Source organism: Hemitrygon akajei, chromosome 7 (genome assembly GCF_048418815.1).
Source record: "Hemitrygon akajei chromosome 7, sHemAka1.3, whole genome shotgun sequence".
Taxonomy (NCBI): Eukaryota; Metazoa; Chordata; class Chondrichthyes; order Myliobatiformes; family Dasyatidae; genus Hemitrygon; species Hemitrygon akajei.
In genome coordinates, this window is record NC_133130.1 from 12,547,868 (window position 1) to 12,619,956 (window position 72,089).

Below are 72,089 nucleotides of genomic sequence, written 5' to 3' on the forward strand. Positions count from 1 at the left end.
CAATGCCTTTAATAAGATTTACCTTACCAGTGGCAGTCCATCACTAAACTTTAATACACTGTCTAACAAGAGTGACTGAGAAGCCCCAGTATCTCAAAGAATTTTCATTGGTACCGGGGTTCACCCTTCATTTACTGAAACAAATCCCTCTGACATGAAAGGACTAAATTATTTTCTAACCAGGTCAGACATCTCAGCCTTTAACTGAGCTTCATCAGAATGTGCTGAACCCTGTGGGTTCACAGGTGTTTCAAAGCACTGGAATTACCTCCTTTTCCTTCTTCTTCAGGAGGGAGCAATTAGCCATAACATGACCAGGTTTCTTACAATAGTGACAATAAGACCTGAATGTTTCTCCTTTAATTGCTTCCCTTCATCCTTACCTTTTCCACTAGTCCCAGATTTAATTTCTGGTTTACCCTGACTATCCATGCTATACTTCTGCGAGGTCTTACTCGGGGTAAACTTAACCATGTGGTGGGTTAAAGCAAACTCATCTGCTAATCTAGTAGACCCTTGCAAAGTGGCAGCATCCTTTTCATCTAAATATGCTTTTATATCATTATGGATGCACCTTTTAAACACTTCAATTAAAATTAACTCTTTCAGTTTTTTGAAATTATCATCCACATTTTTAGATGTGCACCATCATTCAAAACACACAAACTTCTCATAAGCAAATTCCACATGAGTCTGGTTCACAGATTTCCTCAAATTTCTAAACCTTTGCCTGTAGGCTTCTGGAACCAGCTCATAGGCTTTAAGCACAGCCTACTTCATGATTTTATAATTAGCTGCAGCTTCAACTGATAGGGCAGAATAAGCCTGCTGAGCCTTACACTTAATTACACCCTGTAACAGAAGAGGCCAACTAAATTTTGGCCATTGTAGGTTCTTAGCAACCTTCTCAAAGTGCTGAAAATATTTACCAACCTCAGCTTCATTAAATGGAGGGACCAATTTAACTTCCCAACTTGCAACAAACTTATCACCAGAGTCAAACACTAAACACCCTTACTACAATTTCTCCATCTTCTCTATCTGATAGATAGATAGATAGATAGATAGATAGATAGATAGATAGATAGATAGATAGATAGATAGATAGATAGATAGATAGATAGATAGATAGATACTTTATTCATCCCCATGGGGAAATTCAACTTTTTTTCCAATGTCCCATACACTTGTTGTAGCAAAACTAATTACATACAATACTTAACTCAGTGTTTCCACCCCCTGTCTTGCTGCTTCCTCCCTCTGTTTGGCTGCTTCTTCAGCTGCAAGCTGCCTCTGTTTTTGTCATAACTCAATCTCAAGCTGTTTTCCTCTTAACTCAGCCTCGAGCCGTTGCTGTCTTTGCTTTTCCTCAGCCTCTATTTTTAGTTTTTCCAACTTGTACTGGAGCTCAAAATCACTGGGTTTACTTTCAGGAAACAGCTCTAACATCTTGGTGTGAAACTTCCCCAAAGAAATATAGTGCTCAGCTATTTTCTGTTGAATCTCTACCTTTTCCATAGATGAGTTTATCAAAACAAATCCCAGATTTATAACAACAGCCACCAAGTCGTCCTTTTTGACCTTATCTAATGCTGCAGGGGTTGACCATGCCAGAAATGCATCAATCTTCATTGCTGCTGGTTTCCACACACAAGTCAATCAAAAAGGAAGCAACCAATGAGATCGATAATCAATCAATCAATAAGCTACAATTTTATTCATGTTGCGAATGAGCCCCCAATTTTGTTACATATCAGTAGCAATAGATCACACATGAAGTCTGGTTTTGATGTTAAAACCATTACATTTATTAGTATCTACTCAAAAGATAAAAGATTAAACAAAAATAAACAGAAGTTAACAGTGTTATGCATGTATATGTGTGTGTATGTGTATGCATATATATAGACACACATATATATATATATATATATATATATATAGCTCCCAAACTATCAAGCTTAGGAACAACTCTTAAAATCTTAGGATGGTAAAGTAGAAAAGGTCCAGTAATCCACAGGATAAGTGAGTGAGCGGAGATTTGTGAATTCATGTTAAAATGTAGAGAGGAGGCGATTATGAAAGATTCCACAGGTTCCACATTGGGTTAACAAAGTAATTGTCATTGAAGATCTTATCCGTCAAGTCGTTCCGAAATCCAAGTCGAAATATCACCAGGTGACAGTCACAGGAATATCATCTTTAAGTGGTTACCACATAACATCCAGATTCCAGGTAAGGGCCAATAAAAGTGATACCACAGGATACTCCACAAATCCACACATATGGATAATATGAGGTGACTGTCACACATCTGTAGTGCACTGTGTGCCGATGATCAACCCAATCATTTTGGCATGGGAGAGTTCTACACCATAGCAATGACAATCTGAAGTTCCAACAGCCTCTCTCTCTCTCTCACACTGAGAGTCTCAGCAGTCCATCGCAGCTTGTCATACTGACAGCATAGTCCCGCCTTAGCCAATCGTCTCTTAAAGTCACAGTCCACAGTATACGAAACCTGTTGTCTCATAACATAGAAACATTCCAAATGTGAAAAGGCCTGAACAGATTAGATATGGCAAAGATATTTCCCATGGTAGGGGAGTTGAGGACAAGAGGGCATGACTTCAGTATTGAAGAAAGCCCACTTAGAATGATCCTTTTGTAGTGGAGGGAGATGTTCAGGCCCTTGGATATGAATAAATCCCCTACGTTACTGTTGTTGGCATGCTTTCGTTGTGTAAATGAATCTGTAGAATGTTTGTACATCAAAACTCTGATACCATGTGTACTCCCTGCCCCCAACTTCACTGAGCTCATATAGAACTTGGCTCGCAAGCCGGCTCTGCTAACAGCCACTGAACTCAGTGGTGAGAAGGCCACCATTCTTAAACAATATGCATCTAGGGTCAGTAGGGTTTGGGTCCAACCAAACAGGAACCTTGTGATGTTTTGATGAACAGAACGTTGATTTGAGCAAACACTGTGTAAATACTGCCCACACACAACTATCCATCAGCCAGAAATAACAGATCATACACCACATACAATTATAAAGAAAATGCATTTACTAATTTCAGCTTTATCAAACAGTGATGAAGAGGAGACAAAAAAGGATAAAAAGGGCTCATTTCAACTAAACCACTCTAACTGTGCACATGCATTGGAGATCATGTTGTCCAAAGTTTGGATATGACCAGCAGAACTTCCCATCTTGGACTCTTTCATCTCGCAAAGCACTCCTTGAAATCACCTTTTCCCGTTGGATCGAATCCTACTGCTTTCTTTCCTGATATTCTCTCTGAGTCTCCAACCAAAAAGACTAGGAACCCCACCAGTGTCCGTCACAAATCTCTCTTTGCCCTGCTGTCTCTAGAGCCTTCTCTCAGTTCTGTAATCCTGTTCAGCCAACACAACATTCCTAAGTTGCCCCTTGCCTTTAGCTGAAACCCAGCTTAACACAGACAGTGCTGTGTATCCTGTTCAATTGACTGTGAGAGGTGGGTTTTAATCAGTGTCTGAAATCACTCGAAATTGCTATGGGAGATTAAATAAGTGGTAGAATCATTGAACAAGTAAAAGGTCCCTTTAAACCAATGAATGTGTAACCAAGTACAACTCCAATGTCACATTTAAATTTACAGATGTTGGGCAAATCAAAGGTGATGATAAATTGTCGCACAGGAGGAAGATTGAAAATCTGGTTGAATGGTGCATTAATAACAAGCTCTCACTCAATATCAGCAAAAACCAAAGCACTGACTACACGAGGAAGTCAGAGGTCCATGAGTCAGTCCTCATGAGGAGATCGGAGAAGGTCAGTAACTTTAAATTCAAGGCAGTGTATGGTAACATATACAAACTTTGATAATAAATGTACTTCAAACTTGGAATCAGGGAGACATTTGGTGGGAACGTGGGGAGATTCAAAAATGAGATTACATCAGGATGAATGTAACTGGGTGGTCGATGGTGATCTGGACTCTTTGAGCTTGTTCTTCTTCTAGTTCACTCCAGATGAGTGAATGAAATGTCAGAAACAAGAGCAGAGTCAGAAAGCTTGCTTCACACCAGTTGTCTGTAGTAGCACAGTCTGATGTACAGTTACTGTGCTCATCGCCATTAGCACCACTGACTGACATCTGAACCTGACCAATCAATGGCCTTCAGGTGACCACTGAGATATTTCAGCATTTCAACAGTGAAAGCCCCCAGTTGCAGCACCTTCCCATCCAGCAGGTTGGGCAGCTTTAATATGTGGGCAATGATGTCATTGAGAACAATGACCAGTGCATCCACGTTACAGAATTTCTCACTGCGAAACTTCAACACTTCCACTTTACCAAGCAGTTCATTGACAGCAACTGTCCCGTGTTTCAGCAGGTAATCTAATGCAAAGCGATTGTTCAGCAGCTTGTGCAGGCTGTTGAGTTGACCCTCCACACTTTTTATTCTTTTTTCTGTCCAGTCAATCTCGTCCATTGTCCGCTTGATGCGGGAGATACAGGATTCCAGATCCCTTGAACACTTTGAAATGTACTCCCCTTCTCTTTGCACTTGTCTCCTGATCGATTGACAATTCTCCTCTGCATCGGCTCTACCAATTTCACAAGCGATAGCAGTTATAGCTCCTGAGGAAAGAAATGTAGAGAGATGAATATGTAGAGTACATAGATGAAGCCAGAAATCCCCAGGACCTGACTAGTTGCCTCCTGGACCATGTGTGAAGATAGTGCAGAAATTGCAGGGGCCTTGGAGAGGTAATTACAATATCCTTTACCATGGGTAACATGCTGGAGAAAAAGAGGATAGTTAATATTGCTCTGTTGTTCGAAAAAGGCTCTGAGAACACACCTGGAAGCTATATGTGGTTGAACCTGTGGTCAGTAGGGGGGAAATTATTGGAAGATACTTGAATGGCCAGGATATATAAGTGATTTATCTAGACAGGGTCTGATTGGGGAGAGTCCAAAGGCACAGGACAGATATGTCCCACAGAGGAGGTAGTTCTAAAGCAGCAGGAGTAGGCAACCGTGGCTGACGAGAGAAGATAAGGACTGCAGCAAAGCCAAGGAAAGGGCATATAATGTAGCATAAGTGAGAGGGAAGTTGGATGATTGTGATGTTTTAAAACTTTTAGAGAAAGCCTCTAAAAAAGCCAAAGGGAAAAGATGAAATATGAGAGCAAACCAGCCAATAATATAAAGCAGGATACCAAAAGTTTTTCAGTTATATAAAGAGTAAAAGGGGATGAGATTTGATATTGGACCACTGGTAAATGCTGTTGAGATGGTAATTGGGCAGAGAGAAATGATGGACACTCTTAAGAAGTACTTTGAAACAGTCTTCACTATGGAAGACACTAGCAGTGTGCCAGAGGTCCTTGAGTGTCAGGGAGCAGGAGTTAATGCCATTGGTTTTACAAAAGAAGAATTGCAAGGCAAACTGAAAGGTCTTAAAGTGGATAAGTCACCTGGACCAGATGGAAAACATAAGAGAATCCTGAGAGAGGTTACTGCAGAGATAGCAGATGCATTGGTTATGATCCTTCAAGAATCACTTGATTCTGCCATGTTCCTGGAGGACTGGAAAATTGTGAATGTCACATCACTATTTAAGAGGGCAAAAGGAAGGAAATTAGAGACCAGCTGGCCTAACCTCAGTGGTCAGGAAAGTGCTGGAGTCTATTATTAAGCATGAAATTTTGAGGTACTTGGAGACTAATGATAAAATAATTTTGAACAATTTATTTCTTCGGTATTCACTAAGGAGAAGGATATTGAATTGTGTAAGGTAACAGAAACAAGTAAGGAAGTTATGGAAACTATGATGATTAAAGAGGATTTTAAGGAATATAAAAGTGGATAAATCTCTAAGTCCTGACAGGATATTCCCTAAGACCTTGAAGGATGTTAGAATAGAAATAGTAGGGGCTCTGACAGAAATATTTCAAATGTTATTAGAAACAGGGATGGTGCCAGAGGATTGGCGCATTGCTCATGTTGTTCCATTGCTTAAAAAGGATTCTAAGAGTAAACCTAGCAATTATAGGCCTGTAGGTTTGACGTAGTGGTGGGCAAATTAATGGAAAGTATTCTTAGAGATGGTATGTATAATTATATGGATAGACAGGGTCTGATTAGGAACAGTCAACATGGATTTGTGCGTGGATGGTCATGTTTGACAAATCCTATTGAATTTTTTGAAGAGGTTACTAGGAAAGTTGACGAGGGTAAAGCAGTGGATGTTGTCTATATGGACTTCAGTAAGACCTTTGATGAGGTTCCACATGGATGGTTAGTTAGAAAGGTTCAATCGTTAGGTATTAATATTGAAGTAGTAAAATGGATTCAACAGTGGCTGGATGGGAGATGCTAGAGAGTAGTGGTGGATAACTGTTTGTCAGGTTCGGAGGCCAGTGACTAGTGGTGTGCCTCAGGGATCTGTACGGGGTCCAATGTTGTTTGTCATATACATTAATGATCTGGATGATGGGGTGGTAAATTGGATTAGTAAGTATGCAGATGATACTAAGATAGGTGGCATTGTGGATAATGAAGTAGGTTTTCAAAGCTTGCAGAGAGATTTAGGCCAGTTAGAAGAGTGGGCTGAAAGATGGCAGATGGAGTTTAATGCTGATAAGTGTGAGGTGCTACATTTTGGTAGGAATAATCAAAATAGGAATCCATGGTAAATGGTAGGGCATTGAAGAATGCAGTAGAACAGAGTGATCTAGGAATGATGGAGCATAGTTCCCTGAAGGTGGAATCTCATGTGGATAGGGTGGTGAAGAAAGCTTTTCGTATGCTGGCCTTGATAAATCACAGCATTGACTATAGGATTTGGGATATAATGTTAAAATTGTACAAGGCATTGGTAAGGCTGAATTTGGAGTATTGTGTACAGTTCTGGTCACTGAATTATAGGAAAGATGTCAACAAAATAGAGAGAGTACAGAGAAGATTTACTAGAATGTTACCTGGGTTTCAGCACCTAAGTTACAGAGAAAGGTTGAACAAGTTAGGTCTTTATTCTTTGGAGCATAGAAGATTGAGAGGGGACTTGTTAGAGGTATTTAAAATTATGAGGGGGATTGATAGAGTTGACATGGATAGGCTTTTTCCATTGAGAGTAGGGGAGATTCAAACAAGAGGACATGAGTTGAGAGTTAGGGGGCAAAAGTTTAGGGGTAACACAAGAGGGAATTTCTTTACTCAGAGAGTGGTAGCTGTGTGGAACGAACTTCCAGTAGAAGTGGAAGAGGCAGGTTCGGTATTGTCATTTAAAGTAAAATTGCATAGGTATATGGACAGGAAAGGAATGGAAGGTTATGGGCTGAGTGCAGGTCGGTGGGACTAGGTGAGCGTAAGCATTCGACATGGACTAGAAGCGCTGAGATGGCCTGTTTCTGTGCTGTAATTGTTATATGGTTATATGGTTAAGTCGAAGTCAGCATGGTTTCTGTCAAGTGAAATCTTGCCTGAGAAATCACTTAGAGTCCTTTGAGGAAGTAACAAGCAGGGTGGGCAAAGGAGAGGCAGTGGATGTCATTTACTTAGATTTGCAGAAGGCTTTTGATAAGGTGCCACACTTGAGGCATCTTAACAAGATAAAATCCTATAGCATTACAGGAAAGATACTGATATGGATAGAGAAATGGCTGAGAGGCAGGAGGCTGTGAGTTGGAATAAAGGGGGCCTTTTCTGGCTCCTCAGGGGTTAGTACTGGGACCGCTAATTTTCGCATTTTCGTCAGTTATTTGGATAATGTTATTAACGGGTTTGTAGCCAATTTTGCAGATGATACAAGGATAGGTGGATGGGTAGGTCATGTTGAGGAAACAATGTGATTGCAGCAGGTCTTAGACAAATTGGAAGAATGATCAAAAAATTTGCAGTTGGAATGCAGTGTTGGAAAATGTATAATAATGCATTTTGGTAAAAGGAACAATAGTGCGTACTACTATCTAAATAGGGAGAATGTTTCAACATCATAGGAGCAGAGGGACTTCGGCGTCCTTGTACAGGACTCCCAGCAGATTAATGTACAGTTTGAGTCTGTAGTAAAGAAGGCAAATGCAATGTTGGCACTTACGAGGGTGATTGATAAGTTTGTGGCCTAAGGTAGACGGAGTCAATTTTAGAAAACCTAGCACATTTATTTTTCAACATAGTCCCCTCTTACATTTACACACTTAGTCCAGTGGCCGTGAAGCATACGGATCCCTTCTTTGTAGAAGTCGGCGTCTTGGAAGTGCGGAAGTAGGGGTGATTGATAGGTGCACACAGCTCTCGTTACATGCACATTCAGTTCAACTCTTTGAGTAATTATGCAGAAAGTTTGAAGTTAATAAATCCTCTCCTTCCACCTTAGACCACAAACTTATCAGTCTCACAGTCTCACACTTGTAGGTAAGTATTGGCAGTTTTCTTTTCAGTTTGGACACAATGAAAAATGCCCTGTTCAACAGTAAACACGAGGAAATCTGCAGATGCTGGAAATTCAAACAACACACAGAAAATGCTGGTGGAACACAGCAGGCCAGGCAGCATCTATAAGGAGAAGCACCGTCGACGTTTCAGGCCGAGACCCTTCGTCAGGCCTAACTGAAGGGAAAGACAGTAAGAGATTTGAAAGTAATGGAGGGAGGGGGAAATGCGAAATGATAGGAGAAAACCGGAGGGGGTGGGATGAAGCTAAGAGCTGGAAAGGTGATTCTCTAACTTCCGTTAATGCCCCTCCTCCCCTTCTTACCCCATCCTTGACATATTTAGTTGTTTGTTTTTTTCTCTCTCTCTCTGCCCATCACTCTGCCTGTTCTCCATCTCCCTCTGGTGTTCCCTCCTCTCCCTTTCTTTTTCCCGAGGCCTCCCGTCCAATGATCCTTTCCCTTCTCCAGCTCTGTATCACTTTCGCCAATCACCTTTATGAACTGAAATTGCTTGTCTAGTGATCTAAAGTAGACACAATGATGCTCCAGGTAATCTGCTAAATCTGAGATCATTCTCCGATAAGCTGTGTATTGTGTGCATTGGCAGGTTTACAGAAGTATCTTGCTAGACTCAGGGTATGGGTCACCTTGTTTAACCGCTTTGAACCCGTTAGAGTTGAAGAGAATGAAGAGACATAAAATACCAGATGTCATGTGGAGAAGGGCAATAAATGGATGCTGGCTTAGATCAGAGACAATTAGCAGGTGTTAAAGGTCAGCCAGATGCTCCATAGACAATAACACTGAAATACAACATTTGAACTGGTAAGCAACAAACATAAAAGCAGATGCTTTGGGTGCGTTGGCAGCAATAACTCTCTAGAGACACAACATTGCAGATGCAGAGAACCCCAGTGACACATGGAGATTTGGACCAGGACCATGAGGAGCATATGGCCCACAGAGACCCCTTGTTACTAGGATTACCTTTTCTATTCTTTGACAGCTCACGGAGGGTCAGGAAAACCTAGTGAGAGTAAACACAGGAATGTGGTTGTGCAAATTCACGTGTTCTTCTGTTGAGACAATAAAGGTACTTGTTGGTAATCACAGATTCTCTCTGTACCTCCCTGATTATTATTACAAAGAGGTAAATCATTGTAACAGGTCTTAACCCATGATCTAACAGCTGAATGGCCAGTCAGGTGCTGAACACTCCTATTGTCTCTGTTGTTAAATGTTTGACTGATCTTTACTGCTCACTCATTGTTCTGCAAACAGTGCCAGACACTCTCTCTGGAACTAACCAACATTTTCTAACCTTATTACGAGCAGACACTCACCTGCAATTGTGCCAATAATGGGAATAAATAAAAGCCCAATGCCAATGTTCCGTCCAGTTTCCATCGACCTCTCAGTTTCCCTTTGTTTCTCCAATGCTTGCTCTGCATGTCTCAGTGACTCTCTCAAATGACGCAGACGATTTTCATATTCTTCCTTCTCCTTTCTAATGTTTGGTAACTGGGCTTGTAAACGGCTTAGCTGCTGTTTCTTCTCTTTCATTGCTTGTTGCAATTGGCCTTTCTCTTCCGTTAACTTCTCACAGTCTGACTGAACCTTTCTGAGGTAGACAGAAGCCGTGTCATATGCTCCCTGTGCTCCGCTGTGTGCTTCCTGGACCAGCATCTGGATGTTGGCAATATCCATCTCAGTCAAGCTCCTGTTCCTGATTTTGCTCAGCAAAGTGGCCAGTAACTTCACAGCTTCAATCTCTCTTGAAAGATATTTTTCAATCATATGGGCATCTCCTTTCTTACTGAAAAGCTGTACAACTGCCATGGTCCCTTTAGAAACACAGAGGTCAGATATTATCCAGTGACATTGTCACATGCTCCATGGGCCATAAGTTATACAGCATGGAAACAGGCTCTTTGGCCCAATAGGTTCCTGTTGTCCCATGTGCCCCATTCATGCCAGTCCCATTTGACAGAGTTTGGCCCATAACCTTCTAAACATTTCCAAATCATGTACTTCTCCAATTGTTTTTTTGTTTTGTACCTACATCAGCCACTTCCTCTGGCAGCTCGTTCCCCTTTGTGTCAAAAAATAGCCTTTCAACTTCCTATTAGATCTTTTCCCCTCACCTGAGTGCATTCACCTGATACATGCCCCTCAGCATTTCACCTGATCCATGACCCTCAGCATTTCTACACCTCTATAAGATCAAAAAGTTAAAGTCCTATCCTGTCCAAGCTCTCCCTATAATTCAGTCCCTCAAGTTGTGGCAACATCATTGTAAATCTTTTCTGCAATCTTTCCAGCTTCATCATTTCTTTCCTGTTTCAGGTTGACCAAAGTGGAATGTAATACTCTAAATGCATCTTCAACAGCCTCCTGTAAAACCGCTACAGACCTTCTATCCTCAATGTTATGACTTATGAAGGCCAGTACACCAGAAGTCTTCTTCACTACACTGTCTGCCTACGGCTGAAATTTAGTCTACTTGTACACCAAGGTCCCTCTGTTTTACAGCTCTCCACAGGGACCTGATGTTCACAGTAAATGTATTACCTTGATTTGAGTGAGTGGGCCAGTGAAGAAGTGGAGATTTGAGGCTTTGACTTGAGAGGCTTCAACGAGAAGAGGCGGAGGACGAGCTTCACTCCAAGTGAGGTAAGGCCGGGTAAGTTCCTTTCAAAGGAGAAAGTTTCAAAAGTTGAGGTAAGTATTGGGTGGGTCATGGCAGCTGAGATCAGCCTCGTGGTTTGTTCATCCTGCAGCATGTGGGAAATCAGGGATACTTCCAGTGTCCCTGAGAACTATGTGTGCAGGAAGTGTGTCCAACTGCAGCTTCTGGCAGACCGCATTGAGCGTCTGGAGCTGCGATTCGATTCATACTGGAGCATCCGTGATGCTGAGAAAGTCGTGAATAGCACGTTCAGTGAGTTGGCCACACCGCAGGTAAAGGCTACACAGGCAGAAAAGGAAGGGGTGGCCACTAGACAGCGTAGCAGTAGGCAGGTAGTGCAGGAGTCCCCTGAGGTCATCTCCCTCCTAAACAGATATACTGTTTTGGATACTGTTGAGGGAGATGTCTCATCAGGGGAAGGCAGCAGCAGCCGAGTTCATGGCACCATGGGTGGCTCTGTGGCACAGGAGGGAAGGAAAAGGAGTGGGAGAGCTATAGTGATAGGGGATTTGATTGTAAGGGGAATAGATAGGCGTTTCTGCAGCCACAAACGAGACTCCAGGATGGTATGTTGCCTCCCTGGTGCAAGGGTCAAGGATGACTCTGAGCGGCTGCAGGACATTCTGGTGTGGGAGGGTGAACAGCCAGCGGTCGTGGTGCACATAGGTACCAACGATATAGGTAAAAAATGGGATGAGGTCCTACAGGGTGAATTTAGGGAGTTAGGAGATAAACTAAAAAGTAGGACCACAAAGGTAATCATCTCTGGATTACTACCAGTGCCACGTGCTAGTCAGAGTAGAAATAGGAGGATATTTCAGATGAATACGTGGCTTGAAAAATGGTGCAAGTGGGAGGGATTCAAATTTCTGGGGCATTGGAACCAGCTCTGGGGGAGGTGGGACCGGTATAAACAGGACGGTCTGCACCTGGGCTGGACTGGAAACAATGTCCTGGGGGAGCATTTGCTACTGCTGTTCAGGAGGATTTAAACTAATGTGGCAGGGGGATGGGAACAAGTGCAGAGAGACAGAGGGGTGTAAAATGAGGGTAGAAGCAAAAAGTAGTAAGGTGAAAAGTAAAAGTGGCAGGCAGGCAAATCCAGGGCAAAAAGCAAAAAGAACCACTTTTCAACATAATTGTATAAGGGCTAAGAGTGTTGTAAAAACAAGCCTGAAGGCTTTGTGTGTCAATGCCAGAAGCATTCATTACAAGGTGGATGAATTGAATGTGCAGATAGTTATTAATGAATATGATCTAGTTGGGATCACAGAGACATGGCTGCAGGGTGACCAAGGATGGGAGCTCACCATCCAAGGATATTCAATATTCAGGAGGGATAGACAGGAAAGGAAAGGAGGTGGGGTAGCATTGCTGGTTAGAGAGGAGATTAACGCAATAGAAAGGAAGGACATTAGCCTGGAGGATATGGAATCGATATGGGTAGAGCTGCATAACACTAAGGGGCAGAAAATGCTGGTGGGAGTTGTGTACAGGCCACCTAACAGTAGTAGTGAGGTTGGGGATGGCATTAAACAGGAAATTAGAAATGCGTGCAATAAAGGAACAGTAGTTATAATGAGTGACTTCAATCTACATATAGATTGGGTGAACCAAATTGGTAAGGGTGCTGAGGAAGAGGATTTCTTGGAATGTATGCGGGATGGTTTTCTGAACCAACACGTCGAGGAACCAACTAGAGAGCAGGCCATTCTAGATTGGGTATTGAGCAATGAGGAAGGGTTAGTTAGCAATCTTGTCGTGCGAGGATCCTTGGGTAAGAGTGACTATAATATGGTGGAATTCTTCATTAAGATGGAGAGTGACATAGTTAATTCAGAAACAAAGGTTCTGAACTCAAAGAAGGGTAACTTTGAAGGTATGGGACATGAATTAGCTGAGATAGACTGGCAAATGATACTTAAAGGGTTGACGGTGGATATGCAATGGCAAGCATTTAAAGATCGCATGGATGAACTACAACAATTGTTCATCCCAGTTTGGCAAAAGAATAAACCAGGGAAGGTAGTGTACCCATGGCTGACAAGGGAAATTAGGGATAGTATCAAGTCCAAAGAAGAAACACATAAATTAGCAAAAAAAAGCAGCACACCTGAGGACTGGGAGAATTTCAGAGACCAGCAGAGGAGGACAAAGGGCTTAATTAGGAAAGGGATAAAAGATTATGAGAGAAAGCTGGCAGGGAACATAAAAACTGACTGTAAAAGCTTTTATAGATACGTGAAAAGAAAAAGATTGGTCAAGACAAATATAGGTCCTTTACAGTCAGAAACAGGTGAATTGATCATAGGGAACAAAGACATGGCAGACCAATTGAATAACTACTTTGGTTCTGTCTTCACTAAGGAGGACATAAATAATCTTCCGGAAATAGTAAGGGACTGAGGGTCTAGTGAGATGGAGGAACTGAGGGAAATACATGTTAGTAGGGAAGTGGTGTTAGGTAAATTGAAAGGATTAAAGGCAGATAAATCCCCAGGGCCAGATGGTCTGCATCCCAGAGTGCTTAAGGAAGTAGCCCAAGAAATAGTGGATGCATCAGTGATAATTTTTCTGAACTCCTTAGATTCTGGATTAGTTCCTAAGGATTGGAGGGTGGCTAATGTTATCCCACTTTTTAAGAAAGGAGGGAGGGAGAAAACAGAGAACTATCGACCTGTCAGCCTAACATCAGTAGTGGGGAAGATGCTAGATTCCATTATTATAGATGAAATAGTGGCATATCTAGATAGCAGTAATTGGATTGGGCTGAGCCAGCATGGATTTACCAAGGGTAAATGCTTGACTAATCTATTGGAGTTTTTCGAGGATGTAACCAGGAAGTTAGACAAGGGAGATCCAGTGGATGTAGTGTACCTCGACTTTCAGAAGGCATTTGATAAAGTCCCACATAGGAGATTGGTGGGTAAAATCAAAGCTCATGGCATTGGGGGGAAGACATCGACATGGATAGAAAACTGGTTGGCAGATAGAAAGCAAAGGGTAGCGGTGAATGGGTGTTTCTCGGAATGGCAGGTGGTGACTAGTGTGGTGCCACAGGGCTCGGTATTGGGACCACAGCTGTTTACGATTTACGTCAACGATTTAGATGAAGGCATTGAGAATAACATCAGCAAGTTTGCTGATGATACTAAGCTGGGTGGCAGTGTGACGTGATGAGGATGTTAGGAGAATTCAGGGTGACTTGGATAGGCTGGGTGAGTGGGCAGATACTTGGCAGATTGCGTTTAATGTGAATAAGTGTGAGGTTATCCACTCTGGGAGTAAGAACAGGAAGGTAGATTATTATCTGAGTGGTGTAGAGTTAGGTAAGGGAGAAATACAAAGAGATCTAGGAGTCCTTGTTCATCGGTCACTGAAGGTGAATGAGCAAGTGCAGCAGGCAGTGAAGAAGGCTAATGGAATGTTGGCCTTTATTACAAAGGGAATTGAGTACAAGAGCAAGGAAATCCTCTTGCATTTGTACAGGGCCCTGGTGAGACCACAACTGGAGTATTGTATACAGTTTTGGTCTCCAGGGCTAAGGAAGGACATCCTGGCTGTAGAGGAGGTGCAGCGTAGATTCACAAGGTTAATTCCTGGGATGTCAGGACTGTCTTACGCAGAGAGGTTAGAGAGACTGGGCTTGTACACGCTGGAATTAAGGGGATTGAGAGGGGATCTGATTGAAACATATAAGATTATTAAGGGATTGGACAAGATAGAGGCAGGAAATATGTTCCAGATGCTGGGAGAGTCCAGTACCAGAGGGCATGGTTTGAGAATAAGGGGTAGGTAATTTAGGACAGAGTTAAGGAAAAACTTTTTCTCCCAGAGAGTTGTGGGGCTCTGGAATGCACTGCCTCAGAAGGTAGTGGAGGCCAATTCTCTTGATGCTTTCAAGAAGGAGCTAGATAGCTGTCTTGTGGATAGGAAAATCAAGGGATATGGGGACAAGGCAGGAACTGGGTATTGATAGTAGGTGATCAGCCATGATCTCAAAATGGCAGTGCAGGCTCGAAGGGCTGAATGGTCTACCTCTGCACCTATTGTCTATTGTCTATTGTCTATAACTCAGTCATGACCTCCCACGCACAAAGACTCACTGACTACCCCATTCATTCCAGATGTACGTGTTTCTTATCACAAAGAATCCTCCCAGTACCTTTCCTACCTCAGATATTAGACTTACTACTCTATAATTCCTGGCTTCTTATTTGCTGCCCATCTTAAATAAAGATACAACATTCACTCCCCTCCAGTCTACCAGCACCTGCCCTGTAACTAACACTGGTGCAAATCCTGGCTCCCTCATTTTCCTCACCTTTCACCATTGTGATGAATGTAGCTGGGCAGACGCCTGAGATTTATCCACCTTTGTACCTTCAAATCACTTTGAATTCTCCTTAATCTCCTCTGCTAAAGCTATCACATGCACCCTTCCTGTCCTCCTCATTTCCTTCTCAACTCCACTCCTGCATTCCCAATACTCCTCCAGAGATTCACTTGATACCAGCTGCCTCCAACCTTTGTGTCATCAACAAATTTATTAACCCATCCTTCCACTTCTTCATCCAAGTCATTTATGAAAATCACAAAGAGTGGGGGTCCCAGAACAGATCCCTGAGGCACACCACTGGTGACTGACCTCTATGTCGAATATGACCCATCTACAACCACTCTTTGCCTTCTGTGGCAAGCCAGTTCTAGAACCACAAAGCAATCTCCCCTTGGATCCCATGCCTCCTTACTTTCTCAATAAGCCTTGCATGGGGTACCTGGTCAAATGTCTTGCTGAAATCCATATACACTACATCTATGCTCTACCATCATCATAGTCAGATCCTCAAAAAATTCAATCAGGCTCGTAAGGCATGAACTGCCCTTTACAAAGCCATGCTGATTATTCCTAGTCATATTACGCTCCTCCAAATGTTCATAAATCCTGCCTCCCAGGATCTTTTCCATCAACTTACCAACCACTGAAGTAAGACTCACTGGTCTACAATTTTCTGGTCTATCTCTACTCCCTTTCTTGGATAATAGAACAACATCCGCAACCCTCCAATTCTCCAGAACCTCTCCCGTTCCCATTGATGATGCAATGGTCATCGCCAGAGGCTCAGCAATCTCTTCCCTCACCTCCCACAGTAGCCTGAGGTACATCTCATCCAGTCCCGGTGACTTATCCAACTTGATGCTATCCAAAAGCTCCTGCATATTGTCTTTCTTAATAGCAACATGCTCAAACTTTTCAATCCACCATAACTCATCCATACAATCACCAAGATCCTTTTCCATAGTGAATACTGAAGCAAAGTACTTATTAAGTACCTCTGCTATCTCCACCAGTTCCATACACACTTTTCCACTGTGGCACTTGATTGGTCCTATTCTCTCACATCTTATCCTCTTGCTCTTCACATACTTGTAGAATGCCATGGGGTTTTCCTTAAATCTGTCCATCAAGACCTTCTTGCTTTCCTAATTTCTTTGTTGAGCTTCTTCCTGTGAGCCTTATAATCTTCTAGCTCTCTATCATTACCTATCTTTTTGAACCTTTCATAAGCTCTTCTTTTTTTCTTGACTAGATTTACAACAGCCTTTGTACACCACGGTTCCTGTACCTCACCATCCTTTCCCTGTCTCATTGGAACATACCTATGCAGAACTCCACGCAAATATCCCCTGAACATTTCCCACTTTTCTTCTGTACATTTCCCTGAGAACATCTGTTTCCAATTTATGCTTCTAAGTTCCAGCCCGATAGCCTCATATTTCCCCTTAATCCAATTAAACACTTTCCTAACTTGTCTGTTCCTATCCCTCTCCAATGGTATGGTAAAGGAGATAGAGTTTTGATCATTATCTCCAAAATGCTCTCCCACTGAGAGATCTGACAGCTGACCAGGTTCATTTCCCAATACCAGATCAAGTCCAGCCTCTCCTCTTGTAGTCATACCCACATATTGTGTCAAGAAACCTTCTTGAATACAACTAATAAACTCCAGCCCATTAAACCCCTCGCTTCAGGAACATGCCAATCGATATTTGGGAAATTAAAACTTCCCACCACAACAACACTTTTATTATTACACCTTTCCAAAATCTGTCTCCCTATCTGCTCCTCTATGTTCCTGCAAATATTAGGTGGTCTATAAAAAACATCCAGTAGAGTTATTGACCCCTTCCTGTTCCAAAATATCTCCCACAGAGACTCTGTAGACAATGCCTCCACATAGTCTTCCTTTTCTACGGCTGTGACACTATCTCTGATCAACAGTGCCACACCCCCACCTCTTTTGCCTCCCTCCCTATCCTTTCTGAAACATCTAGAGCCTGGCACCGGAGTAACCATTCCTGCCCCTGCACCATTCAAGTCTCTGTAATGGCCACAACATCATCGCTCCAAGTACTGATCCACACTCTAAGCTCATCCACTTTGTTCATAATACTCTTTGCATTAGTATAGGCACATCTCAAATCATCGATCTGAGTGCATCCCTTCTCTATCACCTCCCTTTCGTACTGTCTCCAAGCTTTCTCTATTTGTGAGCCAAGTGCCTCTTCCTCCGTCTCTTCAGTTTGGTTCCCACCTCCCAGCAATCCGAGTTAAATCTCTCCCCAATAGCCTTAGCAAACTTTTCCTCCAGGATATTGGTTCCCCCTGCGATTCAAGTGCAACCCATCCTTTTTGTACAGGTCACTCCTGCCCCAAAAGATATCCCGTGATCCAGAAATCTGAACCCCTGCCCCCGCCAATCCAGCAGCCACACACTTATCCTCCACCTCATTCTATTCCTATACTCACTGACACGTGGCACAGGCAGTAATCCCAAGATGACTATCTTTATGGTCCTGCTTCTTAACTTCCTTCCTAACTCCCCGTAGTCTGCTTTCATGACGTCCTCCCTTTTCCTACCTGCTTCATTGGTACCAATATGTACCACGACCTTTGGCTGTTCTCCTTCCCACTTCAGGATATCTTGGACACGATCAGAAACATCCCACACCCTGGCACCTGGGAGGCAAATGACCATCTGTACTTCTTTCCTGCGTCCACAGTATCGCTTGACTGACCACCTAACTGTAGAGTCCCCTATCACTGCTGCCATTCTATTCCTTTCCCTACCCTTCTGAGCCACACAGCCAGACTCTGTGCCAGAGTCAAGGCCACTTTTGCTTCCCCCAGGTAGGCAATCCCCCTCAACAGTACTCAAACAAGAGTATTTATTGTCAAGGGGTACAGCCACAGGGGTGCTGAGTCAGAGCCATTCCTGATATCACACACATAGCTACTGTTGCTGCTTTCTCCATAAACTATAAGGACCATTTGGCTCTGGGTCTGTACTCACTGGAGTTTAGGAGAATGAAGGGGATCTCATTGAAACCTATTGAGTATAAAAAGGTCAGGATAGAGTGGATGTGGGAGGATGTTCTGTACGGTGAGGGGTGTCAGGACCAGAAGGCTCAGCCTCAGAATGGAAGATGTCTCTTTGGAACAGATGAGGAGGAATTTCTTCAGCCAGAGGCTGGTGACTCTGTGGAATTCATTGCCACATGCATCTGTGCTGGCCAACTCATTGGGTACATTTAAAGTGGAGGTTGATAAGTTCTTGTTTAGTCTAGATGTTAACGTTTATAAGGAGAATGGAGTTCAGAGGAGCAATAAATCAGCCATGATGGAATAGTGGAGCAGGCTTGATGGGCTGAGTAGCCCAATTCTGCTGCTATGTTTTATGGTCATACAGTAAAATGGTACACTAGTTTCAAGGAGAATGGCCCTAGGGAAATCCTACACTGTTTAAACCCTGACTCCCTTCTGTTTACCTGCTGGTTACCGAAGTTTAGGTGTGACCACATCTTTTCTGTCCCCCATCGGGAGGTAATCGGTTCAGGTCTGTGATCTACTCTCATCACATGACTATACGGAATGGTCACATGCATCACAAACTACCAGCAGGAGTGGCCCATTCACCCTTAAATCTGCCGCCCCGTGCAGTAAGATTGCAGCTGGTGTGACTAACATGAACACCACATTCTCGTCCACCTCCTTCAAACTCCTCACATCCTTCTGGGCCATTATATCTCTATATCTGCTCTAAAGATAAATAAAGATGATTTAATTTGCAAAGACTTATGACTCTTTGAAAGAAAAATGTGCTCCTCACAGGCTCTTATATTTAAACTGTCACCAGTTACTTCCCAAATCTTTCACGAAAGGAAATATCCCCTCATGTCTACCATTGTTAAGGCCACTTAGATTCTTATCATGGGACCACAGAGTAATACAGCACAGGAACAGGCCATTCAGCCCATCGTGAGCATACTGGCATTTTACCCATCTGCACTAATCCCATTTCCTTGCATTATGTCCATATACCTCCATGTCTTGTCTATCTGATTGCCTGTCCAAATGCCTCTTAATCAGTAATCATTTTTGATTCCATCACCCTTCCAGATATCAATTAATCTCCATCATTAAACAAAGCTTATCTATCAGATCCCTCTGATGACTAGTGAGACTTTGTTGAAAGAGCCATAGGACTGGCTTCTCAATGCTCTGGGTTCTGTTGTTTTATACATGATAACAGGTTGGAATTAAAGAGGGATGGGTGGCTTCACTCAGTGGGGAAAATGTCACAACACCATTCAGACAAGACAGACTGGAGAGCTCGTCTACTGCGGCTATATTAGTGGAACTAAGGAATATGAAATAGATCCATGTTAATGGATCGTATTAAATTCCTTGCAATAGTCAGTGGCATTTAGAGCAGCAAATTATCAGAGAGATAGCAGACAGTTGCAAGAAAAATCAGATTGTGGTAGTTGGTGATTTTATATTTCCACATAATGAGAAGTGACCTTATAGAAATGTTTAAAATCATGAGGGGCTGCATGACATGGCAGTGTAGTGGTTAACACGATACCTTACAGTACAGGCGACCCAGGTTCAATTCCAGCCACTGCCTGTCAGGAGTTTGTATGTTATCCCTGTGACCTCGTGGGTTTCCTCCGGGTGCTCTGCTTTCATCCCACAGTCTAAAATCACACTGGTTAGTAGGTTAATTGATCATCGAAAATTATCCCGTGATTAGGTTAGGGTTAAGTCGGTAGGTTGATAGACGGTGTGGCTCGTTGGGCCTGAAGAGCCAATTCTTCACTGTATTGCTAAATAAATAAATACAAATAAATCTGAACCCCCACCCTCTGCACTAATTCCTCAGCCACATGTCCATCGAGCAATTCATCTTATTTTAATTTTTTTTTAAGTTTCTTATTATTTTAATCATCTTATTACAACCCAGAGATTACTACCCATGAGGACCTGCTTTTCAGTTTCTTCCCCAGCTCCCATTATTCTCTCATCAGGACCTTTACCCCTTTCCTGCATGTGACTTAGACAAGTAAGTGGAAGTGTGAGTTAGTAAGTTTGCCCAAAGTTGGTGGAGCTATGGATAGTGTAGAAGGTTTCCGTAGGGTACAACAGGACATTGACTGGATGTAGAGCAGGGCTGAGGAAGGTCAGAGTTCAACCTGCAGAAGTGTGGAGTGATTCACTTTGGAAGGTCATATTTGAAGGTAGGTTTAAAGACAGGATTCTTCACAGTGTGGAGGAAACAAGAGTTCTTGAGGTACACGTACATCTATCTCCTTCACATAGTGCTGGAGAGGGATAGGGACAGACAATTTGGGAAAACATTTTGTTGGGGTAGGAGGAAATATGATGCTATTTGGCAGGAACTTGTGAGCATAAATTGGGATCTGATGTTCTCAGGAAAATGCACAGCAGAAATATGGCAAGTGTTCAGGAAGCAAGAGCATGGACTTCTGCATAGGTATGTGACATTGAGGCAGAGAAAGGATGGTAGGGTTAAAGAACCAAGGTGTAGAAAGTATGTAGAAAATCTAGTTAAGGACCAAGACCAAGGAGATGGTGGTGGACTTTAGGAGATCTAGGCCCCATATGGAGCCAGTGATCATTAATGGAGAACGTGTGGAGCAGGTTAAGACCTACAAGTATCTGGGAGTACAGTTAGACGAGAAGCTTGACTGGACTGCCAACACAGATGCCTTGTGCAGGAAGGCACAGAGTCGACTGTACTTGCTTAGAAGGTTGGCGTCATTCAATGTCTGTAGTGAGATGCTGAAGATGTTCTATAGGTCAGTTGTGGAGAGCGCCCTCTTCTTTGTGGTGGCGTGTTGGGGAGGAAGCATTAAGAAGAGGGACGCCTCACGTCTTGATAAGCTGGTAAGGAAGGCGGGCTCTGTCGTGGGCAAAGTACTGGAGAGTTTAACATCGGTAGCTGAACGAAGGGTGCTGAGTAGGCTACGGTCAATTATGGATAACTCTGAACATCCTCTACATAGCACCATCCAGAGACAGAGAAGCAGTTTCAGTGACAGGTTACTATTGATGCAATGCTCCTCAGACAGGATGAAGAGGTCAATACTCCCCAATGCCATTAGGCTTTACAATTCTACCTCCAGGACTTAAGAACTTTTTAAAAGCTATTAATGCTTTTTGAGACGGTGATTTATATGCATATCATATTTTTTTACTGAGTTAAGTATTGTTTGTAATTAGTTTTGCTACAGCAAGTGTATGGGACAATGGAAAAAAAGTTGAATTTCCCCATGGGGATGAATAAAGTATCTATCTATCTATCTATCTATCTATCTAAGAAGAAAACAAAAGCTTACAGAAGGTTCAAGAAACTAGGTACTGTTAGAGCTCTAGAAAATTACAAGGTTGCTAGGAAGGAGCTTAGGAGAGCCAGATGGAGCCATGAGAAGACCTTGGTGAGCAGGATTAAGGAAAATCCCAAGGAATTCTACAAGTATGTGAAGAGTAAGAGCATAAGCCATGTGAGAATTGGACAAATCAGGTGTGATAGTGGAAATGTGTGCATGAAGTCGGAGGAGGTAGCAGAGGTACTTAATAAATACTTTGCTTCAGTATTCATCAGGGAAAAAGCCTTGGTAATTGTGGGGATGGCTTACAGCAGACTGAAATGCTTGAGTATATAGACATTAAGAAAGAGGGTGTTCTGGAGCTTTTGAAAAGTATTAAGTCAAGTTAAGTCAAGTCACTTTTTATTGTCATTTGGACCATAACTGCCGGTACAGTATATTGTAAAAACAAAACAATGTTTTTCAGGACCATGGTGTTACATAACACAGTACAAAAATTACACTGAACTATGTAAAAACCAACACAGAAAAAAACTACACTAGACTAAAGACCTACTCAGGACTGCATAAAGTGCACAAAACAGTGCAGGCATTACAATAAGTAATAAACAAGACAATAGGGCAGTAAGGTGTCAGTCCAGGCTCTGGGTATTGAGGAGTCTGATAGCTTGGGGGAAGAAACTGTTACATAGTCTGGTCGTGAGAGCCCAAATGCTTCGGTGCCTTTTCCCAGATGGCAGGAGGGAGAAGAGTTTGTATGAGAGGTGCGTGGGGTCTTTCATAATAGTATTTGCTTGACGGATGCAGCGTGTAGTGTAAATGTCCGTGATGGCGGGAAGAGAGACCCCGATAATCTTCTCAGCTGACCTCACTATCTGCTGCAGGGTCCACTCAATGGACGTAATGGGTAATGATGTAGTTGAGGTATATAATCATTTTACAATAGGGTCTTTTAAGAGTCTCTTAGATAGGTACATGGAGCTTAGGAAGATAGAAGGCTATGCCCTAGGGAAATCTAGGCAGATTTTAGAATAGGTTACATTGTCTTCACAACATTGTGTGCCGAAGGTCCTGTAATGTGCTGTAAATTTTTATGTTCTATGTTCTAATGTGATAGACTGAGATAAAGAATTTATCTTTAGTGTATGATAGGCCCCTGAGAAAAGAGAATATCCAGGGTGGGTGTGGACTTTGAGTATATTGGCTGTTTTACAGGTTATTGGGAAGCAAACATTGACTCAGAGATTATCCTCTGTCTGAGTAGTGCAAGTGGAGCCAATGAAATAGTAAACAAAATAGTCTTTGAAAACCCACAACCTGCAGGTATATTCTGAACTTTTGGTCAATAGAGCTGTCATCCTTCCTACATTAACCCTGAAAGTCCTGGAACAATACCATCAAAAATCCTTTTTGTAATTTATTTTTTTATCGAAGTTCATCATCAAACATTTCCATAAGATGTATTTCAGACATTGTACATATATATCATATAATCATATATATCACAAATCCCAACAAAGTATTTATCTGAGGTATACACTTATAGAAAAGAGTGGAAAGAGAAAAACAAGCAAAAGGAAAGAACCATGTACAAGTAGGGAGTGATCTTTTTTTTACAACAGATTCATTGATTTGTGAGAATAAAATCAGGCCTATGAGGCATTATATAGTTAAACCATTTTTCCCAGTATGAATCAAATTGTTTCAGCTTATGATTAACAGATGCTGTTATCTTTTCCATTATGTAAATGTCCATTGTAATTTCCACCCATGTATTTAAAGTTGGGCTCTCCTGTGATAACCATTTCCTAGTAAGAGTCTTTTTACAGGCCACCACCAGTTTATTCATTAAATATTTATCTCTTTTCAACCATTCTTGAGGTATATATCCAAAAAATATATTGTCTTACTCTCTACCATCAAAAATCCTTATGAGAGATTTTGACAATTCACGGGAAGGACCGACACACCCGCACCAAACACAGTAATTCTGCATACTGGAGGGAGCCAACACGAACATCATCTCCACCTGGCAGAGCAACACCAACTCCAATAGATAGGTCACGTCATCTGGATGCCAAACTCACATTTCCCCAAACAAGTCCTTCACTCCCAGTTGAAGGAAGGTCAACAAGACCTTTGTGGGCAAAGGGAACACTTGAAAGATAATATTAAAATCACCCTGGAGAAATTGCATCTAAAAAATGCCAAGAGGGGAACGTCGTTACATGGGAACGACCACTGCTGTGTCACAGAGAACAAATGACAGCTGGAAAAGAAGAGAATGAACGACCCAAAGACCCAATCAGAAGAAACAAGCCTTATTCCAATGGTCCAATCAGCTGCAGGATCAGGTCACAGTGACACGGTTTCTTGTGGGTCGGTGCCACTTGTTTACAAGTACAGAAGGGACAAGCAGGGTGGCCATTGTTGGGAGTAGGCCAGTGGTGAGACTGGGAGTGTCAGGCTTTGCTTCAAAGGAGGCTTTCGCTTGAATGAGGCGCTGGCTCTGGGTAAGCTTCTGTTAAAATTCCTTTTTTTCTCTCCTACTCTACCTAGTGTAGTAAATGGTTGTTGAGTGTTCTTCATGTCAGATGTTTGAGTCCTGAGAGAGGCACTTGCGAGGCCTCACCTTGAATATTGTGAACAGTTCTGGTTCCTCATCCTTGTAATTATTATTATTTAACTTCTGTTGGCTCAGGCTGGTAAAACCTGAGGTGCAGGCACCGCCAAGCACACTCATTTCCCAATCGCTATGAGCTTTTGGACAATTCTAGTCATGTTCAGTATTGTGGATTTCTGGAGATTTACATAAATATATCTGCATAGGCATAATTGTTTAAAGCTCTTGTGTCATGACTTTGGGGTGATATCAGTTGTAGATACTACTATTGGGACAGTGCATACCCTGTTTGTGTTCCATAGTCTTTCAATTTCCTTTTTTAATTCAACATATTTCTGTTGTTTTTCACTTATCGATTTTGGTTTGTTATATGTATGGAATATTATTATTAAAATTAATCTTCAGCCCACTTCAGTATGGTCCTCTCTACCATGAGCTCTCATTTTCCACGACAAACTTTCATTATGCATCTTAATAAATGTAACTGAGTACCATGTTTTCATCGGACCCACTCTATATGAAGCACTTCATTTTCATCACTTCCCTTTCAGAAAATCATTTTAAACTTCTCTCATTATTTCAAATTTTCCACAGTGCCCCGCAAGACTTCTTTTATTATTACTGCTAAATCGTTTTCCTGGAACTGACATTAAATGAAGTGGCCTGTAATTTGCTGGTGTTCGGAGGTGCCAGAGATTGGTCAGAATATAAACAATACTGATGAATAAATAAAAGCAGGATGTCACCCATGTTTTCACATCAAATCCACAAATCTGTTTGAGAATGATTAACAACTGGATTCTGACTCTGACATCATGGGAAAAGTAGCTGACTTTAAATGGTGCAAGAATCTGCCTCCAAGAGAACCACAACTTTATTGTTGGGTTTGGAGGCCTGTGGCCCTCAATGACCCAGAGAGCTCTGTTGGCTGGAATCAGGGCTTCCAGCTTTGGCTCCTGGTTGGATCACCCATACCAATCAGATCTAAGGGTAGAGGCAAGACTAAGAGTGGTCCACAGGTCCGCCCAGTTCAGGTGTTGAGCTCAGGGCTAACAACTTTGACTGGTAAAACAGAATTGTTGCAGAAATAGCAATGAAGAATCCTTCTACATCAGAATGCAATGATATTCTTGAGTCTCCATTCCGGACTTGTGACTGACAGTAGTGAAAATCGAGAGGAAGCTACTGACAAGAAGGAAGCACTGAACATTGTCAGAGATTGAGGAATTTCATCGCTGCCCTCATTGCCACTGGCGTAACGCGCAGTAAGTAAGTAATAATATTTCTGGGGACTTCAATATCTTCTGAATGCACCACAGTTTATAACCTATTGTCCTCAGATTTGTAACTGGTTCAGATATCAGAACAAAAAAGTACATCAAAAGACGTGACCTGAGAATATTCAAGAATGAGGTCAAACACATCACATTTAGAATGAGAATAGTTTATTGAAAAGCAGGTACATTATATTCAATATATACTGGATTATTTTAAGCAAAATACAATAAAGCTTTATCCAAGACAAGGGTGGCCCTGGGGTGACATGGTTTTGATTAAAGCAATCCACCAAGACCAGTTCTCATTCCACTGAGGTTGTGTGAGACTCGAACTAGAGGTCGTAGAGTAAGGGTGAGAGGTGAAATATTTGAGTGGGAACTTCTTCACTGAGTAGTGCAAGTATGGAATGGGACATCAGTGGAAGTGATCGCTATGGGTTTGTATCATAAGCAGTTATGGACGTTCAACCTTAGACTCCAATATCCAAATGGTTGATAATCAGTAACATTAATTACTAATGGTTTATCCACCTCTGACCCAGGGATACACAACCACCAGATCCAGCCAGATCAATAAGCATTTTCCCCTTCTCTTTGTCCAGGATCTGATCCAGTAAAACATTCCCAAACCACCTTGGTGACCCTCCCAGTGGGGACATTCATCCCTGTCCTGTATCATATCATAACAGTAAGTACTGATGTTAATGGGTACAGTTATTTCACTCTTGCTGGAGGCTCTGAGTCTCCAGGAGGTACAGCAGTGTGCCATGGAGATTACAGCTTGGCTTCCCTTGTTTAATGAAGATTTCATCAACGTGCGTACATTGAAGGTCATTTCAGCTGTTCCTCTTCAACTCAGACTGCAAACTTATAAATATTCAAAATAGTATTCAAGAAGTATGAATCAAAAGTATTTTGGTGGGTGACTTGTTTAAAAGCTATTAATTTTTAACATTTTTAACATAGAAATGAATAAAATTTAAACAGGAGAAATTCTGCAGGTGCTGGAAGTTTAAACCTAATGCACAGCAACACCAAACTGTGGAGGAACTGAGCAGGTTAGGCAGCATCTTTGGAAATGAATGAACTGTCGACGGTTTAGCCTGAGACCTCTCCTCAGGACTGGAAAGGAAGTGGGCAGACACTAGAATAAAAACGTGGAGGGAGAGGATGGAGGACAGTTGGAAGTTGACAGGTTAAGCCAGGTGGGTAGGAAAGGAGAGAAGAGTGGACCATAGGAGAAAGGCCAGAAGGAGAGTGAAGAGGGGATGGAATGATTTCTTAAGCCAAACAATTCTTTCTCTCCCCCTTCTTCTATTCCCCACTCTGGCTTCTGACCTCTTCTTCCTTGCTTATTACCTCTTCCTTCCCATTCTCCATTGGTCCATTCTCCTCTCTTATCACATTCCAGTAACCAAACATCATGACCACAATGCTCGGCAGAGCAACACAGAACATGGCAATTGATGAAGTAACAAGAGAACGACAAGCCCCTTTCCTCTCTCCCACCTGTACACACACACACACACACACACACACACACACACACACACACACACACACACACACACACACACACACACACACACACACACACACACACACACACACACACACACACACACACCCTCACCCTCCAGTGGGTTCACAGACACTGGGCCATCGCCTCCCCAGTGGACTATCACAGAATCACAGACTCAAGCCTCCATCGGAGGATACATGATGATAATGATCAGTTAATAAAAGGGGTACAACAATGACAGATGGAACTTAATCCCAGCGGGGTGAAATGCGCTAAGGAGAATGAATAGGAGTGGCACAAACAAACGAACAGTACACCTTAGAGTTACTGGGGATGGACAACTAAATACTGGCACCCGTAAAGCCCACAGCCTTGACTAAATATGAAATAGTAAAAATAGCTTGTTCCAGAGTGAATGTTGATGCTTGATCCTGGTAAACTAGAGTGTCAATGGACACTATAAACCAGTGCAGAGAAGCCGCTGGGGATGTCCAACAGTGTACAAACATTCCCAGATGATCTGAGCAATGCACACAAGTCCAGGAGAATCAGATTGCTGCAGATCCTCCGAATGGAGGAGTCTAAGATCAGACAAACAACCTCAGAATAGAAGGATGCCCCACTTAGAAAAGAGATGAGGAGGAACATATTCAGCCAGAGGGTGGTGAATCTGCAATTCATTGTCACAGACAGCTGTGGAGACCTAATAACTGTGAATACTTAAAATGGAGATTGATATGTTCTTGATTAGTATGGGGTCAAAAGTCGCAGGGAGAAGTCATGAGAATGGGGTTGAGAGGAATAGTCAATAAATTAGCCATGATGGAATGGTGGAGCAGACTTGGTGGGCTGAATGGCATAACTCTGTTCCTATGTCTTGTGGTCTTTTGCACTTAAAGTAATGAAGCAGGTCTGAGTGGAGTCTTGCATAATGTTTAAATGTCATTTAAAGTTTCCCACTCACACTAAAGCCGAGGGATCCAATTACATCCAGGCCATTGTCTATTCAATGACCTGGAAGCAGATGGATCCCTATCATTATCATATTATTATTCTGTCGATCAGGTATGACATCACGGTGAAGAAGAGAACTGTCTTAGCCCAGTTTTCTGTCCATCTATATAATCTAGCATCACTGAATGCAGCACTTTCTCCCCTTAATGTCTGCCATGTCACATGATAAAATAGGTCGTAATCAGCATAGTTTCCTAAGGTAAAAATTAGCCTGACGAATCTTGAATTTCTTTGTAGAAATAAGATGCAGGATAGACAAAGGAGAATCGGTTGATGTTATATACTTGGATTTTCAGAAGGCATTTAACAAGGTGCCACACTTGATGCTGCTGAACAAGCTACAAGCCCATGGTATTACAGGAAAGATTCTAGCATGGAAAAAGCAGTGGCTGAACATGCAGGAGGCAAATAATGGGAATAACGCAAGCATTTTCTGACTGGCTACCAGTGAGTAGTGGTTTTCCACAGGGGTCTATGTTGTGACTGATTCTTACTAAGTTAAATGTCAATGAATTGCATGATGGAATTGATGGATTTCTTGCAAATTTTGCAGACAATATGAAGATAGGTGCAGGGGCACGTAGTTTTGAGGAAATAGGGAGGCTACGTAAGGACTTAGATTAAGAAAATGGGATAGAAGTGGCAGATGGAATATAGTGTCAGGAAGTGTCTGGTCAAGCACTTTGTAGAAGAAATTAAATGGTTAACTGTTTTCTAAATGGAGGGAAAAATACAAAAATCTGAGGCATAATGAGATTTGGTAGTGTCTGCTGTTGAGGGGGATGGACACAGGGGTACTCTGTTCTTGCTCTTTAAGCCCTTTCCTCTTCCTGACTGACACCCATCCTCCTGCGTCCTGCACCTTGAGTGTAACTACCACTCTATGTGTCCTGCCTAACACCCCTTCAGCCTCCCAAATGCTGAGAGTTTATAAAACACTGGTGAAGCTTCACCTGGACTATTATGTGTACTCTTGGGCACCTTATCTTTGAAAGGGCGTGCTGACACTGGACAAAGTTCAAAGGAGGTTCACAAAATGATTCCAGGATTGATCGGTTTGTCATATGAAGAGTGTTTACCGACTCTGGGTAATGTATGGAAATGAGGAGGAATTTCTTTAGCCAGAGAGTCTGAATCTGTATAATTCATTGCCACATGACAGGTACTTAAGGCAAAGGTTGAGTGATTCTTGACTGGTCAGGGCATGATGGGATATGCGAGGAAGGCAGAAAATTGGGGCTGAGAGGAAAAATGGATCAGCCATGATGAAACGGCACGGCAGACTTGATAGGCCAAATGACCTTCAGCCACCAGCCACTCCCAATCAAATCCTGTCATTGATACCTGGACATATGATGTTGTAGCTATTAGTGAAACATGGTTGCAGGAGGGGTATGTTTAGCAAATAAATATTCCTGGATTTCATTGCCTCAGGTGTGATAGAATTGGAGGGACAAGAGGGGGAGTTGTTGCATTGCTTGTCAGAGAAAATATTACAGCGGTGCTCTGGCAGGATAGATTAGAGGGCTATTTGGGTGGAATTGAGGAATGAGAAAGGTGTAGTAACACTTACAGGGGTGTATTAGGGCCCACATAATGGGGAGCAAGAACTGGAGGAGAAAATTTGTAAGGAGATAGCAGATATTTGTAGTAAGCACAAGGTTGTGATTGTGGGAGATTTTAATTTTCCACACATAGACTGGGAAGCCCATTCTATAAAAGGGCTGGATGGCTTGGAGTCAATAAAATGTGTGCAGGATAGTTTTTTGCAGCAATACATAGAGGTACCAACTAGAGAAGGGGCAGTGTTGGATCTCCTGTTAGGGAATGAGGTAGGTCGGGTGATGGAGGTATGTGTTGGCACGCACTTTGGGTCCAGTGATCACAATGCCATCAGTTTCAATACAATTATGGAGTAGGACTGGACCCAGGGTTGAGATTTTTGGTTGGAGAAAGGCTAACTTTGAGGAGATGCGAAAGGATTTAGTAGGAGTGTATTGGGACAATTTGTTTTATGGGAAGGATATAATAGAGAAATGGAGGTCATTTAAAGGTGAAATTATGAGGGTACAGAATCCTAACATTCCTGTTAGGTTGAAAGGAAAGGTTAAATGTTTGAGAGAGCCATGATTTTCAAGAGATATTGGAAACTTGGTTTGGAAAAAGAGAGATATCTGCAATAAATATAGGCAGCATGGAGTAAATGAGGCGCTTGAGGAATATAAAGAATATAAAAAGAATCTTAAGAAAAAAATTAGAAAAGCTAAAAGATACGAGGTTTCTTTTGCAAGTAAGGTGAAAATAAATACAAAGGGTTTCTACAGTTATATTAATAGCAAAAGGATAATGAGGGATAAAATTGGTCCCTTAGAGAATCAGAGTAGACAGCTGTATGTGGAGCCAAAAGAGATGGGGGAGATTTTGAACAATTTCTTCTATTTGGTATTCACTAAGGAGGCAGATGTTAAATTGTGTAAAGTAAGGAAAACAAGTAGAGAAGTTATGGAAACTATGATGATTAAAGAGGAGGAAGTACTGGCGCTTTTAAGGAATATAAAAGTGGATAAATCTCCAGATCCTGACAGGATATTCCTTAGGATCTTGAGGGAAGTTAGTGTAGAAATGGCTGGGGCTTTGACAGAAATATTTGAAATGTCATTAGAAACGGGGATGGTGCTGGAGTATTGGCGTATTGCTTATGTTGTTCCATTGTTTAAAAAGGGCTCTAAGAGTAAACCCAGCAATTATCGACCTGTAAGTTTGACGTCAGTTGTGGGTAAATTAATGGAAAGTATTCTTGGAGATGGTATATATAATTATCTGGATAGACAGGGTCTGATTAGGAACAGTCAACATGGATTTATGTGTGGAAGGTCATGTTTGACATATCTTATTGAATTTTTTGAAGAGGTTACTTCGAAAGTTGACGAGGGTAAAGCAGCGGATGTCGGCTATATGGACTTCAGTAAGGCCTTTGACAAGGTTCCACACAGAAGGTTAGTTAGGAAGGTTCAATCGTTAGGTATTAATATTGAAGTAGTAAAATGGATTCAACAGTGGCTGGATGGGAGATGCCAGAGAGTAGTGGTGGATAACTGTTTGTCAAGTTTGGAGGCCGGTGACTAGTGGTGTATCCCAGGGATCTGTACTGGGTCCAATGTTGTTTGTCATATACATTAATGGCTATGCAGATGATACTAAGATAGGTGATGTTGTGGATAATGAAGTAGGTTTTCAAAGCTTGCAGAGAGATTTAGGCCAGTTAGAAGCGTGGGCTGAAAGATGGCAGATGGAGTTTAGTGCTGATAAGTGTGAGGTGCTACATTTTGGTAGGAATAATCCAAATAGGACATCCATGGTAAATGGTAGGGCATTGAAGAATGCAGTAGAATAGAGTGTTCTAGGAATAATGGTGCATTGTTCCCTGAAGGTGGAATCTCATGTGGATAGGGTGGTGAAGAAAGCTTTTGGTATGCTGGTCTTTATAAATCAGGGCACTGAGTATAGGAGTTGGGATGTAATGTTAAAATTGTACAAGGCATTGGTAAGGCTGAATTTGGAATGTTGTGTACAGTTCTGTTCATCGAATTATAGGAAAGATGTCAACAAAATAGAGAGAGTACAGAAGAGATTTACTAGAATGTTACCTGGGTTTCAGCACCTAAGTTACAGAGAAAGGTTGAACAAGTTAGGTCTTCATTCTTTGGAGCACAGAATGTTGAGGGGTATGATAGAAGTATTTAAAATTATGAGGGGGATAGATAGAGTTGATATGGATAGGCTTTTTCCATTGAGAGTAGGGGAGATTCATACAAGAGGACATGAGTTGAGATTTAGGGGGCAAAAGTTTAGGGGTAACACGAGGGGGAACTTCTTTACTGAGAGAGTGGTAGCTGTGTGGAACGAGCTTCCAGTAGAAGTGGTAGATGCAGGTTAGATATTGTCATTTAAAGTAAAATTTGATAGGTATATGGACAGGAAAGGAATGGAGGGTAATGGGCTGAGTGCAAGTCAGTGGGACTAGGTGAGAGTAAGTGTTCGGCATGGACTAGAAGGGCTGAGATGGCTTTCTGTGCTGTAATTGTTATATGGTTATATCTATCATCAGCTGCAGCACAATCAACCCTCCAGTGTCCCTCCCAATCCTGCCTCTGACTTTACCGAGTCTGTCTCCACAGCTCACTTCCTCCACAATCCCATGCCAGGAAATGAGCAAGGAAGGCACTTGGCCATTAGCCCACGTCCCCAGCTTTGAGGACAGGGTAATAACGGGGGCCATTAAGAGAGATTTACTTGGGGAATGGTTTGGATGTCCATATTTGGGAGATTGGGAGGAAAAGGAGCACTCGGTGTTTTCTTACGACACCAGATCTACTTGATCTAATGACAGCAGAGCAGAACAAACAGTACAGCTTTGGTAAATATTCCACAGTCATTTACAGACACAGCCTGAGGGAGAAATGCATTTTAGGGCTGATGTCAGAAAACTCCCTCACAGGCTGTTGTGGACTCAAGAGGGAACTTCAAACAAGTGGATCATTACTCCCCAGGGGTGAGTACATGAGATGGGCAGGGGGTCAAAGTAACAGAGACAGAAGCCTTCAGAATTGTTTCACAAAGCCAAGGCATGGTGGAGAGGAAATCGAGAGTTCATTTGGATGGAGAAACAAGTAATGTCTCTCAAACTGAACTACTGGAAGATGTTGTTATCCATGTAACCTCCTCCCTCCATTACCAGGGAAGTGTAACCTCTCCTTACTAAAAGCCAATCAAGATACCATCAATAAATGACAATGATCTCTGGGAAACGCTGGAAAGTTGGAGTGTGTGAGGAAAGGGCTTGTTAAATGTAATTATTCAAGATCTCTTCTGATATTTCCTCAATTGCTGCCTGTGTGCCTACTTGCACAGCATCTTCAATTTCTTTAATTTCTTCAGATGTGGCAGGGGGTAGCAAAGGCATCACAGTGTTCTGGATTCTGTCTATTCTCACTTGCACTCGCTCTTTATAATGCTCTTTATTCTTCTTTACAAGATCTTCAATGGCTTCTGATGCTGCCTTACAGTCTGATCCAAACTTCTTACGCTGCTCCTCAAATTTAATTCTGTCCCGATTTGGGTCGAGGCCCATTAATTTCCCTAGGCTGTTGACCCGGTCCATCAGATGATGGGTAGAGACCTGCACGTATGTTTCAGCGATCAAGTGGACAAGGCTTGCAATATTAGTGGCATGAGAGATCTCTGTGTACAACATGTCCTGGATCAGTTGGTTTTGTGAATAGCCGGAGGAAGACTTTTCACTGTACTGTATGAATTTGTGAAGTGATGGGTTCAGGGCACATTCGATCAGGTTTGACATCATGGTGAAGAAGAGAACCATCTTACCCCATTGTTCTTTCACACGGCCCAAAGCGTCCAATCCCTTCAGAAGCATCTCCACAGTTTTATCAAAATCTATTTCCTGAACTTTACAGCTCTTCAGAGTCTCCAGGACCTCTTGCAGTTCCTCATTATTCTTCTTTATATTCTCAAAGCTTTTCTCATACATCTCCTGTGCAGCTCGTAGCTGTGCTGAAGACTGTTCCACTTTGATTCTGGCATTGAGACAGGCTGTCTGTAAACCAGTGGGACCCTCTCCTAGGTCAGCTTGAGACATGTGTGGTGGAGTGGCTGTTACACCCATGGTCCCTACCTTTGTCTTGCAGTGTGAGGTGAACCTGATTGTCTCCTGCATCACATTTTTTATCTTCTTAGCTAGACTGGCCATTGCCACTTCATCAGCTGGTCTAGACTTTTGTAAGGTTTGCAGCTCCACACATATTCCAATTCCTGATTTACAGATCTTCAGGGCTGTATCCTTCTCAGGGCAATCCCCTCCTTTTTCTGCCTCTTTCTTCAATTGCTCCAAGTTCTGTTTACACAAGCTTAACATTTCTGTTCCATCCTCACTGTTCAGTTTCTTCAAGTCAATTTTCTTATCCTGGGTCCGGAAGGGATAAAGCTGTTGTATAGAAAACTGCAGGATCTCTCCTTTATAAATAATATTATTCTCAATGACTTTAGCATTGCTAGCAGATTTGGGACTGACTGCAGCTGTTACAGTATTGCTCATTTTAGAGAACATTGACCTGACAAATCCCAGACTGACTAATGAACTGACACTATTGAAAAATGTTTCTGTTATTGACATTCCCACAGCATTCCAGCCAACTGGAATGGAATCCATGCTGGATTTGTATTCTTTATTTGCATCGTCCAATTGCTTTTCCATTTTTTGGTGGTACCCATTCAGAATTTCTTTAGCCTGTCTTGCTGCTTTCTCCTTCATTTCAGCCAGTTCCTTTTTGATTTTTATTTCATGTAATTGTTGCTCATACACTCCTTTCGAGCTTGTACAGGCCTCCAATAGTTCATTGATGAGATGGATGACCCCAGTGAACTTCTGCTCTACAGCTGTGGCCAGCTCCAAGCATTTATCTGCAGTGGATTTGATGTTGTTCAGAGGAATTGGTAGGAAAGTTTCAGTGACCTTTGGATCTTTCTGCATGAGGAACTTCACAACATCTCTCATGTCAGTGGGGACGTTCACAGCGAGAAGCCGGATTTGATCCATGTTCTTGTGGGCTTGCTGAAAAGCCTCCCAGCCCTCGTTGCTCACTTGCACTAAAGAGGCACGGAATGATTTGGGATATTTCATGTACTTAACCCCTCCGTTGGGCACCATCTTGTCAATTGCAAAGTCCTCTCCTGCAGAAAGGAATATAATTTCCCCTAAGATGGCAATAGAGATTGGGCCAGGCATCAGAAACTGTTCCCAGTTACTGTATGGCTGCAAGATCAAAGCATTGTCCTCCCTGACGTCAGATGCTTTGGTGATGCCCCTCACAGCCTTCTTTATAGCAGTAACAGATGTATATTCCTGAGTTGCCATGGTGACCCTCCTCTTCTCCTGCAAGGGAAATAGTAGTTGTAAATACGGGATGTTACAGGGGTCAGTTTTGTGGCACCACTCACTCCCCACCCCCACCCAATGACAGAGTGACTCACAGACAGGAGTAATCTACATCCTCCTGATCTCCACTGGAAGGGTGTTGGGATGTCCTGGTGACTGGGGATCTCACTGAATTACCTAATGGCTCAATCTGTGGGTTTGACTGTTTACAGAGGCGAAGGAGAGAGGTGAAATAGGAGATGTAATAGCTCACTAGCATTTTTCACTTCTTTTTAACATTAAGCTCATCCACAGCAACCAGCTGGATTGTTAACATTTTGGTGATGATGGTTTTCTATCCAAAATTTAGCATTGGGTTTTGCAATTACAGCTTAAGTTAGGTTTGTACTTTTATTCTCCTTGATATTTTAATCTCTCTCTCTCCCAGTGTAGAGTGGCCTCCTGCTTCAAAACATCCACCATTGTCCCTGTACCTAAGACCAAGGTAACATTTCTGAGCAACTGGTGTCCTTCCCCATTCTCCTCAATGATAAGTAAATACTTGGAGAGGCTGGTCAAGGACTACATCTGCGGCACGCTACCACCCAAACTGGACCCCCTGCAATATGCCTACTGACACAACCAATTGACAGATGACACAATAGCCACAGCTCTTAACATCGTCCATATACATCTGGAGAAGAATGATGCTTATGTGAGAATGCTGTTAAACCATAAGATATAGGAGCAGAAGTAGGCCATTTGGCCCATTGAGTCTGCTCTGCCATTCAATCATAGGTGGATCCAATTCTTCCAGTCATTCCTACTCCCCTGCTTTCACCCCATACCCTTTGATGCCCTGGCTAATCAAGAACCTATCTAATACTCCCAATGACTTGGCCACCACAGCCGCTCATGGCAACTAATTCCACAGATTTGCCACCATCTGATTGAAGTAATTTCTCCATGTGTCTGTTCTACAAGGACGTCCTTCAATCCTGAAGTTGTGCCCTCTTGTCCTAGAATCCACTACCATGGGAAATAACTTTGCCATATCTAATTTGTTCAGGCCTTTTAACATTCGGAATGCTTCTATACAATTCCACCTCATTTTCCTGAACTCCCGGGAATACAGCCCAAGAGCTGTCATATGTTCCTCATACGGTAACCCTTTCATTCCTGGAAATTCCCATGAATCTTCGCTGAACCCTTTCCAAGGTCAGTATATTCTTTCTAAAATAAGGAGCCCAAAATTGCACACAATACTCCAAGTGTGGTCTCACGAGCACCTTATAAAGACTCAACATCACATCCCAGCTCTTATACTGTATTCTATACCTCTAGAAAATGAATGCCAACATTGCATTTGCCTTCTTCACAACCAACTCAACTTTTGGAGGTTAACCTTTAGGGTATCCTGCAGAAGGACTCCCAAGTCTCTTTGCATCTCTGCACTTTGAATTCTCTCCCCATCTAAATAATAGTCTGCCCGTTTATTTCTTCCATCAAAGTGCATGACCGTACACTTTTCAACATTGTATTACATATGCCACTTCTTTGCCCATTTCCCTAAACTATCTGAGTTTCTCTGCAGGCTGTCTGTTTCCTCAACACTACCTGCTCCTCCACCTATCTTGGTATCACTGGCAAATCTAGCCACAAAGCCATTAATACCATAGTCCAAATCACTGCCCTACATTGTAAAAAGCAGCAGCCCAACACCAACCCCTGTGGAACTCCACTGGTAACTGGCAGCCAGCCAGAATAGGATCCTTTTATTCCTACTCTATTTTCTGCCAATGCTCCACCCACACTAGTAACTTCTCTGTAATTCCATGGTCTTCTCTTGCTAAGCAGCCTCATGTGCAGCACCTTGTCAAAGGCCTTCTGAAAATCCAAGTACACAACATCTACTACATCTCCTTTGTCTACCCTGCTTGTAACTTCCTCAAAAACTTGCAGTAGGTTTGTCAGGCAGGATTTTCCTTTCAGGAAACCATGCTGGCTTTGGCCTATCTTGTCATGTGCCTCCAAGTACTCCGTAATCTCATCCCCAACAACCGATTCCAACAACGTCCCAACCACTGATGCCAGGCTAACGGGTCTACGGTTTCCTTTCTGCTGCCTCCCACCTTCCTTAAATACCGGAGTAACATTTTCAATTGTTTACTCATCCGCAACAATGCCAAAATCTATTGATTCTTGAAAGATCAGCATTAATCCCTCCACAATCTCTCCAGCTACTTCCTTCAGAAGCCGAGGGTGCATTCCATCAGTTCCAGCAGATTTATCCACCCTCAGACCATGACGCTTCCTGAGCAATTTCTCATTCGTAAATTTTTTTTGAGATCTTTTTAGATTATGAGGACATTCACTCCTCGTTTATTGTCATTTAGAAATGCATATGCATTAAGAAATGATACAATGTTCCTCCAGAGTGATATCACAAAATTTAAAAAAAGGACAAACCAAGACCCACACTGACAAAAACACATAATTATAACATTAGTTACAGCAGTGCAAAGCAATACCGTAATTCGATAGACGCAGACAATGGACGCGGTTTAAAAAAAGTCTCAAAGTCCCCAATTGACACCAATAATCCGATCATCAGGCAGCAAGCTTCCAGGCACTGACAATTGATGCCTCAGAAGTACCCGACGACAGCAGTCTCTGAGTCCGTCCGAAAACTTCGAGCCTCCGACCAGCCCCTCCAATACACCCTCCCGAGCTCCATTCTCTGCCGGGCGCCTTCAACCTCGTCCCAGCCGCCGAAACAGGCAAAGCCGAGCTCTCGGAGGCGTTCTCCTCCGGAGATTCCGGACCGCACAGTAGCAGTGGCAGCGAAGCGGGCATTTCAGAAGTTTCTCCAGATGTTCCTCCATGCTGTCACGTCCGCCTCCATCAAATCAGGATTGTGCACAGATCCCTACTTACACAAAACAGATATCCATTCTCTAGAGAGGCTGCGCACGCTGCGTCGCACCGCCATCTTCTTCTCCTCACTGCGCAAACTTCACTTCCCTGACACTCTTTAATTGAATGTCCAGTATACAGCAGACGTCTTCCACTGTGAAGACTGATACAAAATACGCATTCAGGTCCTATCATCTCTGCATCTCGCATTAAAATATCTCCAGCGTAATTTTGTATTGGTCCTATATCCACCCTGCACTCTCTTTTACCCTTTATATACTTAAAAAGCTGTTCTTGGACTACAGTTCAGCATTCAACACCCTAATTCCCCCCAGGCTCAACAAGAAGCTCAGAGACCTTTGCCTTCATCCTGCCTTGCGCAGCTGGATGCTGGACTTCTTGTCAGATTGCTGGCTTTTAACCTCTGCCCCTCAATACAGGTACCCCAGGGGTATGTACTAAGTCCCTTCCTTTACTCTTTGTATACCCATAACTGTCACTACCCACAGCTCAATCTGCTAATTAAATTTCCAGATGATACTACAGTGATTGGCCTCATCTCAAACAATAATGAGGCAGCCTACAGAGAAGAAGTCATCACAATGACGCAGAAATAAACTTGTTTCTTGTTTCTCTTGGTTCTAATGTTTCCTTTTCTGAAAAAACCTGTGTGTAATTCTTGTTACTTTTTTGCTTTTCTTGTGAATAATGCTTATGTGGTGCTGTATTCCTGTGATGCTGCTACAAGTAAGATTTCAATGAGCACCTGTGCACTTGAATATTAACTCAAATTTGACTTTGATTTTGATTTCCTGTGTGTCCTTGGAGATACTCAGTGACATGGTGTCATGATAACAACCATCCCCTCAGTCCAAAACTAAAGAGCTGAGTGTAGTGGACAGTGAGGAATCCTATCAAAGCTTAGTGGGATCTCAACCAGCTGGTAAACGGGCCCCACATGAGGCTGCTAAATATGAGAAAAGTTCATGGTGTGACAGGAAAGATACCAGCATTGATAGAAGCCTCGCTGACTGTAACGAGGCAGACAGCAGAAGTGAAGCAATTCTTTCCTGGTTGAGTGCCAGTGATTAGTGGTGTTCTGCGTGGGTCAGTGTTGGGACTGATTTGTTTCATGTTATATGTCAATGATTTGTTTGATGAAATTGGTTGCTTTGTGGTCAAGTTTGCAGATCATGCAAACATAGATGGAGGGGCAGTTAATGTTATGGAAGCAGGGAGTCTGCAGAAGGACTTGACAGATTAGTAGGATAGACAAAGAAGTGCCTGATAGAATATAGTCTAGGGAAGTGATCCTCATGCACTTCGGTAGAGGGAATAAAGGCATCGACTATTGTCTAAACAGGGTGAAATTTCAAACCTCAGATGTGCAAAGAGACTTAAGAGTCCTTGTGCAGGATTCCTTAAAGGTTAACTTGCAGATTGATTTGGTGGGAAGGAAGGGAAATGCGATGTTGGCATTCAATTTGAGAAGACTAGAATGTAAAAGCAATGATGGAATGCTGAATCTTTATAAGGTTTGGTCAGACCACACTTGGAGCATTCTACGTATTATTTCAATAAACAAGAAGGCTATATAGATATATATACACACACATACAGCGGCATGCAAAAGTTGGGCACCCCGGTCAAAATTTCTGTTACTGTGAATAGATAAGCAAGTAAAAGAATACCTGATTTCGAAAAGGCATAAAGTTAAAGATGACACATTTCTTTAATATTTTAAGCAACATTACTTTTTTATTTCCATCTCTTACAGTTTCAAAATAACAAAAAAGGAAAAGGGCTCAAAGCAAAAGTTTGGGCACCCTGCATGGTCAGTACTTAGTAACATCCCCTTTGGCAAGTATCACAGCTTCTAAACGCTTTCTGTAGCCAACTAAGAATCTTTCAATTTTTGTTTGGGGGATTTTTGCCCATTCTTCCTTGCAAATGGCTTCAAGTTCTGTGAGATTCTTGGGCTGTCTTGCATGCACTACTCTTTTGAGGTCTATCCACAGATTTTCGATGATGTTTAGGTCGGGGAACTGTGAAGGTCATGGCAGAACCTTCAGCTTGTGCCTCTTGAGGTAGTCCATTGTGGATTTTGAGGTGTGTTTAGGATCATTATCCTGTTGTGGAAGTCATCTTCAGCTTTTTTACAGATGGTGTGATGTTTGCTTCCGGAATTTGCTGGTATTTAATTGAATTCATTCTTCCCTCTACCAGTGAAATGTTCCCCATGCCACTGGCTGCAACACAAGCCCAAAGCATGGTCGATCCACCCCTGTGCTTAACAGTTGGAGAGGTGTTCTTTTCATGAAATTCTGCACCCTTTTTCTCCAAACATACCTTTGCTCATTGTGGCCAAAAAGTTCTATTTTAACTTCCATCAGTCCACAGGACTTCTTTCAAAACTGCATCAATCTTATTTAGATGTTCCTTTGCAAACTTCTGGCGCTGAATTTTGTGGCGTGGACTCAGGAAAGGTTTTATTCTGATGACTCTTCCATGAAGGTCATATTTGTGCAGGTGTTGTTGCACGGTAGAACAGTGCACCACCACTCCAGAGTCTGCTAAGTCTTCCTGAAGGCCTTTTGCAGTCAAATGGGTGTTTTAATTTGCCTTTCTAGCAATCCTATGAGCAGTTCTCTCGGAAAGTTTTCTTGGTCTTCCAGACTTCAGCTTGACCTAAACCGTTCCTGTTAACTGCCTTTTCTTAACTACATTACGAACTGAGGAAACGGCTATCTGAAAATGCTTTGCTATCTTCTTATAGCCTTCTCCTGCTTTGTGGGCATCATTTATTTTAATTTTCAGAGTGCCAGGCAGCTGCTTAGAGGAGCCCATGGGTGCTGATTGTTGGGACAGGGTTTGAGAAGTCAGGGTATTTATAAAGCTTTGAAATTTGCATCATCTGGCCTTTCCTAACGATGACTGTGAACAAGCCATAGCCTAACAAGCTAATTAAGGTCTGAAACCTTTGTAAAAGTTATCTGAGAGCTCAAATCTCTTGGGGTGCCCAAACTTTTGCATGGTGCTCCTTTCCTTTTTCAACTCTAAAATTGTACAAAACAAGAATAATACACTATCAATGATACAATAATAATCTTGCTTAAACTGTTGAAAAGGATGTTTCATTTTTAACTTTATGACTTTTGGAGATCAGTTCATCTTCTGCTCACTTAACTATTCACGGTAACAGAAATTTTGACCAGGGGTGCCCAAACTTTTGCATGCCACTGTATAAATTTCCAATGACCAGTATTGTTTATTGTTCTTGTGTTAAACTGCTTTTGTGGGATTATGGTGGGAAGTTCCAGTTCATTTATTGTTACATATTAGCTTGAGTTATACAGTTACTGTATTTGCTTGTGTATTTGTGGGTCACCCTGACTGTAACCAGGGTGTGTGATGGTCACCTCCCCCGTCTGTATGAGACTGGTTGGGTTCACACTCTGGGTCATGGTGGGTGGTCTGTTTTGTGTATCACAATAAAACTGTTATTGAGTTAAAAGCTTTCTCATTTATCATTATGGACCAAGTGCTTGCCACAATATTTATGTTGATTAAGCCACCTTGTTTATTGAATTAATTTACCATGGGTTATACGTATAAATACATGAATTGCCTACATCATCACGTTACCTCATGATATGTGAGTACCTTGTTTAAATTAAAACTTGAAGTTAGACCCACATTTTGGACATGCATGTCTTCTTTTGAATTAGTTTAAAGTTCCAAAGTTACAAAACATAACAATGGTGGCAAAGTATTTTTAAAAGGAACTTGACACGGTTACATGACCTGTTAATGTGCAGTGAGACATTTAAACTAAAAAAAAATGCAGCAAGGAATTTAGAGTAAAATACACAGCCCAGTATGTGCAGACTGTCAAGTTAACAAATAGCAATGCGGCATATATTCTTCAGAAGGGAAGACATGACTGAGTTTAAAAAAAAGTCAGAAAACAGAAGAATTCATCAGTTCATTATGGGAAAGGAAGGACTCACAGGCTCATAAAGAGTGAGTACCAGGTGATAATCATAACAAAAACAAAAATGGCTGGCTACAACAGAAAGATTGGCATGTTTGATTACACAACAGATTACTGAGTGTCATGTACTGAACAAATTCAACAATATTTTGTAGTAAATTAAGTAACCAAGAAGAAACAAGAACCAATTTTGCTAAGTACATTGAGATTCCAGGCATATAGTTTGCTTCAAAGTTTGACTGCTCTAACCAAAGCAGCACATACTGCAAATATTGCATAATCTCATCTAATCTAATCTAATCTATTGTAGAAGTGATGCAGGAACAATGAAAACCAAAGCCAAACACTTCAGGTTTCAGAAGTGGAAACCAAAGTAAGGGAAATACATTTCAGCTAATGTGGTGGAATTGAAGAGATTGCCCGAGCATTGTCAGCCCAATTATGGGCTCAATGATGCAATTAGGAGATTGTTTAGATCATGGAATCTTACAAGAAGGCATTCAAAAATAACTTCTAAATGTAAGTTGTGCTTCAGTTAGAAGAGCAGTTGAAATATCTGTTTCAATGGAAACCTCAGGCAGAGACAAACTGAGGCTATGTCCACACTTAACCAGATAAATCCATAACCAAAGCTTTTTCTCTTTGTTTTGACCCTCCATCCACATGGAAATGGCAATTTTCCTCCCCCAAAAACAAAACTTTTCTAAAATGCCCTCCAGAGTATGTAAATCTGAAAAGGCCGATTGGGCAGAGCAGTGTGGACAGGGTAAACGGAGATTTCTAAAAATGCTGTCTTGACATGCCAGAACAGATTGTGGTGGTAGCGTGGCATTTCATTGTTTTCTTGAATGCAACCCGCCACACAACCTAACAATTTCAGAGCAGACGGCAACAAGACTGAAGCCAGAAGAGTTAGAAATGTATTCACCAAATACTTTGACCCATAACTTACTGAATAAATAATTGTACTCACTTTGCCCTGTTTTCTGTCCTTGATTGTGTGAACGTGGTTTACCAATTTATGCAAGTACTTCTCTGACAATAGAGGTGTAACAGCCTAATGTAACATTGTATGGAAATACAAGATAACACGGATGCAGACATGTTTTATACATTTAACAAGGTGCTTTATTAATGCAACAGAGTTAGTCAGTTTTTCAATGTTTGTCATCAGCTAGGTCATACTGTCCATGAACTCCCTGCTGGTTGCCTCCATACGCTCCGGTATTTGCTTTTTTTTAGTTTTAAGTCCTACTGCACGAGAGCCAACAGCTGTCCATCATTTGGCAATTTCCTTTTAAGTTTTTCTACACTGTAACTGCACAAATGCACAATTTCACAGTGAGATTTGACATCAAACCATAGAACCATAGAACATTACAGCACAGAAACAGGCCTTTTGGCTCTTCTTGGCTGTGCCAAACTATTTTTCTGCCTGGTCCCACTGACCTGTACCTGGCCCATATCACTCCAAACACCTCTCATCCATGTACCTGTCCAAATTTTTCTTAAATGTCAAAAGTGAAACACATTTACCACTTCATCTGGCAACTCATTCCACACTGCCACCACTCTCTGTGTAAAGAAACCCCCCCATAATGTTCTCTTTAAACTTTTCCCCCTTCACCCTTAACCCATGTCCTCTGTTTATTTTTCTCCCCTAGCCTCAGTGGAAAAAGTCTGCTTGCATTCACTCTATCTATACCCACATAATTTTATATACCTCGATCAAGTCTCTCCACATTCTTCTCTGCACCCTTTCAACATTATTAATATCCTTCCTGTAATTTGGTGACCAAAACTGCACACAATACTCAAACTTTGGCCTCACCAATGCCTTATACAACTTCACCATAACATTCCAACTCTTATACTCAATACTTTGATTTATAAAGCCCAATGTACCAAAAGCTCTCCTTATTGCCCTATCTACCCATGACACCATTTTTAAGGAATTCTGTATCTGTATTCCTAGATCCCTCTGTTCTACTGCGCTCCTTAATGTCCTACCATTTACATTGTATGTTCTACCTTGGTTTTTCCTTCCAAAGTGCAATACCTCACACTTGTCTGTATTAAACTCCATCTGCCATCTTTCAGCCCATTTTTCCAACTGGTCCAGATCCCTCTGCAAGCTTTGAAAACCTTCCTCACTGTCCACTACACTTCCAATCTTTGTATCATCAGCAAATTTGCTGATCCAATTTGCCACATCATCATCCAGATCATTGATATGGATGACAAATAACAATGGACCCAGCACTGATTCCTGAGGCACACCACTAGTCACAGGGGTCCATTCAGAGAAACAGTCCTCCACTACCAATCTCTGACTTCTCCCATTGAGCCAATGTCTAATCCAATTTACTACCTCACCATGTATACCTAGCGACTGAATCTTCTTAACTAACCACCCATGCGGGACCTTGTCAAAGGCCTTACTGAAGTCCACGTAGACAACATCCACTGCCTTCCCTTCATCCACTTTCCTGGTAATCTAATAGATTTGTTAAACATGACCTACCATGCACAAAGCCGTGTTGATTCTCCCTAATAAGTCCCTGTCTATCCAAATACTTGTAGATCCTATCTCTTAGTTCTCCTTCCAATAATTTACCTATTACAGATGTCAAACTTACCAGCCTATAATTTCCTGGATTACTTTTTGAGCCTTTTTTAAACAACGGAACAACATGAGCTATCCTGCAATCCTCCAATCCTCCGGCACCTCACCCATAGATACTGACATTTTAAATATATCTGCCAGGGCCCCTGCAATTTCAACACTAGTCTCCTTCAAGGTCCAAGGGAATACCCTGTCAGGTCCTGGGGATTTATCTACTCTGATTTGCCTCAAGATAACAAGCACCTCCTCCTCTTCAATCTGTATAGGTTCCATGACCTCACTACTTGTTTGCTTCATTTCCATTGACTCCATGCCAGTTTCCTTAGTAAATACAGATGCAAAAAACACATTTAAGATCTCTCCCATTTCTTTTGGTCCATACATAGCCGACCACCCTGATCTTCAAGAGGACCAATTTTATCCCTTATTATCCTTTTGCTCTTAATATACCTGTAGAAGCTCTTTGGATTTTCCTTCACCATGACTGTCAAAGCTACCTCATGTCTTCTTTTAGCCCTCCTGATTTCTTTCTTAAGTAGTTTTTTGCACTTTCTATACTCTTCAAGTACCCTATTTGCTCCCTGTTTCCTATACATGTCATACCTGTCTCTCTTCTTCTTTATCAGAGTTCTAATATCCCCAGAGAACCAAGGTTCCTTATTCTTACCCACTTTAACTTTAATTCTGACAGGAACATACAAAATCTACACTCTCAAAATTTCTCCTTTAAAGGTCTCCCACTTACCAACGACAGAGAACAACCTGTCCCAATCCACGCTTTTTAGATCCTTTCTCATTTCTTCAAATTTGGCCTTTTTCCAGTTTAGAACCTTAACCTGAGGACCAGATCTATCTTTATCCATGATTAAGTTGAAACTAACAGTGTTATGATCACTGGAACCGAAGTGTTCCCCTACACACACTTCCATCACCTGTCCTAACTCGTTTTCTAATAGGAGATCTAGTATTGCATCCTCTCTATTCGGTATCTCTATATATTGATTTTAAAAACTTTCCTGAACACATTTTACAAACTCTACCCTATCTAGAACTTTAACAGTATGGGAGTCCCAATCAATGTGGAAAATTAAAATCCCCTGCTTTCACAACTTTATGTCAATAGACAATAGACAATAGGTGCAGAAGTAGACCATTCGGCCCTTCGAGCCTGCACCGCCATTTTGAGATCATGGCTGATCAATTACTATCAATACCCGGTTCCTGCCTTGTCCCCATATCCCTTGATTCTCCTATCCATGATACCTATCTAGCTCCTTCTTGAAAGCATCCAGAGAATTGGCCTCCACTACCTTCCGAGGCAGAGCATTCCAGACCCCCACAACTCTCTGGGTGAAGTTTTTCCTTAACTCTGTCCTAAATGACCTACCCCTTATTCTCAAACCATGCCCTCTGGTACTGGACTCCCCCAGCATCTGGAACATATTTCCTGCCTCTATCTTGTCCAATCCCTTAAAAATCTTATATGTTTCAATCAGATCCCCTCTCAATCTCCTTAATTCCAGCGTGTACAAGCCCAGTCTCTCTAACCTCTCTGCGTAAGACAGTCCAGACATCCCAGGAATTAACCTCATGAATCTACGCTGCACTTCCTCTACAGCCAGGATGTCCTTCCTTAACCCTGGAGACCAAAACTGTACACAATATTCCAGGTGTGGTCTCACCAGGGCTCTGTACGAATGTAAAAGGATTTCCTTACTCTTGTACTCAATTCCCTTTGTAATAAAGGCCAACATTCCATTAGCCTTCTTCACTGCCTGCTGCACTTGCTCATTTACTTTCAGTGACTGATGAACAAGGACTCCGAGATCTCTTTGTATTTCTCCCTTACCCAACTCTACACCATTCAGATAATAATCTGCCTTCCTGTTCTTACTCCCAAAGTGGATAACCTCACACTCATTCACATTAAACGCCATCTGCCAAGTATCTGCCCACTCACCCAGCCTATCAAAGTCACCCTGAATTCTCGTAACATCCTCATCACATCTCCTGCAGTTGCCTGCTATCTCTGCAGATTTGCTCCTCCAATTCTCACTGACTATTGGGTGGTCTATAATACAACCCCATTAACGTGGTCATACCTTTCCTGTTTCTCATCTCCACCCATATGGCCTTGGTAGACAAGCCCTCTAATCTGTCCTGCCTGAGCACTGCTGTAACATTTTCCCTGACATCTCCCCCCCCCCACCCCAACCCTTCATCCCTCTTGCTTCTATCACATTTGAAACATCGGAACCCTGGAACATTAAGCTGCCAGTCCTGCCCCTTCTGTAGCCAAGTTTCACTAATGGCTACAATGTCATAATTCCATGTGTTAATCCATGGCCTCACGCTTGTTAGCCTTCCCCACAGTACTCCTCACATTGAAATAGATACACCTCAGAAGATTATTACAACCACACACAACCCTTCAATTTGTGACTTTCCATGAAACTTTAACATCATTTATTTTCATCTCCACTCCACTATCTCTGTCACTCTGGTTCCCATCCCCCTGTAAATTAGTTTAAACAACCCCCCCAATAGCATTAACAATCCTCACTGCAAGGATGTTGGTGGCTTGTTTTCTGTAGATGTGTCCTGTGCATGCCCAGTAGGAGGAGATTCACCCAAATACTGTTTTAATGTGGATGGAGGTATTTTCAAAAATGCTTGGTGTGAATGCCTATCGTTTTTACGTGAAACCGGCGTTTTCAAAACTATCCGTTCCAGTATGGACGGAACCTGAGTTACAGTGGGGAATAAAAGGGAGCATGAACAAAATTGCAACATCTAAACAGAAACTGGCCTGGCCAAACAAAATGAATTACCATTGTAGCAGGGGCTCACATACTCCAGACCAATGCAGATACAAGGGCGAAACTTTCAGAAAATGCAACAAAGTAGGACACATACAAAGAGAATGTTGGACAGACAAAAATAAGTCAACTAGACAGGGAAGAGAAAAAACTAAAAACTCAAGTTGCAGTTTCAAAAAGAGCACTAATTTACATACTGTTAATGAAGGATCTGATAATGATGAGAGTGAAACAGAACTGAGTACACTTGAGGATTACAATGTGAAAATTAATTATGGACAAACAATATGGCTTACACCAGAAGTAAACAGCAAAGTAATTAAAATGGAATTTGACACTGATTCAGCTGTTTCAGTCATTACACAAAATGAGCTTGAAAGGCATTTCAGAGATACTGAACTGAAGCATGCAGATATTTAACTGAGAACTTACAAGGAGATTTATAAACAGAGAGTCGAGCTTCAAATGGAATTACTTATTATTTATTACTTACATCTTTGATTGCAAACCAATTAACAAAAACCAGATGTGACTATTACATACATTGTGATAAATTGGGTAAATTATTAGCTAATCAACTGAAAACTGCCTCAATTAAATGCCAAATTATTAAGATTCGTAAACAAGCTGGTAATTTTACAGTTAATCATGATGAAATAAACAGATATTTTCAAGATTCTTATACCACTTTATATAATTCTGATTTTCCTAATGATTCTAATATTATGCACGATTTCTTAAGGAAATTGAATTTCCGAAATTATCACCTGAAGAACATTTAATATTAGAAAAAAACTCCCATTACAGATGAAGAAATACAGGGCGCCATTCATTCAATGAATTCTGGTAAAGCACCAGGTCCAGACGGTTATACAGTAGAATTTTTTTAATGCTTTTCTTCTTCTCTCTCTCCTTGGTTAGGTAGAGTTTTTAAAGAAGCAATTAAATTGGGTAAATTACCATAATCTTTTTATAGGGCTTCTATTTCCTTAATATTAAAAAAGAATAAAGATCCCACCGAATGTGCATCATATCGACCAATATCTTTGTTGAATGTAGATTCCAAGATTTTTTCTAAGATATTGGCGACTAGGTTAGAGGATGTATTACCTTGAATGATTTCTGTGGATCAAACTGGATTCATTAAAAACTGGTACTCTTAACATTAGGAGATTAATGAATATTGTTTACACTCATTCATGTAGTATTCCAGAATGTGTCATTTCATTAGATGCTGAGAAAGCATTTGACAGTTGAATGGCCATATTATTTACTGTATTTGAGAAATTTAATTTTAGTTTGACATTTATATCTTGGGTTAAATTGATATATCATACCCCAGTAGCTTTGGTTATCACTAGTAATCAAATATCTCCCTTTTCTTGTTTATTTCGGGGTTCCAGGTAAGTTTGTCCTTTTAGTCCATTACTATTTGATATTGCTCTGGAAACCTTAGCAATTGCTATTTGGGAATCATCTAATACTTTTGGTATTACCCTTAGGAGTGAGATACATAAACTATCATTATATGCAGACAATTTATTACTGTGTTATCTCTAATCCTGAGGAATCTATTCCTGCAGTTCTATCTTTGTTGGCTCAGTTTAGTAACTTTTCAGGTTACAAACTGAACCTTAATAAGAGCGAATTATTTCCTCAAAATACACACGTCCCAATATATGGACGTTTACCTTTCAAATTGGTTACCGACCATTTTATATATTTAAGAGTCAAAATTACCAAAAAAACAAAGATTTATTTAAGGTTAACTTTTTACCTTTCATTGATGAGATTAAACAGTTATTCACTAATTGGTCCCCAATTTCTTTGTCATTGATAGGCCGGATTAATGCTTAATGTTACTAATTTTTATTCCGAAATCTTTGATCGACAGTGTTGATTCTAAAATCTCTTCTTATATTTGGCAGAATAGAAATCCAAGGATAGGCAAAAAATATTTACAGAAGTCTAAAAAGGAGGGTGGTCTGGCATTGCCAAATTTTAGATTTTTATTGGGCTATTAATATTTGCTATTTGAAATTTTGGTTATGGGACTTGGATACAACTTTAAGCCCTCATTTGTAAACCTTGAATATAACTCAGTACAAGGGTTTTCAGTGGGTTCTATTCTAGGGACTTTGCTTCCCTTTGTTCTTTCTAAATTGTATAAACAATTAGATAATCCAATAGTTAAATATACCTTATGAATATGGTTTCAATTTCAGAAAGTTTTTGGGCTGAATCAATTTATTCTAGCAAGTCCTATTATATTTGACTATTTTTTCTATCCATCTACTATAGAGCAAGCCTATAGGATTTGGAAAACTAAAGGTATTTTATGATTTTGTGATTTATTTTTGGATAATTTTTCATGTCATTTGAGCAATTGTCTAGCAAATATAATTTACCTAGATCTCATTTTTTTTTTGGTATTTACAGGTTAGAAACTTTTAAAATACTATCCTTCCTACTTTCCTGAACTCATATGCTACAGATAGTCTGGAAAAAATCTTAGATTTAAATCCTTCTCAGAAAGGTGCAACATCATCTATCGACAACATAATTATGAAAATTCGTTCAGATGCATCTAATAACATTAAAAATGATTGGGGAAGGGAACTTAAGCTTACCTTACCTATCGAAAAATGGGAAAAAATTTCCAATTAGTTAATTCATCTTCTATATGTGCTAAACATTCCTTGATACAGTTCAAAGTAGTTCATAGGGCCCACATGTCTAAGGATAAATTAGCTCGTTATTATTCTCATACAAGTCCAGTTTGTGATAGATGTCCTTCCCAGACCGCTTCTTTAACTCATATGTTTTGGTCATGTTCCACTTTAAAAAATATTGGGAAGATATCTTTGATATTATTTCAACTGTTTTGAATATTGATTTACAATCTCATCCTATTATGGCAATTTTTGGTTTACCAATGATAGAACCACACCATTTAACCTCTTCAGCATATCGGATGATTGAATTTCTCACATTAATGGCCAAAAGATCGATTTAGTTGAATTGGAAGGAAATTAATCCTCCCACTACATTTCATTGGTTCTCTCAAACTACATTATGTTTAAACTTAGAAAAAATTAAAAGTGTTATATATGACCCTTCTATTAAATTTGATCAGACTTGGAGACCTTTTATTCAACACTTCCATATACTTATATTAGAGTAAAGGCAAATCCTGTGAGAATGACATTCGTAACAGTGAAACACAACAGCTACAAGCCACATTGAGTTACTATATGGTATAAACAGGAGGACCAGCATTGTGGGGAATGTGATTGGCAGAGACAACTACAACTTGATTGCAGATCCAGCCACCATTTTCATGCCACATCACCTACAATAAAGTCAACTGGCAGGAATTATGGAAGGTTCTGGATGTCTCCATGCCAAACTCTATGAACAACAGGGGGCAAACAGGCCAACCTCTGCCTCTAGTTGGAAAGCATATTGGTCCAAGGAAGGAGCATAACGCTCAGAGGAATCATGAAAGTGATGAAAGCAGTGGCCGAACTACAATAATTTCTAGAGGTAACAACTGAGAAATCTTCTGATATATTAATCAGGCAGTTACTTGAGAAATAAGGTTTTAAGCAGGAAGAGATTTGAAGGAACTTCAGGAAAGTTGCAAGCATTTGGCTTTTCTGAGTATAAAGATTGCATGAAGATTATAGCATGAACTTCAACTGGAAAAGGAAAGCTTCTTGTAAAAGTAGATGCAAAGACCAAAGCCCAGCTGGATGAATGGTAAGACAAAATGAAAAGAGTCAATGAAGAGATGAGCACAGAGGATTTAATGACTTGATGTTGTAGATGAGGAAACAAAGTGGAGAGATCAGATCGAGATGGATTAATACCAGAATACTTCAGTGAACTAAGTGCACTTTCCCAAGGTCAAGATGCAGAAACTAGAAGACAGCCACCACAGAGAAAGAACCAGCACCTGAGATTGTTTCACAGCCACAAGTCTCACCTGCCAAGTGATTCTCCTTCTCACAGGATAGTATCCCACAGGAGTAAAAAGTCATCCAGAGCAATTAAATCTTTAGGTCCGAATAGGACAATTTAAAACGCACTATACTGTGGATGTCTGTATGGTAGTTGTATTATAGAGTGTGTACCTAGTTGAGATGCATTCTCTATTCAATTGGATTTTATAGCCATGCAAGGAGGAGTGTTGTGTATTTAATATCAAGTCAAGTCAACTTTTATTGTCATTTCGACTTTCACTGCTGGTACAGTGCATAGTAAAAATGAGACAATGTTTTTCAGGACTATGGTTTACGTGACACAGTACAAAAAACTAGACTGAACTACGTAATTAAAAAAACACAGAGAAAGCTACACTAGACTACAGACCTACACTGGACTGCATAAAGTGCACAAAAACAGTGCAGACATTACAATAAATAATAAACAGGACAGTAGGGCAAGGTGTCAGTCTAGGCTTTGGATATTGAGGAGTCTGATAGCTTGAGGGAAGAAACTGTTACATAGTCTGGTCGTCAGAGCCCAAATGCTTCGGAGCCTTTTCCCAGATGGCAGGAGGGAGAAGAGATTGTATGAGGGTGCATGGGGTCCTTCATAATGCTGTTTCCTTCGCGGATACAGTGCGTAGTGTAAATGTCCTTGATGGTGGGAAGAGAGACCCCGATGATCTTCTCAGCTGACCTCACTATCCGCTGCAGGGTCTTGTGATCCAAGATGGTGCAATTTCAGAACCAGGCAGTGATGCAGCTGCTCAGGATGCTCTCAATACAACCCCTGTAGAATGTGATGAGGATGGGGGGTGGGAGATGGACTTCCCTCAGCCTTCGCAAAAAGTAGATACTTAATATTTAATAAAATAATAAATAAATTTAATAAAATAATATATTTAATAAAAATAATTAAAAACACTTAATATTTAAGTAATCTTGTATATGTATTGATTGATTGAGCAATCCTGTTCATTTAAATAATTAATTATGGGTGATAATGTAAAATCCATGAAATGCATACATCATCACGCTACCACGTGATACATGAGTGCCTCGCTTAAAATAATACTCGAATCTAGACCCACATTTCAGACTCCTGTGTCTTCCTTTGAATTAGTTTAATGTTTTGAAGCTACAAAACATGATAGAGGTTTCTGAGAGTGATTCTGGGAAGGGAAGTGTTGATGTATGAAAAGCATTTGATGGCTCTGGGCCTGCACTCACTGGAGCGGAGAAGGATGAGGGTAGGATCTCATTGAAAGCTTTGAATATTGAAAGGTCTAAATAAAGTAGATGTGGAGAGGTGTATGTGTGTCCATTAACCTCCGTACCCAATACATCATTCTCCACAACTTCTGCCATCTCCAACAAAGCTGCTTTCTCTCTCCCACCCCACCCCACCCCTCTCCACTTTCCAGAGAGAACTCTCTGTGGGTGACAGCAGAACAGCAACAGCTGTATTTTCTGGAGTAATTTGGAAGGTGCAGGATAGATACATCTCAAATATGACTAGGAACTTGAAAGAGAGGATGAATCTGAGGCTGACAGAGAAGTCAAAGACAGCATAAAAGCAAAGTAGAGGGCATATAATATAACAAATATTGATGGGAATTTAGACAATTGGGAAAATGTTAAAAATCCAACACAAGGCAACTAAAACAACAATAAGGAGAGAAGAGATGAAATATGGAGGTAAACTCGCCAGTAATATAAATGAGGATACCAAATGTTATTTCAGATATATGAAGAGTAAAAGTGAGTTGAGAGTGAATATCAGACCATTGTAAAATTACGCTGACAGAGTTACTGGGGACAAAGAAAGAGTGGATGAATGCAATTAGTATTTTGATTGAGTCTTCACAATGGAAGTCACCAGCAATATGATAGAAATTCGAGAGGGTCAGGGGGCAGAAGTGATTGCAGTTACTAAGCTGGTGCCTGGAAAGCTGAAAGGTCTGAAAGTAGATAATCACATGGATCTGATGAACAACATCCCAAGTTTCTGAAAGAGGTGGCTGAAGAGATTGTTGAGGCATTAGTAAAGATCTTTCAAGAAACATTAGACAATGGAATGTTCCTAGAAGATTGTAAAAATGCAAATGTCACTCCATTTTGCAAAAGTGAGTGAAGCAAAAGTCATGAAATTATTGTCCAGATAGCCTGACTTCAGTGTTTGGGAAGATGTTGGGGTCCAAAATGAAGGATGAGCTTTCAAGATACTTACAGGCACAGGATAAAATAGGGTAAAAATTAATATTTCTTTTGGGGAAATCTTGCCTGACAAATCTGCTGGAAATCTTTAAGAAAATGACAGGCAGGATAGACAGAAGAGAGTCAGTAGATGTTGTTTGTTTAGAAGTCAGAAAGCCTTTGACATGGTTCCACATATGAGGCTGCTAAACACGACAAGAGCCAATGGTATTACATTTTCTTAGACAGTTTAACGGGCACGACTGCGCAAGCGCATGTAAGTTGGACCGTGAGGCAGCGGGAGTAGTTAAAAGAGAGCAGTTTGAAGGAGCGGGCAACAGAGTAGGAAGGCTTTGTCTCCAGGGGCTTTGGTGAGCAGAGGCTGAGGACGAGCTTCACTCCAAGTGAGGTAAGGCTGGGTAAGTTACTTTAAAAGGAGAACGTTTCAAAAGTTGAGGCAACGTATTGGGTAGGTCATGACAGCTGAGATCGGCCCCGTGGCTTGTTCATCCTGCAGCATGTGGGAAATCAGGGATACTTCCAGTGTCCCTGACGACTATGTGTGCAGGAAGTGTGTCCAGCTGCAGCTTTTGGCAGACCGCATTGAGCGTCTGGAGCTGCAATTGGATTCATACTGGAGTATCCGCGATGCTGAGTAAGTTATGAAGAGCACGTTCAGTGAGTTGGCCACACCACAGGTAAAGGCTACACAGGCAGAAAGGGAATGGGTGGCCACTAGACAGCGTAGCAGTAGGCAGGTAGTGCAGGAGTCCCCTGAGGTCATCTCCTTCCTAAACAGATATACTGTTTGGATACTGTTGGGGGAGATGTCTCATCAGGGGAAGGCAGCAGCAGCCGAGTTCATTGCACCATGGGTGGCTCTGCAGCACAGGAGGGAAGGAAAAGGAGTGGGAGAGCTATAGTGATAGGGGATTTAATTGTAAGGGGAATAGATAGGCGTTTCTGCAGCCACAAATGAGACTCCAGGATGGTATGTTGCCTCCCTGGTGCAAGGGTCAAGGATGTCTCTGAGTGGCTGCAGGACATTCTGGAGTGGGAGGGTGAACAGCCAGCGGTCGTGGTGCACGTAGGTACCAACGATATAGGTAAAAAACAGGATGAGGTCCTACAGGGTGAATTTAGGGAGTTAGGAGTTAAACTAAAAAGTAGGACCACAAAGGTAATCATCTCTGGATTACTACCAGTGCCACGTGCTAATCAGAGTAGAAATAGGAGGATATTTCAGATGAATACGTGGCTTGAAAAATGGTGCAAGTGGGAGGGATTCAAATTTCTGGGGCATTGGAACCAGTTCTGGGGGAGGTGGGACCGGTATAAACAGAACGGTCTGCACCTGGGCTGGACTGGAAACAATGTCCTTGGGGAGCGTTTGCTACTGCTGTTCAGGAGGATTTAAACTAACGTGGCAGGGGGATGGGAACAAGTGCAGAGAGACAGAGGGGTGTAAAATGAGGGTAGAAGCGAAAAGTAGTAAGGTGAAAAGTAAAAGTGGCAGGCAGGCAAATCCAGGGTAAAAATCAAAAAGGGCTACTTTTCAACATAATTGTATAAGGTCAAAGAGTGTTGTAAAAACAAGCCTGAAAGCTTTGTGTGTCAATGCAAGGAGCATTCATAACAAGGTGGATGAATTGAATGTGCAGATAGTAATTAAGGAATATGATATAGTTGGGATCACAGAGACATGGCTCCAGGGTGACCAATGATGGGAGCTCAACATCTAGGGATATTCAATATTCAGGAGGGATAGACAAGAAAGAAAAGGAGGTGGGGTAGCGTTGCTGGTTAGAGAGGAGATTAACGCAATAGAAAGGAAGGGCATTAGCTTGGACAATGTGGAATAGATATGGGTAGAGCTGCATAACACTAAGGGACAGAAAACACTGGTGGGAGTTGTTTACAGGCCACCTAACTGTAGTAGTGAGGTTGGGGATGGCAATAAACAGGAAATTAGAAATGCATGCAATAAAAGAACAGTAGTTATAATGGGTGACTTCAATCTACATATAGATTGGGTGAACCAAATTGGCAAGGGTGCTGAGGAAGGGGATTTCTTGGAATGTATGTGGGATGGTTTTCTGAACTAACATGTCGAGGAATCAACTAGAGAGCAGGCCATTCTAGACTGGGTATTGAGCGATGAGGAAGGGTTAGTTAGCAATCTTGTCGTGCGAGGCCCCTTGGGTAAGAGTGACCATAATATGGTGGAATTCTTCATTTAGATGAAGAGTGACATAGTTAATTCAGAAACAAAGGTTCTGAACTTAAAGAAGGGTAGCTTTAAAGGTATGAGATGTGAATTAGCTAAGATAGACTGGCAAATGATACTTAAAGGGTTGACACTGGATATGCAATGGCAAGCATTTAAAGATTGCATGGATGAACTACAACAATTGTTCATCCCAGTTTGGCAAAAGAATAAACCAGGGAAGGTAGTGCATCTGTGGCTTACAAGGGGAATTAGGGATAGTATCAATTCCAAAGAAGAAACATACAAATTAGCTAGACAAAACAGCACACCTGAGGACTGGGAAAAACTCAGAGTTCAGCAGAGGAGGACAAAGGGCTTAATTAGGAAAGGGAAAAAGGATTATGAGAGAAAGCAGGCAGGGAACATAAAAACTGATTGTAAAAGCTTTTATAGATATGTGAAAAGAAAAGATTGGTTAAGACAAATGTAGGTCCTTTACAGTCAGAAACAGGTGAATTGATCATAGGGAACAAAGACATGGCAGACCAATTGAATAACTACTTTGGTTCTGTCTTCACTAAGGAGGACATAAAGAATCTTCTGGAAATAGAAGGGGACCGAGGGTCTAGTGAGATGGAGAAACTGAGAGAAAGGTAGGTGCTTCAGATCCCTCCAGACTAAGACTAATCGGCATTGGAGAAGTTTTTTCCCTACTGCGGTCACTTTGCTGAACAGTTAACTGCCGGTTAACTGTCGGCTAACTATTACTTGGATTGCACTACCTGTATGTATAATCTATATTTTCATTTATATTTATCATTATTATTGTTAGGAGCAGAGAGACAACATCTGCCGGAAGTAAACTCCTTGTATGTGCATAGGTACTTGGCGATTAAAGTCGGATTCTGATTCTGATTCTGAAATACATGTTAGTAGGGAAGTGGTGTTAGGTAAATTGAAGGGATTAAAGGCAGATAAATCCCCAGGGCCAGATAGTCTGCATCCCAGAGTGCTTAAGGAAGTAGCCCAAGAAATAGTGGATGCATTAGTGATAATTTTTCAAAACTCCTTAGATTCTGGATAAGTTCCTGAGGATTGGAGGGTGGCTAGTGTAACACCACTTTTTAAAAAAGGAGGGAGAGAGAAACTGGGGAATTATAGACCGGTCCGCCTGACATTGGTGGTGGGGAAAATGCTAGAGTCAGTTGTCAAAGATGTGATAACAGCACATTTGGAAAGCGGTGAAATCATAGGACAAAGTCAGCATGGATTTGTGAAAGGAAAGTCACGTCTGACGAATCTTATAGAATTTTTTTGAGGATGTAACTAGTAGAGTGGATAGGGAAGAACCAATGGATGTGGTATATTTGGATTTTCAAAATGCTTTTGACAAGGTCTCACACAGGAGATTATTTTGCAAACTTAAAGCACACGGTACTGGGGGTATGGTATTGATGTGGATAGAGAATTTGTTGGCAGACAGGAAGCAAAGAGTGGGAGTAAACGGGACCTCTTCAGAATGGCAGGCAGTGTCTAGTGGGGTACCGCAAGGCTCAGTGCTGGGACCCCAGTTGTTTACTATATATATTAATGATTTTGATGAGGGAATTAAATGCAGCATCTCCAAGTTTGCAAATGACACGAAGCTGGGCGGCAGTATTAGCTGTGAGGAGGATGCTAAGAGGATGCAGGGTGACTTGGATAGGTTAGGTGAGTGGGCAAATTCATGGCAGATGCAATTTAATGTGGTAAGTGTGAGGTTATCCACTTTGGTGGCAAGAACAAGAAAACAGATTATTATCTGAACGGTGACCGATTAGGAAAAGGGGAGATGCAACGAGACCTGGGTGTCATTGTACACCAGTCATTGAAAGTGGGCATGCAGGTACAGCAGGCGGTGAAAAAGGCAAATGGTATGTTGGCATTCATAGCAAGAGGATTCAAGTACAGGAGCAGGTAGGTTCTACTGCAGTTGTACAAGGCCTTGGTGAGACCACACCTGGAGTATTGTGTGCAGTTTTGGTCCCCTAATCTGAGGAAAGACAATCTTGCCATAGAGGGAGTACAGAGAAGGTTCACCAGATTGATTCCTGGGATGGCAGGACCTTCATATGAAGAAAGACTGGATCGACTAGGCTTATACTCGCTGGAATTTAGAAGATTGAGGGGGGATCTTATTGAAACATATAAAATTCTAAAGGGATTGGACAGGCTAGATGCAGGAAGATTGTTCCCGATGTTGGGGATGTCCAGAACGAGGGGTCACAGTTTAAGCATAAAGGGGAAGCCTTTTAGGACCGAGATGAGGAAAAACTTATTCACATAGAGAGTGGTGAATCTGTGAAATTCTCTGCCGCAGGAAACAGTTGAGGCCAGTTAATTGGCTATATTTAAGAGGGAGTTAGATATGGCCCCTGTGGCTAATGGGATCAGGGGGTATGGAGAGAAAGCAGGTACAGGGTTCTGAGGTGGATGATCAGCCATGATCATACTGAATGGCGGTGCAGGCTCAAAGGGCCAAATGGTCTACTCCTGCACCTATTTTCTAGGTTTCTATAAGAAAGACCCCAGCATGGACTGAAGATCGGCTGACTGACAGGAGACAAAAATGGAAATACAGTGGGCCTATTCGGGTTGATTAGTGGTGTTGGGACACTTCTATTCTATTCATATTACATGTCAATGATGTGGATGATGGAATTGATGGCTTTGTGGTCAAATTTGTGGATGATATGAAGATAGGTGGAAGAGCAGGAAGTTTTGTGGAAGTAGGGAGCCTGTAGCAGCACTTCCCACCTTTCTCTTCTCACCCTAATCAATGAAGACTAGCATGCCTTATCCATTCTTTGCCAACCTACTGGCATTACCACATTGAGGCTTGTACACATGACCTCCCTCCTCCCGTACATTAATGCACCTCAGGGTCATATCAGTTACAGTGTGATTTCTTCCGACTTTTGACCTCCCAAAGTGCAACAGCTCACCAACACCTACCCAGATTAACCTTCATCTGCCATTTCCCTGCCCACATTTCCTACTCACCTCAATCTTAATCTGTCCTTTGTCGTCTTCACTCTCCACAGCTCCACCAACTTTCACCTGAAATGCTTCCTTCTTCAGTCAGCCCACCTTCATTTCAAACATAGGAGTTGAATGAGGCTATTCAGCTCATCATGTCTACTCTGGCATTTGATCATGACAGACTTATCTTAACTCTCAACCCAATTCTCCTGTCAACCTGTCACATGTTGACACCCTGAATAATCAAGAACCTATCAAGCTCTGCTTTAAATTACTCTCTGATTTGGCCTCCACTGCCATCTGTGGCAGTGAATTCCACACATTCCCCACCCTCTGGCTGAAGAATTTCCTCCCATATGTTCTAAGAGAACATGCTGATAATTTGACCCTCTGTCCTCTGGTCCTAAACCCCACCACCCACTATAGGAAATATCCTTTCCACATCCAGTGTCCTGGCCTTAAAATATACCATAGCTCTCAATCAGATCCGCCCCCTCCATTCTGCTAAACTCCAGGGAGTACGGGCCCAGAGCCATCAAACATGCCAACATGCCACACATGTTAACCCATTTATTCCTGCAGTTATTCTTGTGAAACTTCTCTGGACCCTTTCCAATGCCAGAAATATTCAGCCCTGAACATTTCAGCCCTGGGAAAAAGCCTCTGACTATCCACAAGATCAATGCCTCTCATCATCACCTTATACACCTCTATCTGGTCACCTCTCACTCTCTGTTGCTCCAAGGAGAAAAGGCCGCATTCACTCAACCTGTTTTCATAAGGCATGCTCCGCAATCCAGGCAACATCCTTGTAAATCTCCTCTGCACCCTTTCTATGGTTTCCACATCCTTCCTGTATTGAGGCGACCAGAACTGAGCATACTACTCCCAGTGGAGTCTGATCAGGTTCCTATATAGCTGTAACATTACCTCTCAGCTCTGAAACTGAATCCCATGGTTGATGAAGGCCAATGGACCGTCTGCCTTCTTAAGCACAGAGAACCAAGCTACGAGCAGCTGGTTGACAATATGCTTCAAGCAAACAAAACTATGAAGTGCATCATGTCACTAAAGATTCATTTTCTGCATTCACATTTAGAATTCTTCCCTGCAAATCTTGGTGCTGTCAGTAACAATCACGGTGAAATGTTTCACCAGGACGTTTCGGTCATGGAGAAACAGTATCAGGGCAAGTGGAATCCATCAATGCTGGCTGATTATTGTTGAACACTTAAACAAGAAGCCTCAGACACTGAGTACCAATGGAAAGCATTAACAAAATATTTTTAGCTGAGTGAACTATTGCAAAGCATTAGCACCATTTTGCAATTAAATAATTTATATTCAATAAAAGTTGATTTATTGTTTTTCCTAATTCCTAAGTAGTCTGAAGTTATATTTCTGTTCAGCCTCAAGCGGTCTATCACAAAAAAATTTCTGAGGAAACGATATAGAAACAGAAACACAGAAAACCTGCAGCACATTGCAGGCCCTTCGGCCCACAAAGCTCTGCTGAACATGTATCAAACCATCGGTCTGAGTGTATCCCTTCTCTAGCACCTGCCTATTCTCCCTCTCACACTGTCTCCAAGTTTTCTCTATTGCCTCCCTTCTAACACACATATGGTTTACCTCACAGGGTGGTTGATGAATTGTAATATAAGTGTATTTTGGATTATCTGACATGTTATGGAAGTGTGTGGGCCTTCAACTTGAAGTAGTGTGGGGGTATGGCTGTGAAATGTCCGTAATTGTATTTGTGAAATGTTGTATTGTAACTATATTAGCTGCCATGGTATGTTCGGGGAGGGCAGGTGAGGGGAGGTTTGTTTAGGGGCAATATATAAAAGCAAAATGGAGGAAAATATAATCCATTATGTATTCTGTATTGTGTCATTCCTTCAATAAAAATATATTTTTAAAAAGTTTTTTCTCTTTGTGAGCCCACTGCTGCTTCCTCCCTCTCTTCAGTTCGGTTCCCACCCCCGCAGCAATTCTAGTTTAAACCATATAAGCAAATAACAATTAAAGCACAGAAACAGGCCATCTCGGCCCTTCTAGTTCATAACGAACGCTTAACTCTTACTTAGTCCCACAGACCTGCACTCAGCCCATAACCCTCCATTCCTTTCCTGTCCATATACCTATTCAATTTTGCTTTCAATGACAATACCAAACCTGCCTCTATCACTTCTACTGGCTCATTCCACACAGCTACCACACTCTGAGTAAAGAAATTCCCCCTCATGTTACCCTTAAACTTTTGCCCCCTAAGTCTCAACTCATGTCCTCTTGTTTGAATCTCCCCTACTCGGATATTCTTCCCACTAGGATATTGGTCTCTCTTGAATTGATGTGCAACCTGTCCTTTTTGTACAGGTCACACCTGCCCCTAAAGAGGTCCCAATGATCCAGAAATCTGAATCCCAGCCCCCTGCTCCAATCCCTCAGCTACTCATTTATCCTCCACCTTCCTCTATTCCTATAGTCACTACTATGTGGAACAGGTAATAATCCTGACATTACTACCTTTGGGGTCCTGCTTCTCAACTTCCTTACTAACTGCCTGTAGTCTGTTTTCAGGACCTCTTCCCTTTTCCTACCCATGTCGTTGGTACGAATATGTACCATGACCTCTGGCTGTTCTCCTTCCCACTTCAGGATATCCTGGACACGATGTGAAATATCCCAGACCCTGGCACGTGGGAGGCAAACTACCATCCGAGTTTATTTCCTGCATCCACAGAATCGCCTGTTTGAACTCCTATTACTTCTGCCTTCTTCCTTTTCCTACCCTTCTGAGCCACAGGTCCAGACACTGTTGCTTCCCCAGGTAGGCCATCCCTCCCAACATGTTCCTTTTAAAGCCCAACTCCTTTCTGTACCATCTTCCCATTGCCAAGGTTTGCAAGGCACATCAAGAGCATTATCATTTGCAAAACTTGTGGTAATTAATTTAATCAATTGAGTTACTATGATAAATTCCAAACAAACATACCTCACTGATTTCCCTTACTTACCAAACTCTCCTTGGATACAGAACTCTGACAATTCAAGAGTAAAACAGCTGGTGCATTCAGTGAGCCCTGGATTTATATGAGCCAGTTACATTCCTTTGGGGTCATGTCACCTCTGTTAGCCAATAGCAGACGGCCACTTTCATTCCTGCTGCAAAGAAGACGAAAGAGAAACTAGAGCTGCTGTTTTCCTGTAAAGCACGCAAAAGCTTCGCTATCGCTTCACATATCGTTGAAAACACAAAATGCTGGCAGAACTCAGCAGGCAAGACAGCATCTACCTCCTGGGAGGAGGTAGTGACGACGTTTCGGGTTGAAACCCTTCATCAGGAGTGAAGTAACATGGGATGGTCAAGGGGGGATAAGAAGTGGGGGGAGGGATGAAGTAGAGAGCTGGGAAATGATAGGCTGGAGGGAAGTGGGCTAGGGGTAAGGTGGAGAATTATGGGAAATAAAAGAGAAAGAAAGTTAGGGCTGGGGGGGGAGATTGTAGTGAGGCAGGAAAAAGAGAAAGAGAACCAGACTGAAATATTAGATAGGGATGGGGTAAGTGGGGTATCAACGGAGGTCTGTGAGTTGAATGTTCATGCTGGCAGGCAGGAGGCTACCTAGGCTGGAGATAAGGTATTGCTCCATCGACCTGCGTGTGGCCTCATCTTGATGGTAGAGGAGGCCATGGACAGACATATCGGAGTGGGAGAGGTCTGTGGAATTGAGTGTGGCCACAGGGAGACTCCGCCACTGCTGGAGGACCGAGCGCAGGTGTTCGGCGAAATGGTCTCCCAGTCTGCGGCGGGTCTCCCCAATGTATAAATGGCCACATCGGGAGCACCGGATGCACTATATCACCCCAGCTGACTTGCAGGTGAAGTGGTGCCACACCTGAAAGGACTGTCTGGGGCCTGGGATGGTGGTGAGGGAAGAAGTGTGGGGGCAGGTGTAGCACTTCTTCCGTTTGCAGGGATAAGTGCCTGGAGGGAGGTCGGTGGGGAGGGATGGGGGTGATTAATGGACAAGGGAGTCACGTAGGGAGCGATCCCTGCGGAAAGCCGAGAGTGGGGGTGAGGGGAAGATGTGGCTGGTGGTGGGATCCCGTAGGAGGTGGCAGAAGTTACGGAGGATTATGCATTGGATCTGTAGGGTGATAGGTGAGGACCAGGGGGACTCTATCCCTGGTGGCCTGGTGGGAGGATAGGGTTAGGGCAGAGGTGCGGAAATACGGGAGACATGATGGAGGGCAGAGTTGATAGTGGACGAAAGGAAGCTCCTTTCTTTAAAAAAGGAAGACATCTCCTTTGTCCTAAAATGAAAGGCCTCATCCTGAGAGCAGATGCAGCGGAGGAATTGAAAGGGATAGCATTTTTGAGGAGACAGGGTGGGAGGAGGAATAGTCTAGGTAGCTGTGGGAGTCTGTAGGTTTGTAGTAGACATCGGTGGATAGGCTGTCTCCAAAGATAGAAACAGAAAGATCTAGAAAGGGGAGGGAGGTGTCGGAAATAGACCAGGTGAATTTGAGGGTGGGGTGAAAGTTGCAGGCGAAGTTAATGAAGTTGACGAGCTCAGCATGTGTGCAGGAAGCAGCGCCGATTCAGTCATCGATATAACGTAAGAAAAGAGGAGGACAGATACCGGTGTAGGCTTGGAACATAGATTGCTCCACATGGCCGACAAAAAGGCAGGCATAGCTAGGACCCATGCAGGTGCCCATGGCTACACCTTTAGTTTGGATCTTTGATCTGATTTTTAAAGTTCAAGGTAAGATAATTATCAAAGTACATATATGATACCACAAACACGAAAGTTATTTTGCTGATGTTGGAAATCCATTATCAGCATCACAGAAAATGCTGGAGAAACACAACAGGTCAACAGCATCAACAGAAATGAATGAACAGTCGTTACCATACAGTGTCCTGAGGTACCTTTTCTTGCAGGCAATTCCAGTTAAATACAATAGAGTCAGTGAAAAACTACACCCAAACAAAGACTGACAAACACTAATACAAAAGAAGGCAAGCTGTGCAAATACAAAGAAAATAGTTTGAGAGATAGATCGATAACATTGGGATACGAATCCTCTTGTCCTCACCTACCACCCACTAGCCTCCAAGTCCAGTGCATAATACTCCGTAACTTCCACCATCTCAAAGGGATCCCATTACCAAACAGGACTTTCCCTCCACCCTATATTCCACTTTCCACAGGGATCGCTCCCTACCTGACTCCCTTGTCCATTTGCCCCCTCCCCATTGATCTCTCTCCTTGCACTTACCCTTGCAAACAAAACAAATACCATACCTGCCCCCACACCTCCTCCCTCACTAACATTCAGGGTCCCAAACAGTCTTTCCAGGTGAGGCAACACTTCTCCTGTGAGCCTGTTGGGGTCATATACAGTGTCTAGTGCTCCTGGTGTGGTATCCTGTATATCAGGGAGACCTGACGTAGATTGGGAGACCGCTTTGCTGAGCACTCACACTCTGTCCACCACAAAAAGCAGGAACTCCCGCTGGCCACCCATTTCAATTCCCATTCTGACATGTCATTCCATGGTCTTTGATACTGCTGCAATAGGCCACACTCAGGTTGGAGGAGTAACACCTTATATTCCATCTGGAATCTAATAGCATAAATGTCGACTTCCTGAACTTCCAGCCCACTCCTCTGCTTCACAATTCCCCATTCCTGTTAATCTCTCTCGCCTTCCCTCCTTACCTGCCTATCACCATAAGACCCCTGTAAGATTTTGGAGCAAAATTAGGCCATTTGTCTCTGATCTGCCATTTAACCACGTCTAATCCAAATTTCCTCTCAGCACCAATCTCCTGCCTTTACCCATATTCCTTCATGCTCTGACCAATCAAGAATCTATCAACGTTGGCCTTAAATATACAGAACACCTTGGCTCCTCCAGCCGCCTATGGCAAAGAATTTTGCAGATTCACTACTATATGGCTGAAGAAATTGCACTGCATCTCCATTCTAAAAGGAAGCTCCTCTGAATGATGACAGAATATAATATTAATGGTAAGACTCTCGGCAGTGTGGAGGATCAGAGGGATTTTGGGGTCTGAGTCCACAGGACGCTCAAAGCTGCTACTCAGGTTGACTCTGTGGTTAAGAAGGCTTATGGTGCATTGGCCTTCATCAATGGTGGGATTGAGTTCAAGAGCCGAGAGGTAATGTTGCTGCTATATAGGACCCTGGTCAGACCCCAGTTGGAGAACCATGCTCAATTCTGGTCGCCTCACTATAGGAAAGACATAGAACCCATAGAAGGGGTGCAGAGGAGATTTACAAGGATGTTGCCTGGATTGGGGAGCATGCCTTATGAGAATAGGTTCAGTGAACTTGGCCGTTACTCCTTGGAGAAACGGAGGATGAGAGGTGACCTGATAGAGGTGCACAAGATAATGGGAGGCATTGATCGTGTAGATAGTCAGAGGCTTTTTACCAGGGATGAAATGATTAGTATGAGAGGGCATAGTTTTAAGGTGCTTGGAAATTGGTACAGAGGAGATGTCAGGAGTAAATGTTTTACACAGAGTGCTGAGTGCATGGAATGGGCTGCTGGCGGTGATGGTGGCAGAGGAAACGATAGGGTCTTTTAAGAGACTCCTGGATAGGTGCATGAAGCTTAGAAAAATAGAGAGCTACTGGTAAATCCTACGTAGTTCAAATGTAGGGACATGTTCGGCACAGCTTTGTGGGCTGAAGGGCCTGTATTGCGCTGTATGTTTTCTATGTTTCTATTCCGAGACTGTGCCCTCTGATTAGAGACTCTCTCACCACACCAAACATCCTCTCCACATCTACTCTTTCAAGGCCTTTCACCATTTGATAAGATTCAATGAGGTCACCCCTCATTCTTCTGAATTCTAGTGAATAACGACCAGAGCCTTCAGATTCTATTCATATGACAAATCACACGATCCTGGAATCACTTTCGTGAGTGTTAATGTTTGTTTTTAATCATTGCAGTTCCTTAGCTCTTTCCACAGTGATTCAATACTTTCTTGCCCTATGTAAACTCTTTCTAATGATCTGATTTCATATTCTACCAGCAGAGCAATGCTACCCTTCTATCTACTTGTCATTAATCTGCCTACTCCCAATAACCTGCACCAGGGCAATAGTTATCCATATCTCGGCTATCCATGCACCTATCTAAACTTCTCTTAAACATTGAAATCAAGCTCACAGGGACCACCTGTTCTGGCAGCTCATTCAACTCTTCAAGACCTTTAGAGTAAACAAGTTTCTCCTCATGTTCTCCCTAAGCATTGACCTTTCACCCTTAAGCCATGGCTTCTGGTTGTATCTCACTGAACCTCAGTGGAAAAAGCCTGATTGCATTTTCCTATCTGTACCCCCCATGATTTTCTACACCGCTATCAAACATCCTCTCAATCTCCTACTTTCTGAGGAATACAGTCATAAACTATTCAATCTTTTCTTATTACTGCGGTCTCCAGACCCGGCAACATCCTTGTAAATTTTCTCTGTACTCTTTCAAACTTGTTTACATCTTTCCTGTGGGTAGCTGACCAAAGCTGCAAACAATCCTCATAGTTAGGCCTCAGCAATGTCTGATACATCTTCAGTATCTCATCCCATCTTCTGCACTCAAAACATTGTTTATGAAGGTCAATGTGCCAAAAGTTTTCTTTTCGACCCTATCTACTGTTACGCCACTTTCAGGGAATTATGTCATTGTATTCCGAGATCACTTTGTTCTACCACATTCCTCAGTACCCGGCCATTTACTATGTCAGACCTACTCTGGTTGGTCCTACCAAAGTGCAAAACCTTGCACTTGGCTGCATTAATTCCATCTGCCATTTTGCAGCCCATTTTTCCAGCTGATGCAGATCTCTCTGTAAGCCATGATAACCTAAGTCGCTGTCCACTACACCCCCAATCTTGGAGTCATCTGCAAATTTCCTGATTCAGTTAAGCACATTATCATCCAGATCATTGATATGAATGACGAACAACAAAGTCCCAGCACTGATCCCTGTTACTCACCACTAGTCACAGAACTCCAGTCAGAAAAACAATCCTCTACTACCACTCCCTGGCTTCTCCAACGAAGCCAACATCTGATCCTATTTGTTACCTCATTCTGAATTCTGAGCGACTGAACTTTCTTGACCAGCCTCCCACACAGGATCTTGTCAAATGCCTTACTAAAGTCCATGGAAACAACATCCGCTGTTTAGCCTTCATCTGCTTTCCTAATAATGTCCTCAAAAACAAAACTCTATCAGTTGTTCAACAAGAACATCGGTGTTATTCAGTTTTCTGTGCACTTGCAAATGTAACTCCTTCAGTCCTGCTTTCACCCTTTTCAATTTTCTCCATCTTTTAAATCGCAGTACATCCTACTGACTGCAATTTTGCCCTATCAACAGCCTCTGTTCATTACACACTGCCGCTGTGTGTAAGCCAGCGGCCTCTTCTTCACCACTATTGCTCCAGTTCCCATTCCCCTGAAAAATTAGTTTAAACTCTCCTGAACAACTCTAGCCAAGCTGTCCGCAAGAATATTGAATACCCTCTGGTTCAGGTGGAAACAAACCCTTTTGTAGAGGTTGTACTTTCCTCAGAGGAGATCCATGAATCTGAACCCATGCCCTTTGCACCAGTTCCTCAGCCACACATTCACCTGCCCAATCATCCTATTCCTACCCTCACTTATTTGTTGCACAGGCAGCAACCCAGAGATTACTTTTCTTGAGGTCCTTTTTCTCAGTTTTCTACTTAGCTCTCTAAAGTCTCTCTTCTAGACCTCTTCACCTTGTCTACCCATGTCATTGGTGCCAGTATGTACCAAGACTTCTGGCTGTTCACCCTCACCCTTGAGGACGCCATGGACCCAATCCCACACATCCTTGGTCCTGGCACACGGGAGGTAACATATTATTGAGGTACTCTCTATCCCGCAGACAGAACCTTGTCTCTGTTTCTCTGACCAGGGAATCTCTTATAAACACTGTAGTCCTCTTCACTTCTTTGCTCTTCTGAGCCACACACCAAACTCAGTGCCAGAGACCCGGTCACTGTGCCTCCCCCTGGCAGCTTGTTCTACTTAATAGTAGTGAAAGTTATATACTTATGATCGAGGGCAATGACCACAGGTATACTCTGCACAGGCTGTGTTTCCCATCCTCCTCCCAATAGTCTCCTGTCTCCTGCAATCTAGGGGTGGCTATCTCCCTGTGGCTTCTGTCAATAACCTCTTCATTCTTCCATTTGCATTGAAGGTCATCGAGCTGCAGAATACACATTCTGTCAGGAACCGTAGCTCGATGTACCTGGTGCAGGTGTGTTTCTCTGGGAGACTGGAGATCTCCCAGTCTTCCTGCATCCATCACACAATACAAAACACTGTCCCCAGAGCCAATTTCACTACACTACTATGTCCTAACAGATGAGTAATATCCAAATAAGAACAGAAACTTACCAAATACATAATCACGCCTGGACCATAACCTCCCTCTGGTGCTCCTCCCACTTCCCTTTCTTCCATGGTCTTCTGTGCTGTCCTATCAGATTCCCCTTTCTCCAGCCCTTTATCTATTTCAGTAATCAATTCCCAGCTCTTTACTGCATCTCCTCCCCCTTTCCCATCTTCACCTATGACCAACGACCTTCTACTTCTTCCTCCCTCTCTCCCCAACTTCTGAGTCTGACTTCTTCGCTTGCTTTCTTAGAACAGAAGCTGGAGAGGGCTCAGAGGGCATTCACGAGAAAATGATTCCAGGATTGAATGGCTCGTCATATGAAGAACATTTGTTAGCTCAGCGCATCTGTTTAGTAGAATTCAGAAGAATGAGAGGTGACCTCATTGAAACCTATTGAATCGTTAAAGGCCTTGATCAAGTGGCTGTGGAGAGGATGTTTCGTATGGTGGGAGAGTCAAAGAGCAGAGAACACAGCCTCAGAATAGAGGGATGTCCTTTTAGAACAGAGATGAGGAGGAATTTCTTTAACCAGAGAGTGGTGACACTGCAATTCCTTGCCACAGGCAGTTGCGAAGACCAAGTCTTTATGTATATTTAAGGTAGAGGTTGATAGATTCTTGATTGGTCAGAGCAGAAATAGATACAGAGAGAAGGCAGGCAATGGGCCAAATGGCCTAATTCTGCTCCTGTTCCTTAGGATCTTCTGTCCTTACCGGTCCTTTTGAAGGGTCTCAGCTCAAATGTTGAATGTTTACTCTTACCCATTTTTGCTGCCTGGCCCACTGATTTCTTTCAGCATTTTGTGTGTGTTACTTTTTATTTCCAGCATCTTTAGATTTTTTCATGTTTATGCATCTACATTTCCATCCAGGTCATTTGTATACATCACAAACAGGAGAGGTTCTAGCACAGATCCCTGCACAATATCACTAATTACAGACCTCCAGCTTGAATAATTCCCTTCAACCACTGTCCTGTCTTCCATGCAGAATGCAGTTCTGAATCCAGAAGCCAATTTGCTGTGGATCCATGTGAAACTCCCTTTTACTGGGCATCTCTTCAACAGCCTCCGGATTCTGCAGCAGAAAACCCACCTTTCTCAGGCTTGGTAAATGTAGGGTGTAAACAACTTTGGTCCTGCCAACTCCGTGACTTGTCTTGTGCACACAAGTGGTTACCACATAACACATCCGAATCTCGGTAGGGATTAACAACAGTGGTCGCCACAGGACACTCCATCAAAAATCCACGTATAGATTATACGAACCGACAGTCACACATCCAGTGTGCACTGTGTGCCGTTACTCAAAGCAATCCTTTACGCATGGGAAAGTATCAGACTTTACCCATTTTACAGCAAGCCCCTGCCGGCAGCCTGCGGTCCAAAGTTTGTTCATTCATGAGTTCTCTCTCTCCCCCTCCCTCCCTCCCCCTCTCCCTCTCCCTCTCTCTTGCTCCCCACCTCCCTCCCTCTCTCCTCTAAAAATCCCAGGGTCTGTCTCAGCTTGTTATACTGATGTCATAGTCCTGCCTCATCCAGGCATTTTAAAGTGACATCCAAAGTAAACCACGTAACATGTTGAACTTGTCTGCAACTCACGCACTAGACCCTTGGTCCGTGTGAAAACACACACCGCCTTCCGAAGGTCACTTGAAAACCATCTCGAACAAACAGGTCTCCCGTGGGAATATCGGTCCTTCCTCTTGAAGCCATTCATCTGTTGAAAGCACCTTGTGCAACAGGGACGGTATCCTCAGCCATAGTGGGGTGTGTCAGGAATGGACAGGAGGAGGAGTATAGGAAACTGATACAGGACTTTGTGATATGGTGCAACTCAAACTACCTGTGTCTCAATGTCACCAAGACCAAGGAGATGGTTGTGGACTTTAGGAGATCTAGGCCTCATATGGAGCCAGTGATCATTAATGGAGAATGTGTGGAGCAGGTTAAGACCTACAAATATCTGGGTGTACAGTTAGATGAGAAGCTAGACTGGACTGCCAACACAGATGCCTTGTGCAGGAAGGCACAGAGTCGACTGTACTTCCTTAGAAGGTTGGCGTCATTCAATGTCTGTAGTGAGATGCTGAAGATGTTCTATAGGTCAGTTGTGGAGAGCGCCCTCTTCTTTGTGGTGGCGTGTTGGGGAGGAAGCATTAAGAAGAGGGACGCCTCACGTCTTAATAAGCTGGTAAGGAAGGCGGGCTCTGTCGTGGGCAAAGTACTGGAGAGTTTAACATCGGTAGCTGAGCGAAGGGCGCTGAGTAGGCTACGGTAAATTATGGAAAACTCTGAACATCCTCTACATAGCACCATCCAGAGACAGAGAAGCAGTTTCAGCGACAGGTTACTATCGATGCAATGCTCCTCAGACAGGATGAAGAGGTCAATACTCCCCAATGCCATTAGGCTTTACAATTCAACCGCCAGGACTTAAGAACTTTTTAAAAGCTATTATTAATGCTTTTTGAGATAGTGATTTAGATGCATATCATATTTTTACTGAGTTAAGTATTGTATGTAATTAGTTTTGCTACAACAAGTGTATGGGACATTGGAAAAAAAAAGTTGAATTTCCCCATGGGGATGAATAAAGTATCTATCTATCTATCTATCTATCTATCTATCTTCCTTCCTACTTCTACCATCCTGATTGGCTGATACCAAATTACTAAATTGAACAACAAGCCTCTTATCTCAAATTAAAGCAAACAAGCTGAAGGCAGAACAGACTGCTCTTGCAGAACTGTTAAAACAGAACACCTACAGCATAGCAGTAAAAATCTTAACCAGGGTGTTACACGTTCATCTTAATCTTCTGGATTGGCCTCCATGAATGACTTTGTCAAATGCCTCACTGAAATCATTGTAGACAACATCCACTTCGGTACCCTTATCAATCTCTCTCATCACCTTGCCAATAAACTCAATCAAGTCGTAAGGCACAACCTGCCCTGCACAAAGCCATGCTGGTTCTGCTGAATTTGGTCATGGGTCTCCAATTACTCACACTGTATATGGTATGCCTAAACGTTTTCTCCAGCAATTTCCCTATGGCTGACATGAGACTCAGCGGTCCACATTTCCCTGTATTTTCCCTTGTTCTCTTCTTAAATAGAAGTACATTAGCCACTCGCTAGTCCTTCAGGACATCAGCTGTGGCTAGAGAGAACATAATAATATTGGGCAACCGTTCAGCAATCTCATCTCTTGCCTCCTCCAAGAACCTGAGATAATTCCCATCAGGCCCTGGGAAACTAACCCCCTTAATGCACATTAGGATACCCAACACTTCCTCTTCCTTGACTTCTAAACACCCTATCATATTTATACACTCAGCACTGACCTATTGGTCCTCCATACCGTTTTCCTCGGTAAATACTAAAACAAAGTACTCATTAAGTACCTCACTTACATTCTCCACATCCAAGCAAATGTTCCCCATTTTATCCTCGAGTGATCCTACCCTCTTCGCAGTTATCCTCTTGCTCCTGATGTATGTATCGAATGCTTCGGGATTCACCCTAATCCTACCTTCCATGGCCCCTCTGGGCTTTCCTAATTCCCTTCTTTTGTTCTTTTCTGGCTTCTTTATACTCCTCATGTGCTCCGTTTGATTGTAATTTCTGAAGCTTTACATACCTTTCCT

At 42.2% G+C, this 72,089-nt stretch overlaps 1 protein-coding gene across 3 annotated transcripts; it reads right to left on the minus strand.

Annotated features, from left to right (window-relative positions):
- Positions 1 to 2,799: 2,799 nt before the first annotated feature.
- LOC140730228 (uncharacterized) lies at positions 2,800 to 59,064 on the minus strand. Of its 3 annotated transcripts, XM_073050400.1 has the most exons (4): positions 58,977 to 59,049; positions 11,006 to 11,125; positions 9,778 to 10,278; positions 2,800 to 4,634 (listed from the first exon to the last, which is right to left on the minus strand). In XM_073050400.1, the coding sequence occupies exons 3-4, from the start codon at positions 10,271 to 10,273 to the stop codon at positions 4,126 to 4,128; spliced, it is 1,005 nt and encodes a 334-aa protein (XP_072906501.1). In that variant the 5' UTR covers positions 10,274 to 10,278; positions 11,006 to 11,125; positions 58,977 to 59,049; the 3' UTR covers positions 2,800 to 4,125. The 3 variants fall into 3 exon arrangements, with proteins under 3 accessions (XP_072906501.1, XP_072906502.1, XP_072906500.1); XM_073050401.1 differs by lacking the exon at positions 11,006 to 11,125 and having other exon boundaries at positions 58,977 to 59,064; XM_073050399.1 differs by lacking the exon at positions 58,977 to 59,049 and having other exon boundaries at positions 11,006 to 11,232.
- Between the last annotated feature and the right edge of the window lie 13,025 nt (positions 59,065 to 72,089).

Coding starts and splice junctions, on each gene's coding strand:
- LOC140730228 (XM_073050401.1), bottom strand. CDS start 10,273: ATGGCAGTTGTACAGCTTTTCAGTAAGAAAGGAGATGCCCATATGATT. Junction 4,635..9,777: donor CATTATTGGCACAATTGCAG/GTGAGTGTCTGC, acceptor TTCTTTCCTCAG/GAGCTATAACTGCTATCGCT.